This window comes from Hyperolius riggenbachi, chromosome 5 (assembly GCF_040937935.1).
Source record: "Hyperolius riggenbachi isolate aHypRig1 chromosome 5, aHypRig1.pri, whole genome shotgun sequence".
Lineage (NCBI taxonomy): Eukaryota > Metazoa > Chordata > Amphibia > Anura > Hyperoliidae > Hyperolius > Hyperolius riggenbachi.
The window spans coordinates 251,411,483-251,474,575 of NC_090650.1; the positions used below are offsets into that span (position 1 = coordinate 251,411,483).

Below are 63,093 nucleotides of genomic sequence, written 5' to 3' on the forward strand. Positions count from 1 at the left end.
ACTATCCTGGCACTTTGTGCAGGAGTCTTTAGGGATCTTAAAGATTCAATCCGCGTAATGGTCGTAAATTCTGCACTTCACAAAACATAATTTGTGTAATCGCGCACGTACCCACGTTGCAAAACCACAGCAACAATCACTCATTATGCAAAAAAACCTGCAGGTCGAAGCAGAAATCGTGCGAAATGTCGCATTCTGGATATGTGTCTTTAGCACATATCTATGGTGGTATGAGGTTGATTCATTTATTCCCCATCCACATCTTATATTCATACAAAAGGCACCAAAACTAAGACATCCTCAGTTATCCCCACGAGGAGAAAAAACAAAAACAAAAAACCTTAATACAAGACAGAAAAGGTTGCTAATGCATGAATAACTACAGGTTTGGGGTTTTACTTTCTACTAATAAATACACTGCTTTGTAGTAGAAGGAATGCTCACAGTAGTCACTATACCAGCAGCAGAAACTCCTGTAATACCATCTTGCATAGGTGCATTGTGCTGTGGACAGAACTACTAACTGCACACAACTTCATCCAAAACGCGTCATTCCCACATGTTGTTGAAAGCACCTGTGTAGAAATCTACTTGGACAGACTTTGTTTTGTTATCTTTACTGCAAATATCTCTGTAGCGCATGATAAAAAAAAAAATGCAATAGCAAGTGCCCGTAGTCAAATATCACAAGCTGGCAGGCCAACTGTACCCTGACAGGAGGTTGCTTTTCAACTTATTTGTGAGAACGCAGAACTCTTTGCTTTAAACAGGCATTGGTTACAAATATTACTCACTGTAAAGTTGCAATATGCTGATGGAACATTACATAAACCAGATGACAGCAGATAGCCGTAAGGAAAAGGACACAGCAAGGGAAAAAATAAATTCAATCAATTATAACATAGATATGAGGCTTACAAAAAAATAATACATGAAGAAGCACACAAGAAAACGTCTTTAGGCAACACTGCACCTTTTCTTTAAAGAACTTCTAATATGAACCACTCAATACAGTTTGCATAGTGCCATGCTGGTGCCTGGCTTACTGAACAAAACCTTCCCTCATCTCTGCAGACATGTTGAACACAGTATAAACTAGTCAGGTGGTGGGATTATCTTCAGGTCATGTGCTTTCTAGCAGGAAGCATTTGAATTAAGTTTTTGGCAGTCCATGGTTCAGTCTGTTTTATTGGCTTGTTCACAGTTCTGCTTCTGTATCATGCAGCGACGTACGATGCTGTCAAAACTACCAAGGTAGAATAATGCAATTATACGAAACAGTCCCATTGTGACAACCTAGAACAGAAAACAGACTAATTAAATCAGTTCTCAAAATCAGAACATTTTATGAATCTTTTTTTCATCCTCTTAATACATATGGTCAGATAGCTAGCAAGCTTGACAGAACAAAGTCAATCTACTCTTGTATATTCTAGGCCAGTTAAACCAAAGAGAATGTACTTTTAAATATTTTTACCTAAAAGTACAAAAATAGAGGTGAGTAAATGTATAAAAGTCATGTTAAGAGGCTGTGGTGACATCTAAACATTTTTATCAGTAATCTTTAGGTCCTTTAAATATTATCATTTATATTAGTGCAGACATCTTCCGCAGCGCTGCACCGAGTATATTGTCTTGTCACTTGACTGTCCATCAGAGTGGCTCACAATCTAATCCCTATCAGAGTGGCTCACAATCTAATCATCAATCTAATGTTTATGTATCTATCGTGTAGTGCATATATCGTAGTTTAGGGCCAAACTATAGGCTACTTTTCCACCAAGACGTTGCGTTTTAGGGGACGTTATGGTCGCATAACGTGCCCCTAACGCAACGCATGGTGGTGTTGAAGTTGATCAGATTGAGCTGCGTTATGCAGCTCTCAAACCAGCCGCTCCAGGATAGTGATGGGAAGTCCGGATCTTTGTAAGGATTCAGATCATTTGAATCGGATCATTGAAAAGATCCGGATCTTTGAACCAAATCATTTGAATCATTTTACTAGGTAAGCAGACTGGGTGAAATGACTAGGACAGGACTTTCCCTGCACTCTACATTCTGTATGTTCCTGTTTCTTCCAGACACACATCCACTGTGAACCGAATCTTTCATTGTGATGACCTGGATGATTCGACTCACAAAAAAGATCCGGATCAAATGAACGATTCGTTCATGATCCGGACAACACTACAGTCCCACCATGAGTCACCACAGTGCAGTGAATATTAATTAGCCATGTGGCTGGCCGGAGGAGGGAAGACCTCCTCCTCCAACATTACTGAGCATGTGCAAACAGTCTAACGTGGCTTAGACCAGTATAACGTACAGCATGCAGCACTTTGTTTAAAGGTGCTGCGTTACTATGTAACGCAATGTGTGCACTGTGAACAGCACATTGATTTTACAGTGCTGTGAGTTAGGCTGCGTTACTGGCTGCATGCTGCACTTTAATGTCCCACTGTAAAACCAGCCTTAGAGGCAAGCCAATGAACTTATCTGTATGTTTTTGGAATGAGAGAGGAAACAGGAGTGCCTGGAGGAAACCAACGCAGACACAGGAAGAACATACAAGCTCCTTGCAGATAGTGCACTGGCAGGGATTTGAACCAGGGACCCAGTACTCCAAGACAAGAGTGAGTGCTAACTACTACGCCACTGTGCTGCCTTAAATCATTTCAGATGAACTTCTGGATAGTTCACTGTTATAATGGACATTGGACAACTATCTACAATGTCCTGCTGTAGAGGACCTAAATGAGTAACAAAAGTGGGGACAAGGCCTGAAAACCATTATTTAAACAGTAGATACTTTATCAAGTTTGCTACAATAAAGAAACAGCAGCATTTCTTTGTCTACAGACAGCTGCAGCACCTGCAGTGTCTTGTCTGCATCACCAGCCCCCCAGACCAACACTAATGTTACACAACCACAACAGGAGTTTGATATCCAATTATAACTAACAGAGACTTCCTGATAAAGTTAGTTTCCTAGTGTTTAGGTAAGATTAGGATGATCTGTGGCCAGAAAGCACAAAGTGCTCTTAGGCCTGGTGCACACCAGAGGAGTTTTTCTGAGCGTTTTGAGTTTTTAAATCTGCTGCTAATGTTATCCTATGTGTCTATGCACACTGGAGCAATGAGGTTTTGTAAAAAACCCCATAGCATTACATTGGGAAGAGCTTTTAGAGGTTTCAAAAGCTCTTCCCAATGTAATGCTATGGGGTTTTTTACAAAACCTCATTGCTCCAGTGTGCACAGACACATAGGTTAACATTAGCAGCAGATTTAAAAACTCAAAACGCTCAGAAAAACTCCTCTGGTGTGCACCAGGCCTTACTTAGTTCAAGGCTGTCTAGAGAAACAGCCTGCCTCTGGTGCAAACAAAAATATCTAGTCAAGGTAGCCATTTGCCAATGGAGTGCGGTGTATTTTCCCATATGATTGATTACAGACAGACTCCCAGCAATCCAGATTTCCGTGTAAAGGACTGATCATTTCCAAGAGTGGAAGTGGATGAAAATGCATTTGAGCACTGTGCAAAATGGTCAGTTAGATTGAGCATACAAAAAAAATGTATTCAGTATTTCATGTTGCTGTACAAAACCATGCGACTGTTTCAGTAGTGTTTGATAGATTTTGACTGAAATCTAAACAAAACTGGTCTGACTTTATAGCTTTTTGTTTCTTTAAAACAAAACTGGGTAGTGTAGTGCATAGAGTAATGCAATATTTCCAGATCAGCATTTCAGTTTGCTAGGATTTATAGTTCATGCCAGAGTTTTATTGGTGTATGCATGTATGCACTGCCAGCACTTCGCTTTCTATGTAGGAAGACTTACTAGGATTCCCTTTTAACAGTAAAATAAGCAGGACCATGACAACATTTGAAGCAGCTGTTTTAACCGGTTTAATATTTCTTCCTTAAGTGGATACCTATGAACATCTTTGACTAACCAGAAGTTAAAACATTCGAGATGGTCAGTCAAATGGTAATAATTCCATACAATTTTAATGCAAACTCTATGCAATTTTGAATTGTGCCATTCAAATGTATGTCCTATTGATTTTGATTTGCTGTTTTCCAAGCTGCATACATTTAACATTAAATTGCACATGGAATGATTAGCTTCTTGTTGACCATGTCTAGCCTCAATGTCTGGCTGCATCAGGCAATGATGAACTCACACCTGTTCAACACCTTAGTATAGCACACTAGTACATGCGACAAAATTTAAATTCACTAATTCAGAACCCACCTGCTGAAGCCCCTCTGTGATGGATGTGACGGGAGACATTCCACATGTTAAAGAAGACAGCATATAGCCATCAGACCCAACAGAACTGTTGAAATTCCCTTGCTACAAGAAATGAAAGGATTTATTATGTTACATAAACAAATTAAAATACAGTGCTTGACTTGTGATAGTATTGAAAATGTAAATTTAAACCAAAAAGACCAAAACAAATAAACGCATGTAAGAATAATACACAAACATTTACACACTCAGTAATGCAAGACTATTGTGGCGTTGAGTAAGCAAGATTATGAAGATACCAGCAGGATGAATAACAACATTTTAGAAAAACTTCTATTAATCTCCTAGCAACCAATTCCCTAAACAGTGTACCGCCTCCACATGTTCTAAACTTTTTTTTTTTTTTAATTAGAAACAGGAAAAGAAAAACAAGTTGGACTTCTCAATGTCTTTTCCGAGGGAGGCTCTCTTCTAGAACACCTGGACAGAAAGTGAAGAATACAATCTCCAGTATAAACCAATGGCGTTGCCTTTACTGAGTGGCGTAACTAAGGAGCGTAGGGCACCAGTGAAAGTTTTACATGTGTCCATTACCAGCATATCACCAATGAAAAGCTAATAAGATGGATGAAGGAGATCCCCTAGTGGGCCACTCTGGTCCAGGGGCCCCAGTGTGGTCGCAACCTTTGCATCCCTTATTGCTACTCCACTGCCTTCACTCACCAGCTGATAGAAAAATAACACCAAATAACATTTAGTAGTTCATTAAAAATGTATTTTTATAAATGAGCAGAAAGTGGTGTTAAAAGGGGAAGCAGTAAAAAAAGGGCGCATATGGCTAATGGACAAAAAGGGCGCCGCCATAGACTGCAATGCAAAATATCGGCTATTGGGCGCCCGACAGGAAATTTGGGCGCCCAAGAAATAGCGGTTGCAGGGATAGTGTTAACAAAAGTTTTTGTTTACAGAATAAGGTTTATTACAAATATCTTTACTAATTGGTTTTGACTTTGTGCTTTATTTTATAGTTTTTTAATTTTGCTTATAGGAGGTTTTATTTTTTTGGTTTTTAAATTTCGCTTTCAGGATTGTAACAAGTAAATTTTCGTTTACACTTATTTTATCATTTTAAAATTCGTTTCCATACGTATAATGCTTAAATATCGTTTTTAACCTTATTCTATTAGAAATACATTGCTTTCTGTATTAACTTTGTTTTTTAGACTTATAATGCGTCGATTACACTTTTCAGACTAATTAACTAATACATCGCTTTTAATATTACTGTTACTTCAAGAATTTTAATGTGTACGTGAATGTAAGGCTATTAATTCTAGATTTTATATTAGATATAGAGAGAGATAGAATATATATATATATATATATATATATATATATATATATATATACACATATATATACACACATATATATATACACATATATATATATATATATATATATATATATATATATATATATATATATATATATATATATATATATACATATATATATATATATATATATATATATATATACATACATACATATACACACATACATATACATACATATACACATATATATATATATATATACATATATACATATACATATACATACATATACATATACATATACATATATTATATACACACACATATATACATATATATATATATATATATATATATATATATATACACATACATATATATATATATACATACATACATATAAAAACTTTTATCAACCCTTGTCTCAGGATCGCTTTGAACCTTGCACCCCTGTGACTGTTTTTGCTAGAAGCCACTGCTTTTCGTTTTTGTTTTCTCATTGTACACTATTGATGATTATAAGACCTTATTTGCAAAAATAATAGTAATATACCCTCATGGCATACATATTTAAAAAGCCAAGTTTCTAAGGTAAAAATATATGATGTTTCTTTAATATTCTGTCACTTTGTTTTCATTTTACAAGTCTTTTATTTTGGTACAGCATATGCAAAAATTGAATTGCCTTTGATTCAGTTTGCATACAGAATACACCAAGACATGGGCCTCAACCCTAAAACTTTCTAAACTCTATTCTACTACTTATCACAGGTAAAATGTTACTACATAGGTCTCTTGTAATTTTGCTAAAACTTTCCCAAATTTGATCATAATTTAGAAAATGACTTTTTTATGTTGGATTGAGATTGTCCGTACCTATTTTTTAGGTAATGTATGTCCGAGCTTTAAGACACACCAAAATGTATTCTACAACTCGTCTCGGTTAAAAATGATACCATATGTGCCTCATTTAGTAACAGACTGATGGTGCACTCTCCACAAATACACTGGACATTTATAAACGTCCAGTTGTCATTACGTGGTTAATGTAACTAAATTTTACATATTTCTCACATGAATTCTCACATTAATTCAGATCATGAAGGGTGAAGGATTGAATGGTTTCATACACACACGATTTATATACTTACTACAGCGTCTTTAACAATCAATCTGGCAACTTGGTCAGGTTGGCAAAGGCTTGAGGACTCTGAAATTAACTTCGTTTCCAGTGGCTTGGGGAAGAAAAATGGGGGTGGGGTGGAACCCACATGGGAGAAACCATTATTTCCAAAATATCACTAAGTAAAAACAACAATTGAGTAAATAACCTTTAATAAAAAGTTACCCACTACATAGAATTCTAATCTTAACTCCTTCCTACGGCCCTTTTGTGAGGGCAGTAGGCTTTTTTTATATTGCAAATGCAATCCTAATAAAAAAACACACTGATTCCACAATGATTTTTTGGCAATTGAGGTTAGCGATATATTTTCCGGGCTGCTAGGAACAGAAGAAGAACTGCAGAAAAAATGCAGCATGCAGGATGTATACAATTGGGAAAAATCAGATCACAGTAGTTTAAAAGTTCCTGTGATTTACATTATTTTGAAGAGGTTGTTGCATTTTGCATGTGTGGGACTTGTATAAAAACTTAAAAACATTTTTTTGTCTAGTTGTATCGAGCTTCTTGATAAAGCCCTAAGGCTAGGTCCACTCTATATACAACCACAGACCATCTTATACGATGGACAAATGGACATGTCAACGGTTCCTATGTTAAGCTATGAGACTGTCCACGTTTCTTCCAGCAAGGAGTGTGCTGGCCATGTCTCAATTGGGATTGTTCAATGGTATAGCCTATCCAATACAATGATTGTATTCTTCTAAAATAAAACTGATAAGTTTATAACAATATAGAACTTGTGGCAGTTTTCAATTAAATGTAAATTTCATCAAAGCCGGAATATTTAAATTACATTGAATTTTAATGCATTCATTCAAAAGAAACATTTTACATTATTTTGTGATTGTTTGCAAGTTAACACCACTGTGTTAAGAATGTAACTGTATAGCCTGTAATAGATACATCTGCTACTACATTATGCTAATAACACCCTGCAGTGTGCATTACCTCCTAAAGGGTGCTTAGTGGTGGATATAGATGTCAAAAGTTAATCAAGGTAGCCCCAGATATGCTCGATTGGGTTAAGGTCTGAGGAATTCGAAGGCTAGGTAAGTGGCTGGATGTCCTAGACCAGCTCTGAAGGACTCCCCAACAATTGTGGATGTATAACACATCATACTGTTCTGTTAGCAGGTCCCATCAGCCATAAGGAAGACAGTCAACATATTTGTGGTGGAATATTATCACGTGATGGTGCAGCTGAACAGCCCTTATTAATATGCCAGCATAACCTAGGATTGCACTTTATAACAATCAGTAGCAGATCTCTATATTTCCTTCTTATAGAACATTTAGCTGAACCTGTGACTGAACGGTCTATGAGTAAAACACAATTGGGTGTTCAGATTGACGAGGAGGAATGAGAGTATGGTTTACTCGCTACTAAGCAGGTTTCCCTTTATGTCAAAAACCGCCTAACACAATTATACATTTTGCATCACAGTTACTTGACACCCAGTAGCATTTCTAAGTATAACCCTACTGCTTCTAATCTCTGTCCCTAATGCTCAGCACCCAACCCAACCTTTTTCCATTTGTTATGGCAATGCCCCCCTATAGCAGACTTCTGGAAACAAACAGTTACATTTCTCCATGATACTATGCAGTCACCAGCTTCTTTAGACATCAAAACTTGTGTTCTGAATTTTTTTGATGAAGATACCTCTAAATTTGATAAAGCTTTCTGATTGAAACCACTTTTGCGGCCAAACAATGTATTACACTTTAATGGTTTTCCCTGATCCACCCTACATAATTGGGCTGGAAAACTACGTAATTGGGCTGGAAAACTAGGATAAAGAACTTACTCCCCCTTAAAAATATTGGCCTACCAACATAGGGGTTGCCCCCTTAAATTTCATAAAGTTTGGGATCGGTGGCTTAATCATGCTAATTTGTAACAGTTGCAGGTCTTCTGTACCTTATATCCTTCGGTTATCTATAGAATATGATCTCTTTTGTTCTTCCGACCCTCTACTTTGTTCCATTATTTCACTCTCAAATGACATATTCTCCATTATTGTATCATACTTCATGTGCTATTATATATTCCTGTATATGTTTTGCATAATGTTACTTCTGTACGTGTTACTGCCTATGTCTGATTCACAATTTTTTAATTGTACTTTTATCTTTATATTGAATAAAGAACCTTTTGGTCTATGAAAACTCTTGTTAGAACTTACTGGTATTTCTACGAATCCTCCAGGACGGATGGATAACATGAGTGATAGCTAGCTCCTCCCCCAAAGGAAACAAATCCGATAACATTTTTTGCATAAATCCACCATGTCCACACCACCCATCAGTATTTGCAGAGAAAATAGGAACATGAACAGTAATGTATCACATAGATCTCTCCCTTACATGATGAAAATGATCCACCAATAATAGGTCGGGAACTAAAGGTAGTCGTCCTGGAGGATTCGTAGAAATACTGCTACCGGCATGTTCTAACGGGAGTTCTCTCCTCATCCTCCAGGATAGCTGGATAACATGAGAGACCAATAAGAAATCACATTTCCTTAGGGAGGGAAGATATTCTGAAGTACCTGCCTGCCAAAGGACATATCCATCTGCAGATCAGACAATCATCTGCAGATCTGAAGATCTATCCTGGTGGATCTGATCTGCAGATGAATGTCTGTTAAACAAGGTGTGTATGAGGATCTGCAGATCTCATAGACTATGAATGCATTTTGCAGGAACGGATCTTTTGCAGGAACAGATCTTTTGCAGATACTGATCTTTTGAATGTGTACAGCATCTGTGTGCAGCATCTCACAAAGATTTCTATCTGATGGAGAGTTCAGCGCAATAGAGTAGATTGTGTAGGTATGGCTCTCATACTACATGGAAGGGGATAAAATTGATCTGTGATCTTTCATTTTCCAAAGACTATGGTCTGATGTTTGTATGCACCCTGAGACACCTTGCAATGGAGTCTTTGGATACTTTTAACCCCTTCTTTCACACAGGTGATAGAAAGCCTGTATCGGATGTTCACCAGGTGGGAAACACAGCAAAACTCATGGGTGGTGTGGACAGGGTGGATTTATGCAAAACTGTATCGGGTTTCCTTTGAGGGAGGAGCTAGCCATCTCTCATGTTATCCAGCCATCCTGGAGGATGAGGAGAGAAAAAAAAAAGTCAACATGTTTGGATGTACTTAAATGACAAAGATGAAGAGATACCGGTTGAGAGTAGGTTTCCTGCCAAGCTGCTCCTGTAGAGGCCAAGCAAATGCAGTGTGGTGGAATAATCAGCCACCTGCATCCCCTCCACTGGTGCAATAGATTAAAGTGAACCTCCAGACTAAAAATCTACTCAGCAGCACTGAAAAGGCTTAGTGTTTCTTTAACAGTTTCACAGCATCAGAACTTTGTTTTTCTTACATAAGCCTTATTTTTAGCTTTACAAAAGCTAAGCTCCACCCCATCAAAAAAAAACTGCACGGGCTTTTTTCCCCTGATGCTGTGCAAAGCATGATGGGATTTCCTATGTTGTTATTCACATTGCCTAGCAACTGGGAGGGGTGATCAGGACACAGGACAGTTGGAACTGTGTCTCATGCTCCCTGTCAACTCCTTTCAACCAAAAAGATGGCTGCCCTCATGAAATCAAACATTTGCCTGTTCTTTTAAAACTGGGTGGGTAAGAGATTATATTACCTATCTATTTTAAATTACCATAACTAATGTAACTTAATGACAGTATGTTTGTTTAGGCTGAAGTTCCACTTTAACTATTCATGGCCAGCACAGCAATGTCATAAAAGTCGCATGTATAAAGCTGCATTTGAAAGATATCCTTTTGGATCTCCTACTCTCCTCCCCAATAACTACATTACCAAAAACCCTATGAAAATATATCAATGATTAGGTGTTATAATTTGAAAAAAAAGAACTTAAGGAAGTACTGATAACAATTCTAAGGTAAGAATTGTGAAAAGTAAAGAAGATGGTGAATTCCACATCCTATTCGGAAAAGCTTATTAAGCCACTGCACAATATATGAATTACACTTCAGCTAAGGTATTTCCATTCTCCAGCAGAAGACTGACAGTTCTGAAAGTGTAGCATTGTTTAGATTACATTTAAAAGAAAATCTACTAGTTAAAAGCCTTAAAGTGAACCCGAGCTGAGAGGTATATGGAGGCTGCCAAATTTATTTTCTTTTAGGGCTCTTTCACACTAGCAGCTGTTCCGTCCGTTTTTAGCAGGGTAACATGAAGGTCTATTGACTTCCATGTTACCTTTCACATTAGACAAAGTGTTCCAGAACGTTATGTTGTAACACTTCTGGAAGCTTTTAATTGTACGATGCAGGCGGTTTCCTGTTGGATAAATTAGAACTAGCGTCGCTAATAGGCATCAAACCGTAACTTCGTCATGCCATTCGACATAACACGTGCATGAGATCGGGTTCATGCACGTGTTAACTAATGTGAAATAGCCTTTAAGCAATACCAGTTGCCTCACTGTCCTGCTGATCCTCTGTCTCTAATACTTTTAGCCATAGACCCTGAACAAGCATATGCAGATCAGATGTTTCTGACAATACTGTCAGAACTGATAAGATTAGCTGCATGCTTGCTTCTGGTCTAATTCAGACACTACTGCAGCCAAATACATCAGCAGGGCTGCCAGGCAACTGGTATTGTTTAATAAGAATAAATATGGCAGCTCCATATCACTCTCACCTCGGGTTCACTTTAACCTGTCAATGTATATTAAAAGAAGCACAATGGTCATAAAGGCCTCTAAAAATTAAAGACCCTCAATAGATGTATATAAACCTTACCTTTGATTTATTTTCTTCAGCAAACCCAGGGGTGTCCGTATCAGGAGGGTAGGCAATAGTAACATAGACGTTATATGGCTTTACCTGGCAAAACAAAGACTTCTATTACAAACCATATTCACTTTTAAATGTTTGGGACTCTTTAAATAATTTATCAGAATATAGCTGGCATAAAAGTTATGCTGTGTCCAAAAAGGTTATACAATTTTAATACGTGACAATCTAATCTTTAGAGATTGGCCTCAATTCACTAAACTTATCTCCTGTCTTTAAAGAGTAACTGTTATCCCCAAAAATGAAATTTAAATCTCTATAGTAATGTTTTATTTACTATTTAAGTGAGCCAAAAAGGCAATGCAGAAGTTAAAAATCAATCTAATTTTTTTACTACGTAGCCTTTTCCCCAAGCTCCGGACGCAAAGCCGCATATCAGATACTGCTTAGCATGCAGAGCATGCCTATGTCTGCCTGACCCCCCTCTCCCCCCCAGGACCAGGTGCCGATATATTCTCACCACCAAACAGCTGACCGCTCTGACACGGAGAGAGAGCGGGAGCACTTCCAGCGCCACCACCGCAGAGCAGCCGCCGCCGTGCATCTCTCTCTCACATCTCACATGTGACTCGGCGGCGGCGGGGTCGGGCAGACATAGGCATGCTCTGCATGCTGATATGCGGCTTTGTGTCCGGAGCTTGGGGAAAAGGCTACATAGTAAAAAAATTAGATTGATTTTTAACTTCTGCATTGCCTTTTTGGCTCACTTAAATAGTAAATAAAACATTACTATAGAGATTTAAATTTCATTTTTGGGGCTAACAGTTACTCTTTAATAACTCTTCTAGAGTTGTTACCATGGTGATAAGGCATGTAGTATTCAGGAAACATTTTACCTCAGGCAAGCCTAAAGTTAACTGTTCTGTCTTTAAATTAACTCTCCAATCCTTAAAATAACTCCAGAGTTAAAGACAGGCTGTTAATTAACTGCATGTGAAAATAACTACAGAGGAGGTAAATTAACTACAGAGGTGGTAAATTAACTACAGGAGTGGTAACTTAAGGAATGAAGAGGTAAGATAACTCTCTCACGTGTGGAGGTAAGTTTTCTCTTGCCTTATTATCTCTAGCATGATCTTAGTGAATTGAGGCCATTGTCAATTAGATGCAAATAATCCCTACTTGATGCAGAACTGTGCAAATTATGTATGCAAGTTTCTGTAGCTTGAAAATGGACCAACTGAATCCCTCCTTGGCTTCCTTTGACTGGTCCATTTTAAGATGCATAAATATCAATTCACAATCCTGCATCAACTAGGGATTAGTGGCAATGGTCATGTTCTCTTTTAATACAATGGCTATGTATAAAACTCTATGTACTTTTACTGGGGTGTGCAGTAATAAACTTACTAGTTACCAATTAAGGAATAGCCAGTCAGCTCATGATGACCTAGAGCCATTTAAAAAGGTATAAAAGGCTTAAAGAGACCAAAAAGTCCTCTACTAATAAGCAAATCTAAATGTAATGTTACATTGAAAGACAGGGCCAGGAGCCAATGAAATCGGCTCCTGACCTGTTCACAGAGCTCTGCCGTCATACAGACAGGTAGAGCCAGTGAGCTGCGGCGAGAGACGGTGGGGATTAAGCAGCAAGATCGGCGGGAGCGACAGAAACAGCGGATGCGCGCAGCGGTGGCTAATTGAAATCTACGCCCTGCCAGCCAGGTAATCACCATAATGGCGTAGATTTCAATTAGCTTGGTCCTAAAATAGTTAAAACAGAAGGTATTTACGATAATTCAGCTGTAAACTGTGGTTGTGTATCACTCCCAAATATGCAAATCATCTCTTTATGCCCCTGGAAGCCAATGCACACATCCAGAACTGCTGCTGTATATAATAAGCATGTACCGAATACATTTTACAGAGCTACACCAACAACATACATAAAACCCGTTTTGGACTTAGGCTGCATTTCCACTTGTGCGTTGCGAATCGCCGCGGTAAAAATTTGCATGCGGATGCGAATTTCGCATGCGGGTCTATGCGAATTTTCATGCGAATCCGCATGAAAATTCGCATACCCAAACCTCATGCGAATTTCCTATTAAATACATTGTATGCGATTCGCATAGCGGTATGCGATATGCGAATTCTGATGGCTCTGCCATGCAAATTTTTTCTGCACAGAAAGCTATGCGAATTTGCATGCGAAAAACTCATGCAAATTCGCGATAGTGGAAATGGGCCCTTGTTGGTCCTCATTGGATCAGAATACATCTTTATATGTATCAGGTTATGAACTTCAGCAGCAGGTGATCCCCATTTTTTTGCATTGCACCTCATTGATCAGTACAAAGTTTGCAGTGGTGGTATTTTGATTGATCTTTGTGGGTTGATACCTTATGGATGCAAGCAATTTTCACATTTCAGTGTTGCTCTCATTTATTCGACAATAACTTTTTCACCACGTTTCACATTTAAAGAGAAACCATCACCAAGAATTGAACTTCACCCCAATCAGTAGCTGATACCCCCTTTCCCATGAGAAATCTATTCCTCTTCTCATACGGATCATCAGGGGGCTCTGTATGGATGATTTTGTGGTGAAACCCCTGCCACAGTGTGATGTCAGCGCCTCACAGCTCTGAGGTCCTGGCACACTGTGGGAGCCTTGATGCATTGTGGGAAATAACAGCTGTTTTCAACTGCCAAAAAGGCAAGCAGCATCTCTTTCCAGTGAGATCACCTGCCAGCAGTAAAAATGTCACCATGTGATAAATGTCTGAATGTAAATCAGGGAGAGGTAGGATTTTACAATGAGCAAACACTGACTAAATCACTTATACATAATTTTTGTAAAAATTAAGCACTTTATTACATTATTTTCATTGGAGTTCCTCTTTACCTGATCTAGAGCTTATTTTTTTTTTCAGGACAAAATAGGCTTTTTGTTGGTGATATTTTCTTTTAGAAATTACTTTATTATTTCCTATGCATTTTAAAAGGAATGAAAATAAGAAAAAAAAATACAAAATTTCTCCAGTCCATTACAAATTGTATCCATTACATTTTAAAATAAATAGCGCTATGGTAGTTAAAACCCACACATTTTGTCTATTTGTCCCGGTTATTACAACATTTAAATCATGTTCCTAGTACAATGTATAGTAGCAATTTTGTATGCTTTTTTGTTTTCTTGTTGTACCCCATCAATAATTACAAGCCTCTATTTTCAAAACTAACAGTAATATACCCTCATGTCATACATATTTAAAAAAAAACTGAGTCCCTAAGGCAGCCTTTCTCAACCTTTTTACCTTGGAGTAACCCTGTAAATAACTTTTGGATCTCAAGGAACTCCTGCAAACAATTTTTTGGTCTCGAGGAACCCCTACATTTATTTTTCAGGAGGCATGGTCTTTAAATAGGTTGGGCTGCCAATTTCACTATCTCCTATTTCACTGCCACTCATTATACTGTCTCCTGAGCCCCCAATTTCATGCTTCTTGTTACAGTACCACCTATTATAGTGTGCTCTGTTATTCTTCCCCCACGATGGGGTAAAATGCCAAGGAACCCCTGCAGAGTCCTCAAGGAACCCTGGGGTTCCAGGGAACCCTGGTTGAGAAAGCCTGCCCTAAGATAAAATGGTATGTATTCTTTTAAATTCCGTCACTTTTCGGTTCTCTCTTTTACAAGTGCTTTATTTTGGTACAGAATATATTAAAATTACAATGTTATTACTTTTAATTCAGCTTGTCACAAAAAAGAATGTCACATGACATAGGGCTCAACTCTAAAGCTACATACACACATGCAACAACGATCGTTCGTTGTCAACGATGAACGATCTTTTAATTGAGGAAAGAACGATCTAAGTAAAGTTAGCTTTTAAAAGTGTGTAACGATCTGATTGTTCGAACGAACGTTACATCAAGTAAAGCAACTATTGCGCTTGCGCATAAAAATGAAAAGTTCCATGGAGAAATAGCGAAATGCACACGTCAAGCCTAGTACAAACGGCCGTTTACAACGATTAACTACTTTTGCAAACGATCGTTGTTGGAAAAAATCCGCCAAGCTAGATCGTTCGTTTTTAACGATCTAGCTCGTCAGTCGTTAGACTTAATGGTCGTTGGCTGCTTTTTTTTTTTAAACGACTATAGTCGCATGTGTGTACGCACCTTAAAACACTAACATCTATTCTTTAAGTTACCATGGTTGAAATGCTACCACATATGTCTCATTAGATAGCTAGCTTAGCATTTAGCAGGACTTTAACCAGTGCATGTGGCTTTCTATAGTGCATGTGGCTTTCTATAGGCTTTTTTTTTTTTTTTCTCCCCACAAAGTATTTTAGAGCCATACTTTTTTTTTTGAAGAGCCCCAGAAGAATTTGGACATCAGATAAAGGCAACAAATGTAAACATTAAGGATAAACTGAAGTGAAAATAAAAATAAAACAAGATACTCAACTAAGCAGAGGGAAGGCTCTCTGTCCTATAGAGCCTTCCCAGTCTCCTCACGGTGCCCGCATTTCCTCGTTAGTCTACGACCCATGAGTCCATTATTCTTTCAAGATACACCTATGGCTTTTTTTGCAGATAGTTTTTATCACTAATTGTTATAGATCCATCCTTCATTTGCATAGCTTCAGAACAGCCGAGACAAAAAAAAAAAAAGGGCCACAACTGTCACCATTTAAAAAAAGTACATCCAGGGCTATTGGAATATAAGCAGTTTGTAAGGTTCTATCTCTTGTAGTTTTTCTGAAATTTTCCCAAGTTTGATCATAATTTTTAAAATTACTTTTACTTTTTTTTTTTTTTTAACGATTTATATTTTTTATGTGATGGGGTCCAAGCTGGAAGAAACATCACAATTTATTCAACAACTAATTTTTATTAAAATTAGGTCACATATACCTCATTTGATAAACTGGATGCACAGAAATCCATTATTCTCAAAGTGCACCTATGGCTTTTTTGCAGTCCATTTTTTGCAATAACAGTTACCATTCTTTGTTTGCATAGCTGTACCAGCACTTGGTCGAATACGTTCTAGTGGTTGAACTCCCATCCATGTATGCACACAGCTGTACTGCTAAAGCACAAGTATGGCCTGTCCCAGCGTAGTAGCACAAAGCTGTGCGAGCTTTGTGTGGGCCCATGCATGTGCAATACAACCGCCCTCATACATGGATGGTAGCACAGCTGCTAAGGAGAGGGTCCCAGCAAGCAGTGGTGGGGTGGAGGAGGATCAGAGAAGCCTCTGGATCATCCACAGACTTGCCTCTACTGAGGTAAGTAACTTTTATCCCCACCCCCAGGTTTGCTCTGAGGGCTATTTCACACTGGCTGATTTTTCAGCACTTTGCTGATCGCCAGTGATCAGCAAAGTGCTGCTACTAATGTATCCCTATGGATAAATTCACACAGCACCGTTTGCGATTTCGATCAATCTCAAACACGCTGCATGCAGCATTTTGGGGGCAATTGCACTGTGATTCTCATTCTATTGAACTGGAAACCACACATGCAAATCGCGCTGAATCACTAAATTTTGCCCGCAAATCGCAATTGAAGCCGAATGCGATTGAGGCAAGCAGCACTCCAAGTGCCGAGTGTGAACCGGCCCTAAGGCTGGGAACACGCATAATTTTATTAAACATTGCAAACTTTCTACTGTCACGCCCGTGTGATTACTACAGACTGCCAGAACTATGGTGATTGAAGCGTGCGTTAAAACATGCACAAAATCGCCTGCGATAATCCGTGGCCATTTTCCGTGATGCAAGAGCAGTCTTAGCCTAAGGATGATAACTGTTACAGGCTGTAACCGCAATCATTCACAAAAAGAAAGGCATAGATTTGGCTCAGGGAACACAGTCCCATGCGTCAATCAATGCTGCCTTGGGAATCATTAGGAGCATACGTATATGCACGTGCATGCATGAGAGCACCTACATACACCAGAGCTTGTACACATGCACAAGAGCATGTGCAAATGCCACTGGAGTTCATGCTTGCATGCGATTGCACGTGCAAGCATGCAATCGCATCTGGAAATGTACAAGGACGTAATACTTACTGTACATCTGTGCTGCTGTACTGACAGCTACACGGGGCATGCCTGCATTTTTACAGGGGAGGAGCCGAGGAACACAACATTTAGATTTTTAAATTTACAAAAAAAAAAAAAAAAAAAAAAAGTCACCGACTGACTCAGGGAACACATGTTCCCTTTCATCAATCATGGTGAAGATATCAAAATCTCTCTGTTTAGGCTTCTTGCACACCAAGACGTTGCATTAGGTGCCACGTTAAGGTCGCATAACGTGCACCTAACACAATGTATGGTGCTGCAAGAGCCGACGGTAGAGTGAGCCGTGTTAGGCGGCTCGATTCCTATGTCTCCCAGAGTGGCGCCGATTGGCCAGCGGGACCACGTGATGCAGAGCGAGACACTCCGCATCACGTGGTCCCGCCGGCCAATCAGCGCCCGCCAGTGCAGTGAATATTAAGTAGCCATGTGCGCGGCTACTGTAGCTGGCTCTCCCCGCCTCCTCTCCGCCCCCCACTGCGCATGTGCAAACAGTCTAACGCGGCTATAGCCGCTCCAACGCCGTAGCATGCTGCACTTTGCGCAGAACGTGCAGCGTTACATGTAACGCAACGTGGGCTGTGTGAACAGCCCACTTGTGTTACATTGCTGTGCGTTGGGGGAGCGTTACAGGCGCACTAACGTGCGCCTGTAACGTCTTGGTGTGTAAGCAGCCTTAGGGGATATTCCTGTTAAATTTTAAACAAATTAAATGGGATACAAGAGCTACCTACCCAAAACGTATAAGCCATTATATAACTATTATCTGGTAATGAAAAGCATCCAGGTTTTGTAAGGCAGGTAAAAAAAAACCAAAACAAAAAAAAAAAACGGGGATTCCCTATAACTGGAATTTTTCAAAAGGGATGTAGATCTTGTTGCTTACATTTTTGAAGCCACTGGTGTAAGATGGAGATAACCACTTTGATTATATTGCAAATTATAGCAGTTGAGGTGTTTTTAGTAAAAAGTAATACCCTCGGATAATAGGGTGAAATTGGGCGCAGAGTGGTAACTCCTCAGTTGTAAAGTGATATGGAGGCTGCCATATTTATTTTCTTCTAAAGGACCACTCCAGACAAAAAGTAAGCAGTTAAAATCTGACAGGACAGGTTTTGGACTAGCCCATCTCCTCATGGGGGATTCTCAGGGTTTTCTTTGTTTTCAGTAGCATTTCCTAAACAGCAGTTTAACTGCCAAAGCAGTAAGATACCAGCCAGACTCCCTATTCATTTGAAAACTATTTTGGGAGTTAAACTTAGCAACTGCCGTACAAGAAATGCTATTAAAATCAAAGGAAACCCTGTGAATCCCCCATGATGAGAAGGAAATAGTCCAAAACCTGTCGGTTCTGCCAGATTTAAACTGCTTTCTTATTTTCCCTGGATTGCTCCTTTAAAGAGAACCCAGAGGCATGTCCTGTGCAGAATGACATGCCTTTGGGTCTTGATATTGCCGCCTCTAGTCTCCCCCGGGGTCTTCTGTACCCCCTGTAAAAAGCACCCAGCTAGCGACAGTCTCCTTGTCGCTAGCAGTCTATTTACCTTCTGTATGTCAGTCAATGCATGCTCCCCGCTTCTGTCCCCACCGCTGCCCGCCTCCTGTGAGCTTACTCCAATCGGAAGCTAAGCCGCGACCCAGGAAGTACCTCCGAGGCCGCAGCTTAGCTTCCGATTAAAGGAAGCTCACAGGAGGCGGGCAGCAGTGGGGACAGAGGCAGGGAGCATGCATTGAATGACATACAGAAAGTAAATAGAATGCTAGCGACAAGGAGACTGTCGCTAGTCGGGTGCTTTTTACAGGGGGGCACAGAAGACCCCGGGGGGAACTAGAGGAGGCAATAGCAAGACCCAGAGGCATGTCATTATGCACAGGACAAACCTCTGTGGTCTCTTAAGATTTAAAATACCCGCCTCGGGTTCTCTTTAAGCAATACCAGTTGCCTGGCTGTCCTGCTGATCTTCTGCCTTTAAGATTTTTAGCCACAGACCCTGAACAAGCATATGCTGATCAGGTGTTTCTGACAATATTGTCTCATCTGACAAGATTGGCTGCATGCTTGTTTCTGGTGAAAAGACAGACACTACTGCAGTCAAATAGATCTGCAGGGCTGCCAGGCAACTGGCATTGTTTAAAAGGAAATAAATATGGCAGCCTTCATGTACTGCTCACTTCAGGTTCCTTTTAAAATCAGTTAAATGAGCAAATTGAGCCCAAAGAGAATGCCATAAATTTGGAAGGCTCAAACCTCTATGTATAGCCCTACATAAAAGCAAGTTTGGCAAGGGCTGTTTAATGAAATGGCTGAGCTAGAAGATAATCATAAGGGGAGCTAGACAAGAAACTGAGCCGTTTCTGCAAAAATGTATCAGGTGTGGATGAAAATGACAGCTAGTGAGGGCTGCGGGATCTAGGGAAGAGAACAAAAAATAAATAAATAAATACTTACCCAAGAAGAGGTAAGCCTCTGGATTATCCAGGGGCTTCCAACTAACAAGATAAGCACCAACCTTTTTTTCAGGCTGCCTTGGGTTGATTTTAACCACTTTACCCCCGCCCGTACGAATTTCTCCGTCCCTTTTTCCATCCTTTAACCCCCAGGGACGGAGAAATCCGTACTTTCCGCGTTCCCAATGCTGTCCGCGCTCCCGCTCGTAAACACGCCGCCCGCCGCTAGTAAACACGCCGCCGCCCGCTCGGAGATCAATGAACGGGAAAATCCATTCCCGTTCGTTGATCTAAGCCCCACAATGATCCGCTGCTCTCCTATGGGCAGCGCGATCATTGTGAGAAAAAACTCACGTGTCCAGCCTCCTTATACTTCCTCCAAGCTTCCGGAAGGAAGCTTGGAGGTCGCATTAAAACAAAAAGTTACTGTGGCCATCTTGTGGCCAAATAGTAAACTACACCCTACACATTTTTCACATACAAATAAATGATTTTTACACAAAAAATTAACTCATTACCTCCCACACTCCCCATTTTATTTTTTTTTTTGTAATTAAAAAAAAATTCAAAAATTTACAATTAAAAAAAATACATAGTTACCTTAGGGACTGAACTTTTTAAATATTTATGTCAAGAGGGTATAACACTGTTACTTTATAAACTATGGGCTTGTAATTAGGGATGGACGCAAAACTAAAAAAAATGCACCTTTATTTCCAAATAAAATATTGGCGCCAAACATTGTGATAGGGACATAATTTAAATGGTTTTATAACCGGGACAAAAGGGCAAATACATTTCATGGGTTTTAATTACAGTAGCATGCATTATTTAAAAACTATAATGGCCGAAAACTGAAAATTATTTTTTTCCCCACATTTTTCCTATTTTCCCATTAAAACACATTTAGAAAAAAATAATTCTTGGCATAATGTCCCACCTAAAGAAAGCCTAATTGGTGGCGGAAAAAACAAGATATAGTTCATTTCATTGCGATAAGTAATGATAAAGTTATAGACGAATGAATGGAAGGAGCGCTGAAAGGTGAAAATTGCTCTGGTGCTCAGGGGGTAAAACCCCTCAGTGGTGAAGTGGTTAAAGTACTGTTGCTATTACTGCCAGGATGACTGATAAAAGCTGTGGAACATAGGGCACATGACAAATTCAAAATAAACAAAAAGGGAATGTATAAAGAACAGATTGTAACTCCAAATAAAAGCAATGAAAAATAAAAAATGCCCCAGACTTGACTTGCAAATACTACAAGATCTGCTCAAATAATGTTGTCATCCACCTTAAATCTACTCTTGAATGTCATGAAAGGCCAGGAATAAGCTGAATTTGTATATTTCACAAGGTCTACAAATTTAAAAGCAACTTTAGACCAGTTTTGGTTTTAGATATAGATTGTACAATCTCTGCTCATATACCAGCAACAAAATGAATCCCCTTTACATACCTCACTGAAAACCTGATCAGTCTGGGTTTATAAACTGGTGAGGGGTTAAAAACCATATGGAATGAAAATTCCCTTCCAAATACAATGCACATTAAATTAAAAAAACTTTGCATCCATCAAAATATAAGACTTGTAAGTGTAGAAAGTAGATAGTCTGTGCAAAATGGCGTAATGAACAATTGTATAATAGGAGGATAGTTAAATGCAACCTTAACATCTGATTGTAAACATAGCAGAAACAGAGGATCCCCATGCATAATGCCTTATCTTATTGAAACCCTGCAAGCACGTGTAGGATGAAGTAATTTAATTAGTGATATACAGGTCCTTCTCAAAAAATTAGCATATTGTGATAAAGTTCATTATTTTCTGTAATGTACTGATAAACAGACTTTCATATATTTTAGATTCATTACACACAACTGAAGTAGTTCAAGCCTTTTATTGTTTTAAATATTGATGATTTTGGCATACAGCTCATGAAAACCCCAAATTCCTATCTCAAAAAATTAGCATATCTTGAAAAGGTTCTCTAAACGAGCTATTAACCTAATCATCTGAATCAACTAATTAACTCTAAACACCTGCAAAAGATTCCTGAGGCTTTTAAAAACTCCCAGCCTGGTTCATTACTCAAAACCGCAATCATGGGTAAGACTGCCGACCTGACTGCTGTCCAGAAGACCACCATAGACACCCTCAAGCAAGAGGGTAAGACACAGAAAGAAATTTCTGAATGAATAGGCTGTTCCCAGAGTGCTGTATCAAGGCACCTCAGTTGGAAGTCTTTATAATTTGCCATTTATTGAAATAACACTAATATTCTTGCCTGCAAAATGATTGCATCTCCTCGACCGATTTGTACCAACGTTGCGAGATTACGGAAACTGTCACTTGTCACTCAAAAAAATTGATGGTCATCTGAGAAATTGATGGAAAAACCGTGAGGTGGTTACGGCTTTTATATATGGCTGCATACAAGACCTCTTGGCTCAATTACAGGCACAGACTAAGTTTATGCCCTCCCCAGCAAACATACACAGGATCTGAAAACTGCATGCAAAAGAGACATCATTTCCACATATTGCAATACATGTTAGTAGGGACAGATGGATGAGGCACGTACTGTATTTTGGATTGTAGACTGCAAAATATCAGCGGCAGTTCCAGATAATCTGTACACTGTACCTGAGTTTACAGATTCTTGGACCGGTCACAGATGCTTCTATAAGATCTTTGCAGACCGCTAAAGGTGCCTTCTGTCACATCAATAATGAATAATGTTATGCTGTTATTTTTGATATATTTCTTTGCCAAACTGGGACTTGTATGATGTTAGAGACTTTCGTAAGCCGGTCAATTATTGTCCAAACTGCAGTAATGCACATCAGCAAAATAACATTTATGAAGGTTAGTTGTAAAAAGGAGTTTGTTGTGGGCACTGAGGTGTGTTGCACAGCTTGCCTTGTATTTTGCCATATGAAATAAGCAAATTGCAGAGTCGATGCAGAGTCTTGTTTTTCCGGCAGTACAATGAGCCACAGCTGGTATCGGCTGACAGGGCCGAGAACCATCGAAGTTTAGTTAATAAGTTCAGCCTGTGTTAAGAACATCGGCATCTCACTTTCTAGGATCAGCTGTCTGGAAAATGTCCACACCAGGAAGGTTACAATAGTCACAGTTTTTTTAGTGCCATGTAACCAGGAATAAGTGATGGCTTTTGCTGGTAGAGTACTGGTATAACTTACTAACTAGCAGTTTTTATTTTAGTTCGCAAGGAATTCACAATTCAATGCACAACATCACCTGCAAAGTGAAAAAGTAAAATAGATTGTCTAGACTCACCTCAAGTTACCATTCAATCTGGGACCTCAAAGCTCAAAAGCACACCACCACCCTGGTACTATGCCTGACATAACGTAACACACAGCCCACCAAACAGGCCAAATTCACAGTAGCTGCAACATGATGTTCTGATGCTCTAAAGATAACATCATCTCAACCTCTACACCACAAACGAACCGGAAGATTTTACCTTGGGCCCTACATATTAAATCTGCTGACTGCCTTTGCAGAGGTCAAGCGCCGACTGGGAAAAGAACCTATGCAAGTTCTAGCTTTCCGCTCCTTCAGGGGCAAAAAAAAAAAAAAAAAAAAAAAAAAAAAAAAATATTAAAAAGTGGCCCACTTAGGATATGACAACCTTCCTGGAATAAATGTAAAACAATACCATAATAACAGCAGAGCACCAAAAATACAAATCAAGGTTAAACACTGCTAGCAAAATTGGAACTAGGTGTTGAGGTTGCTTTGCATAAGCTTTTTTCTAATATATCATGTAAACTGAAGCCAAACAGTTGTGAACGTCTAAAGGTAAGGCAGGAATGCATTCCAAAAATTACATTTCATGGCTTCAGTTTATGGCCTACTGATCTTTCCAGTGCCATGCACAAAGCTTGAGGTGAATAAGCATCTTCAGTAACTAATTAAGCACACATACTTGACCACTACAATGACCCTTATTGCGAATAACCAATGATCCTTAAAAGCTATTCCAGTAAGTACACAGTCTAATGCACATATTATATAAAATATGGCATTACAGGAGTAGTATAAGAGAGGCAAGTGGTATGAGAGTTAAATAAGGAGAGAAAGATGAGAAGGAAAAGACTGAATGTATCCAATTATTTGACACCCTCTTCCTCTAGCACCGGTGATACTAGATTAATATGGAAGCGATAAGAACAGATACTGAACCTCAGTCCTTGATGGTCACAGTCATGCCAGTGTTTAGGAAAGCCTGAGAAATGGAGAAATGTATTCTACTTAATAAACCACAAGTTTCTTATTCTTTCCCATCAATTAATTTGAGCTGTGCCAAAAAAGTGAGTACCTCAGCCCTTAAAGACTGGAGTTCGACATACCTGAGCTACGGGATTTGTCCAGTGGGTCACAAGGATTATACAGCAAGGCAAAGGTTATACAAAGGAGGCAAAAGTGAAAAATAAATAAAAATCCCTCATTAGTACCATTGATCTTGGACCATGCATAACTGGTATATCATTTTGGCTCAGCCTGCAGTAATGTCTTCAGATCTTCAACAACTTCCCTAGGATTATACGTGAACTATGAACACAATTGCATGTTCAAAGGGTGGCAGGGTGTGGGAGAATGTCTTTAGCCACATGACCCAAAAAAAAATCTTTAGTAGACTGGAGTAAATTAGGATGGATTGTTCTTCACTGGGTATTTTACATAAATAATATAATAAGCTCCACACTTTGGTGCAGCATTTTTATTTACGGTAAATTTTTTTAAATCTTGCCTTTTTCCAGTTTAGCCACAGTTTCTAGTAAAATCGTATTGCTGGAGTATGTTCAGGTAAATGGGAGTTAATTATTCACTATTAGGAAGGTCTTAGAACTGAACTCGAATTTAAGTAAATAATGATGGTGGGGTGTCCAGGACTGCAGCAGTCCTCCACTAGAACGGGAAATTTAACACAAATTTAGATTCTGTGCCAGAAAGGGGTAGATGACCCCTATATTATGTGCCTTTTTCATCTCCAATTTGGCTAAATTCCACCACTAATTCCATTATAAATCAAGGAGGTTGACAGACAATTTCACCAAATATGACCAAAGGATTCACAGAAGCTAACAATTAGGCAGGGAACAGACTTGTCTGTCAGTTTTCTGTGGGTGGTTTTTTTGCATGCATTTCAGCACGCCAGGGGCCATATGCAATTAACTTTTCTACTAGGAGATAATTTTTCATCTTCTATTTTGAATAACTTTTCAGGACTTTTCAATGGAAAAAGTACCAAACAGATGAAAAAAGTACTGTCAAAATTATTTGGAGTATTTTTGAGTATTTTTTTTTTTTGCTCGCTGGAATTTTAAATATATCACCTATGAGAAAACTCAGGACAAAATGTGTGTTTGTATGTGGGTAAACATGCATGTTTGTTTTCAGCAACTAATGTAGTAGGGATGTCTAAAATGCACAGAGTCAAATAGAGCTGCATTGTGGTCATTTTTTTTTTTCTGCACACGAATAATTTATACACGTGACCTAGCCCTATGTTTATATGGGTTCTTAGTTTAGCCAATTTCGGATGGCAGTAGTTGAAACCTACACCCAGTTTGTGCCTGCCTAAGCCTGCCAGGTCGTAGTTTTCAACTTCTGCACGCTGCATGGACCTGCATCAGCGAGTCTTTACAAAGACACCAGTTGTACTACAAAAACATTTGACACTGACTGAGACAACGGACATAACGTTTTGCAACATGCTGTTTTTTTATTTATTTTTTTGTTATTTTAACCCTTTGTGGGAATGGATAAGGGCTACTTGGGTGGACATATGCATTTGGTGGCTTCCTGATTATTAAGGATGCTTTCAAATTTCACGACAAGTCCCAACATTTTACTATTACACTCTTTTTTGTGTAAAAGGGAGGTAGAGAACAGGCCCCTTGACCTGCAGCACTGATTACTTTACAAGGTGAAGGGGTATGGAATGACTTGTGCTACCTTCCCATGCAAGATTTCAGCCCGTCAATGTTTTATTGTTGCAAATTATCAGAAGGGCAGGCAATAAATACCGGTATTTATTAAACTGATTAAATAATTACTGTGTAGGTAATATCAAGCTTTTACAGCAGAACATTCAACAACATTACTAAATCCCTGTACACACAACAGTTTTCTCTGCCGAATGCAGGTCAAGGGCATTGTTCATTGTTCTCCTACACACCCTTCTCCCTTTGTTTAGTGCTGCACCGTTGCTCTCCTCTGCATACCAACAGATGAAGTCGCTAGACTGGGGGCTAGCAACCTGCTTCCACAGCCTCTTCCCTTAAACTGTTGCCCAAGGGTCCATGTCCCAAATCCTGCCTGTCAACAGCCCTTTTATGTGCATATGAGGCTTAAAAAAAAAATTCATCTGATTTCAAAGACAGGAGTTATAAAAGGGGGAAAAAAATAAATAAATAAATAAATCTTGCTGCCGGTAGTAAACATCTAAAATCCACAGTACTCTACATGTTTCATTGGTATAGAGAGGACCCCGGGCCGGTGGCAGAGAGCGGAGCGGGACATGTCGGCTCAAAGGGGCTGGAGGAAACCCCAGGTAAGTAGATCATGGGGAAGCATTATTTGGCTGACATTTCCTACAAGGCTACGTTGTTGTCATTATTTGGCTGACATTTTGGAGCTGCATTTTAAAGTCTTATAATGCAGCTTACCGCACTGCAATGATAAGTCTATGTGACGTTCACAGTGCGACGTTAGCGTTGCATTGTAATGTGTAACGTTATGGTAATGCACTGCTGCAGTGCGTTACCTATAAAAACGCACATGTTTCCAGGTACAGGGAAGCATACTTTTCATTGCGTTTACTTTATCTACTGTATGCAACGGTAACGCAGCATTAATACCTTTTTTGGGGTGTTGCATTGTAATGCTGCATTTTGACTTTAATGTTGCATCATAATGCAACGTCCCACTGTGAACCTAGCCTAATACTCCTAAGTGCAATAACAAGCATTTAAAAATAAAGTTTGGGCCACTTGATACTTCGGGAACCGTCCTCCCTATAATCACACAAGTATTCAGGATTGTAAAATACAAATCTGTGGTGCAGTCTGAGATAATCCCAAATGCAAAGAACCAGTGTATCACAATCTTACCTGGGGCATCTTCTGTGCAACAGTGCTAAATTCTCTGCACTTGTGCTGCTGCTAAGTGTTGCATGCATTTTCAATGAGTGTTTTATCCATCTGCAATCAGCCTGCAGTCTTCAAATAGAGTAGCACAGGATTGCTTACTTACCATTCAGCTGTGTTGGATGGTGTATGTCCACATAAAAGCCTCTTCCTGCTTAATCACTTTGCATGACATAGTGATCAGTTAACGTCATAGCTGCATTGCTCAGTGTTATTACTGTTTGTTACCTTACATAGTTCACATGTAAACGTGTGCTATTCCTGCAGAAGCGAACAGCAGCATCCTCTTCAGCCTTGTTGTGTAGACGTACCATAGCTGCGGTAGCGATTGGTGACGCTCCTTACTGTTTTGACATCGCTATCATTCCAGTTGTGATTGGCAGATGCTCCTTCCAGTCCTGCTGTGTGGACGTACCATAGCTGTGGTTGCTACTGATAACACTCCTTCCTGTAGTATTTTTATTTCTTTGTGGACATTTACCATTGCTACAGTAACAACTGAATTGGTAAATGCTCCGTCCTGTCTGCCAGAAGCTCAGAGAAACCGCCTCCATTTCTTACCTGCTGTGTTCCGAGTTGGCTCCTCTTGATTTTCCCACTACTTCCTGATATTGTGCAGCTTTGCCTAGTGGGTTCTGGTGGTACTCCTGTCTTCTCAGCCTCTATACATTGCACACCAAGTCCTGGAGGTAGCTGTAGTCGGGTAGGTGCACCTAGTCTCCTTTTCACGCAGGGCTTGGCTTTAGGTGAAGAGCGTGGTGTCAGGTTGGGGTATAGAGGCTGAAACAAGGCAAGACATTTGCCAGGCCTTACAGGGACTCTGCACATTGTACACTGAGGAATCGCTGTCCCATAAAGCACAAGGAAGCTCTCAACAGCTTCCAGACTTCCTTTTCCATAATTCCTTGGTGCCGGTCATGCACAACATGAAAAAAAAAAATGCACCCTTTTGGCCGTTGTATAGTTTCTTCCAATTCAAATGTTTATTTGGAGCCAAAATGCACCATGTAGCAGCCTCGTGTGTGAATTAGCATTCTAAAGTATAGTTTTATATGTTTTACTGATGCACATACTGTGTATGGATTGGATTACCTCTGCCTCGGACACAGTAGACCAGGGTTTGAATCTCTTGCTCTTCCTTTTGAGTAAGCCAGCACCTATTCAGTAAGAGACCTTGTGCGAGACTCACTAACACTGCTACTGCCTACTGAGTGTGCCCTAGTGCAGTGGCTGAGTCTGTCAGGAGAAAAGCGTGCTAAAAAAAAAAAAATGTTATTTGTCTGGTCTTGTCTTAACAGTACAGCTAAAATTAATAAGGCAATAGATTGAATTATTGATCCTAGCCTTATTTGAAAACATCTTAAGCACACTTAAGTGTAAGTACACTAACACTAAATGGATAAAACATAACAATAGTTTTAGCAGCCCCACCAGCAGCTACCTACTTCATGCACACTACAGGTGTGCATTAACAGAAAGAAATAATAAATACGGTAAGCATATGTAGAAATAGGATGCGAGAAAGATCAGTTATTTTAAGAATGCTCAGTGCAAGGAGTGAGAATGCCTGTTTAAATGACCTCTTTCACGAAAATCTGAAAATGTAAAATACATGTAAACATACACAAATAAAAAGTGCGTTTCTTCCAAAGTAAAATGACTTTCTCCTATGTTGCCGTCACTTACAGTAAGTAGTAGAAATCTGACATTACCAACAGATTTTGGGCTAGCCCATCTTCTCATGGGGGGGGGGGGGTCTCAGGGTTTTCTTTATTTTTAAAAGTATTTTGTGAATGGTAGTTGCTCCGTCCAACTCCCAAAAATGCGTCCAGTGAGCAGGGAGGCTGGCCTGCATCTTTGTATAAATCTTTTTCAGGGAATGTCTTTATAAAGAATAAAAGGACATGCTTAGAATCCCCCATGAAGAGATGGACTAACCGAAAACCTGTGAGTAATGTCAGATTTCTACTACCTACTGTAAATGACAGCAACATAGGAGAAAAGTAATTTATGGCTCATTTTACTATGGAAGAAATGTACTTCTTATTTGTATGGTTTTTAAATTTTAAGATTTCCGCGACAGTTCCTCTTTAGTTTGATGATCTTACCTCCATTTGTAATGCTTCTGCAAGACCTCGGAGAGCAAATTTTGTAGGAGAATATGCTGTGTAACCAAACAATCCCAACTGTCCAGCCTGGGAAGATACAAACACAATTCTTCCCATCCTCCTTTCCTTCATGGTAGAAATGACGGCGCGGCTGGCATATACGCTACCAAGATAATTCACTTCCATTAGTCTCTATACAAACAAATCATAAACAAAAGACATAAATCAAAAGGCATTTGCAAAGCACAAATCGCTACATTCTGACCTGCTGTGTCAACTGTCCGGGACCTTGGGACACTTCACGACACCAGACATACTTGTAAACGGACTGTCGCAGTATCATTGCTATGTTGCCCTCTAGTGACGCCACTAGACAGTGTCATAGCAATGATACTGCGACAGACCGTTTACAAGGATTCCTGGTGACGTGCAGTGTGCCAAGGTCCCGGACAGCTGACAGAGCTGGGGAGAATGGCATGAGGGGGCAGAGGAGGAAGGGAGATGCCAGATACAGAAGGTCCAGGCAGCAGCAGTCAACAGGGGAAAGCAATGTGGCTAGGCCTCACTTCAGTATGCCATCCGTCTATCAGGGTGCGCTCTGGCAAGTCAGCGATACGTGCCACTGCTCTGCTCAGGGGTGGGAGCGCAGGGGTTGGATGCCGCTCCACAGCCTGCTCCTCTACTTCCACAATGTTAACCACAGCAGTCACTGCTGAGTAGTGACTTGCATATAGGCTGAGAACCCCACCTTTTGGGCCTCATTTTTGATATGATACACACAAAAATAAATACAGATGACAAAATGTACAAAACAAAAACAAACAAAAAAGCTGTGCATTGATAAGAAGGTAAATTTAAAGTCATGTGCATTGAGTTTGCGGGTATGGGTCCACCATAATTATGAACAGTATACAGTATATGCATTGTTTTGCGGAAGTATTTGGCCCCCTTGAAGTTTTCCACATTTTGTCATATTACTGCCACAAACATGAATCAATTTTATTGGAATTCCACGTGAAAGACCAATACAAAGTGGTGTACACATGAGAAGTGGAACGAAAATCATACATGATTCCAAACATTTTTTACAAAACAATAACTGCAAAGTGGGGTGTGCGTATTTATTCAGCCCCCTTTAGTCTGAGTGCAGTCAGTTGCCCATAGACATTGTCTGAATGACTAAATAGAGTGCACCTGTGTGTAATGTAATGTCAGTACAAATACAGCTGCTCTGTGACGGCCTCAGAGGTTGTCTAAGAGAATATTGGGAGCAACAACACTATGAAGTCAAAAGAACACATCAGACAGGTCAGGGATCAAGTTATTGAGAAATGTAAAGCAGGCTTAGGCTACAAAAAGATTTCCAAAGCCTTGAACATCCCATGGAGCACTGTTCAAACGATCATTCAGAAATGGAAGGAGCATGGCACAACTGTAAACCTACCAAGACAAGGCCATCCACCTAAACTCACAGGCCGAACAAGGAGAGCGCTGATCAGAAATGCAGTCAAGAGGCCCATGGTGACTCTGGACGAGCTGCAGAGATCTACAGCTCAGGTGGGGGAAATCTGTCCATAGGATAACTATTAGTTGTGCACTGCACAAAGTTGGCCTTTATGGAAGAGTGACAAGAAGAAAGCCATTAAAAGAAAAGCATAAGACGTCCCATTTGCAGTTTGCCACAAGCCATGTGGGGGACACAGCAAACATGTGGAAGAAGGTGTTCTGGTCAGATGAGACCAAAATGGAACGTTTTGGCCAAATGGCAAAACACTGCACATCACTCTGAACAAACCATCCCGCATCATGCTCTGGAGGTGCTTCTTTTCAGCAGGGATAGGGAAGCTTGTCAGAGTTGATTGGTGTGTGTAATTATTCAGCCCCCTGAGGGAATACTTTGTAGAACCACCCTTTTGCTGCAATTACAGCTGCCAGTCTTTTAGGGTATGTCTCTACCAGCTTTGCACATCTAGAGACTGAAATCCTTGCCCATTCTTCTTTGCAAAACAACTCCAGCTCAGTCAGATTAGATGGACAGCGTTTGTGAACAGCAGTTTTCAGATCTTGCCACAGATTCTCGATTGGATTTAGATCTGGACTTTGACTGGGCCATTCTAATACATGGATAGGTTTTTGTTTTAAACCATTCCATTGTTGCCCTGGCTTTATGTTTAGGGTCATTGTCCTGCTGGAAGGTGAACCTCCGCCCCAGTTTCAAGTCTTTTGCAGTCTCCAAGAGGTTTTCTTCCAAGTTTACCCTGTATTTGGCTCCATCCATCTTCCCATCAACTCTGACCAGCTTCCCTGTCCCTGCTGAAGAGAGTCACCCCCCGAGCATGATGCTGCCACCACCATATTTGACAATGGGGATGGTGTGTTCAGAGTGATGTGCAGTGTTAGCTTTCCGCCACATAGCGTTTTGCATTTTGGCCAAAAAGTTCCATTTTGGTCTCATCTGACCAGAGCACCTTCTTCCACATCAGAATCACAATCGCTTTTATTTCGCCAAGCACGACTGGGTCGTACCCGGAATTGGGCTTGGCACAACGGATACAGGGCGTATACATAGAAAAGTAAGAGACATCAGGACAGAGAACATAGTAGACATGATTTCATCGCATAAACATAACCATAAGCCAAAAACATAACCATAAGCCATAAACATAACCATAGACCACAATTCCATCACTTCATCACATAAACATAACCATAGACCACCGTTTTCCATAACCAGGTGGGTTACATTCCTAAAGTCAGCATGGGGGAGCAGGGGCAGCCTAAGGGGGGGGAGGGCATGAGCAGAGTTTATCGCGTTCAGCAAATTTACCGCTGAGGGGAAGAAACTGTTTTTGTGTCTTGTGGTCTTTGTCGCGATGGACCGATACCTCCGCCCCACGGGGAGCTGACTGAAAAACTGGTGGCCAGGGTGGGAGAGATCGTTTGCAATCTTCAGTGCTCTGGAACGTAGTCTGGTCTTATAGAGGGAGTCCAGGGCAGGAAGTTGGTTCCCGATGATCCTTTACGCTGACCTGATGATCCTCTGTAGTTTGCGTCTGTCACCATTGGTGGAGCCAGCATACCAGACAAGGATAGAGGAGCAGAGGACAGATTCAATGGTTGCGGTGTAGAAGCTCCTCAGGAGTTTTTGGGACATGCCGAACTTCCTCAGTTGGCGGAGGAAGTAGAGCCTCTGCTGGACTTTCCTCTGGATGGAGACAGTGTTTGTCTTCCACTTCAGGGTGTTGGAGATGGTGGTGCCTAGGAGGCGTACACAGGGCACTCTTTCCACCACCATCTCACCAGTGTGCAGTGGAGGGGTCCTTCATAAAGTCAATGACAATCTCGACGGTTTTTGCATTGTTGAGGACCAGCTTGTTCTCCCTGCACCAGTGGCAAATCCTGTCAACTTGCCGGCGGTATTCCTGCTCGTCATTGTTGAAGATCAGGCCGACTATGGTGGTGTCATCTGCAAATTTTATTACCTTGACAGAATTTTCCGAGGATCTGCAATTGTTCGTGTACAGGGAGAACAGGTATGGTGACAGGACGCAGCCTTGTGGTGCCCCTGTGTTGGTGATCTTTGGTTGCGAGGAGGTGGAGCCCATTTTGACAACCTAAGATCTATTTGTAAGGAAGTCTTTGATCCACAGTTGAAGAGTGGAGTGGACCCCGAGCTCAGCCAGGTTCTTCTGTAGTATCTGGGGGCTAATGGTGTTAAACGCCGAGCTGAAGTCGAGGAGGACCCTGGCATATGAATTTGGTCTGTCAAGGTGGTTGTTGACAAGTTCCAGACAGATGTTAATGGCATCGTCGGTTGACCTATTTGCCCTGTAAGCAAATGGATACGGGTCTAGCTGGGCTTCAGTTTGCCACAAGCCATGTCCCCCACATGGCTTGTGGCAAACTGCAAATGGGACTTCTTATGCTTTCTGTTAACAATGCCTTTCTTCTTGCCACTCTTCCATAAAGGCCAACTTTGTACAGTGCATGACTAATAGTTGTCCTATGGACAGAGTCTCCCACCTGAGCTGTAGATCTCTGCAGCTCATCCAGAGTCACCATGGGCCTCTTGACTGCATTTCTGATCAGCGCTCTCCTTGCTCGGCCTGTGAGTTTAGGTGGATGGCCTTGTCTTGGTACGTTTACAGTTGTGCCATACTCCTTCCATTTCTGAATGATCGCTTGAACAGTGTTCCGTGGGATGCTCAAGGCTTTGGAAACCTTTTTGTAGCCTAAGCCTGCTTTAAATTTCTCAGTAACTTGATCCCTGACCTGTCTTGTGTGTTCTTTGGACTTAACGGTGTTGTTGCTCCCAATATTCTCTTAGACAACCTCTGAGGCCTTTACAGAGCAGCTGTATTTGTACTGACATTAGATTACACACAGGTGCACTCTATTTAGTCATTAGTACTCATCAGGCAATGTCTATAGGCAACTGACTGCACTCAGATCAAAGAGGGCCGAATAATTATGCACACCCCACTTTGCAGTTATTCATTTGTAAAAAAAATGTTTGGAATCATGTACGATTTTCGTTCCACTTCTCACATGTACAAAAAAAAAAAAAAAAAAAAAAAAGTTTAATATACCATATAGGAGAGACACACTGTGATATTTCAGAAGTGAAATGAAGTTGATTGGATTTACAGAAAGTGCGCAATAGTTGTTTAACTGCATAACGACCGCGGCAGCAGCCCCAGGACCGCCTAACGCTGATTGGCGTCAAGTCCTGGAGCTGCAGTGCCCCATGGAACGGCTGCGAGCATGCGCAATCGTTCCCTGCCATCACGTTAAGTGGGTAAACAAAATTAGGCAGATGAATAAATTTGGCCACGGTTTTCATTTTATTGATTCCAAAACCTTTAGAACTAATTATTGGAACTCAAATTGGCTTGGTAAGCTCAGTGACCCCTGACCTACATATATAGGTGATCCAATTATGAGAGAGTATTTAAGGGGGTCAATTGTAAGTTTCCCTCTTTTAATTTTCTCTGAAGAATAGCTACATGGGGGTCTAAAACATCTCTCAAATGACCTGAAGACAAACATTGTTCACCATCATGGTTTAGGGGAAGGATCCAGAAAGCGGTCTCAGATTTCAGCTGTGTGTTTCCACAGTTAGGAACATATTGAGGTAATGGAAGACCACAGGCTCAGTTCAAGTTAAGGCTCGAAGTAGGGTTGCCGCGATTTACCGGTATTACGGTATATCACGGTTTTACAATGCACGGTAATCACGGTAAGCACTTTTAGGAAATACCGGTTTTTGCTGTATTTCCGCATCCCCCGCCACCGCTCCGGCATTGTCCTGCTCTCCGTCTTCCTCCGTTACGAAGGCAAGCTCCCAAAGCTAGTTCCTGATTGCGGGAGGCTTGCGGCATGAGTGCAGAAGCTGGGTGGTGATACGAGTCCTGTGATGACGCCAGCACGACTGGAGCACACACAGAGATCTATTTCCCGGCAATGTATCTGCTTGTAGTTTTTTATTGTGGATTGTACTACAAAGGCAGAGGGGGAGTCACCAGGTAATTCCTGCCAAAATAAATACGGCAAATGAGAAAAGGCTACAGCCCGTTCTCCCTTCTGCTAGATGCACGCAGCCCCATGCCTCCCCCGACTGCAGAGCTGACATAAACACTGATACAGATCAGTGTTCAAAGGAATGGCCAGCGCTCCTCCCCCCCCCCATGAAAATGATGAGTATGCCGCCCGCCCGGGAGAAGGAGCGAGAAACACACTGCACATGGAGGAGCTGAAGCTTATGACACCAGATAAGCAGTGTTGCTGTGGGAGAGGTGCTGTATTTGAATGCAGCCAGTGTGTATATGTATGACATGTGTGTGATGTGTCTGCCTGATGTATGTGTGTGATGTGTGAGTAATGTCTGCCTGATGTATGAGTGTGGTATGTCTGCCTGATGGATGGATGTCTGCCTGATGGATGGATGTCTGCCTGATGGATGGATGTCTGCCTGATGGATGGATGTCTGCCTGATGGATGGATGTCTGCCTGATGGATGGATGTCTGCCTGATGGATGGATGTCTGCCTGATGGATGGATGTCTGCCTGATGGATGGATGTCTGCCTGATGGATGGATGTCTGCCTGATGGATGGATGTCTGCCTGATGGATGGATGTCTGCCTGATGTATATGTTTGTGATGTCTGAGTGATGTGTAGTGTAGTGTGTGTATGTGTGTGGGTGTGTAAGTGATGTCTGTCTGATGCATGTCTCTGTGTGATGTGTTTGTCTGCCTGATGTACGTGTGTCTGTGTGATGTCATGTGTCCTCATGCCCACTGCCCCCCCCCCCCCCCCCGTTCTACTCTGTCCCCCTACTTTTTAAAGAAATCATCCGCAGTGGCTTAGCTCAGGACTTCACCTAACTCATGTCCGCTCCACCCATTTGCATTTCATTTTTCAGCTCTGGTATCCTCTAAAGGAAACCAGAGACGCAGCATAGTGAAAGTTTTATACAGAACTGCAGCTTCCTCCAGCCCCATCATGCGCACAGATCCCTCCCCGCCGCCATCCTCAGCCTTTTCTATCGCTGTTACTGAGTCCCGTAACTTTGGCCAGTCGCAGCCAGTTTTACGCATGCGCAGTGCGCTCCCTCCGTCTCTGGCAGAAAATAGTACTACGCCTGCATAGTATTATTCTCCGCTGTAGAGAACGCACTGCGCATGCTCAGACTGGCCGCGACTGGCTCAAGTTACGGGACTCAATACCAGCGATAGAAAAGGCTGAGGATGGCAGCGTGGGAGGGATCCGTAAGCATGATGGGGCTGGAGGAAGCCGCAGGTATATATATAAAACTTTCGCTATGCTTCATCTCTGGTACACTAAGGTGTATGGTAAAGTGTACCACCAGCATTTTTAAAGTGGACCTGAACTCAAAACATCGTCCTCCTCTCTGCTCAAAAAGATATGCAACAGCAATTTCTTTCTTTGTTACAGCTTATACAAATCCTAAAATAAACCTGTACAGTTTCTACTTCCTGATTCATGGAAGCAGACATAATAACCTACTGTGCTTTCAAATGGCCTTATCTGCCCTCTCTGCCATAGGCAGTCATGTGACACGGGGAAAATTAGATTTACTTTTGGTATTGTTGTTTTTTTGACATTTAGAAGAGTAAATATTTCAAGTATGACAGGAGGACCCTAACCATTAAGGGTCTAATAAAGAAGAGTTTGTTCAACTTTGAACTTTTCTTATTTTTATAAGGGTAATTGTAATGAGAATAATTGTGTAATACCGTATACCGTCATACCGTGGTTTTTTTTTTGACGGTTATCATACCGTGAATTTTCATACCGTTGCAACCCTAGCTCGAAGTGGCACACCAAGAAAAATCTCGGAAAAACAGATTTGACGAATGGTGAGAACAGTCAGAGTCAATACACAGACCAGCACCAAAGACCTACAACATCATCTTGCTGCAGATGGAGTCACTGTGCATCGTACAACCATTTGGCGCATTTTTACACAAGGAGATGCTGTATGCGAGAGTGATGCAGAGGAAGCCCTTTCTCCGCCCACAGCACAAACAGAGCCAGTTGAGGTATGCTAAAGCACATTTGGAAAAGCCAGGTTCATTTTGCAATAAGGTGTTGTGCACTGATGAAACTAAAATTGAGTTATTTGGGCATAACTAGGGGTGTTGTGTATGGAGGAAAAACAACACAGCATTCCAAGAAAAACACCTGCTACCTACAGTAAAATATGTTGGTGGTTCCATCATGCTGTGGGGCTGTGTGGCCAGTGCAGGGACTGGGAATCTTGTCAAAGTTGAGGGACAAGTAGATTCCGCTCAGTATCAGCAGAATATGGAGACCAATGTCCAGGAATCAGTGACAAAGATGAAGCTGTGCCGAGGCTGGATTTTTCAACAAGACAACAACCCTAAACACTGCTCGAAATCCACTAAGGCATTCATGCAGAGGAACAAGTACAACATTCTGGAATAGCCATCTCAGTCCCCAGACCTGAATATAATGGAAAATCTGTGGTGTGAGCTAAAGAGAGCTGTCCATGCTCGGAAACCATCAAACCTGAATGAACTAGAGATGTTTTGTAAAGAGGAATGGTGCAAAATACCTTCAACCAGAATCCAGACTCTCATTGGAACCTACAGGAAGCGTTTAGAGGCTGTAATTTCTGCAAAAGGAGGAGCTACTAAATATTGATTTCATTTATTTTTTGTGGTGCCCAAATTTAAGCACCTGCCTAATTTTGTTTAAACAATTATTGCACACTTTCTGTAAATTCAATAAACCTCATTTCACTTCCGAAATATCACTGTGTGTGTCTCCTATATGATATATTTAACTGACATTTTTTATCGTAACAAACAACGATTTATACAGGAAAATCATGAAAATTAACAAGGTTGCCCAAACTTTCGCATCCCACTGTGTATGGGTGTGTGTATATTATTAGACTATTTGTTAAATGGCTATTTATGCATTCTGTTAATTAACAAAAACAAAACAAACCACCACTTTATATGGGTACTTACTGCAAACCGATCAATTTCTATCTCTTCAAAACCTCCAGCAATTGCCATTCCAGCACAATTCACCAACATGTCAACCGGGCCAAGTTTTTCCTGAGCCTTTAATAAAAATAAGATTTTGTCAAGAATTTCAGAAGTATACACTTTAGCCTGAACTTGAACATCAAACAAACAATGTTTACACCATTCATCCTGCCATATGGACTTCCCTTTCAAATGAAAATTTTTTTTTTATACAGAACTGTAAAGTTAAAAAATTAAAGCAATTCTGTGAGACAGCTGAACTTCTCTCATTCAAGCCCCATTCTAATGCTACGTACACACATGCGACAACGATCGTTCGTTGAGAACGACGAACGAACTTTTAATTGATGAAAGAACGACCTAAGTAAAGTTAGTTTTAAAAGGTGTGTAACGATCTGATCGTTAGAACGAACGTTACATCAAAAAAAGCAAATATTGCGCCTGCGCATAAAAATGAGAAGTTTCACGAAGAAATAGTGAAATGCGCATGTCAAGCCTAGTACGAACGATCGTTTCCAACGATGTACTACTTTTGTAAACGATCGTCGTTGGTTAAAATCCGCCGAGACAGAACTTTCTTTTGTAGCGATTTGGCTCGTTCGTCGTTTGCCTTAATAGTCGGTGGTTCGTTTTTTGTAACGATCGTCGTTGGTAAAGATCGGGGAACGATCGTTACAAACGACTATAGTCGCATGTGTGTACGCACCTTAACTCTGAGACAGAAGCACATGTGACATAGCATAAATTCCCCCCAGAAACACTGCTTGCATTCATCTCTGCATTTCTTGTTTACATTAGGATTGTCCTAAAACCTTCAAGCAGTAAAAAGGGGGTACATTGTAAGTAGTATAAAAGTTGTTTTAACTTTTTAAAATTATATTCTGCCAAGATATCTAAAGATCTCTGGTGCCAATATCTGCTTCTGGGCCTCTTACCCTGTGTGATCTGTACAAAAGCAACGTCCGAAAGAAAGAAAAAAAAAAAAAAAAAAAGGTACCAAGAGACTGAAGATTGCGTGGGAAATAAAGCACATGAGGAGGATGGGTGAGGAAAAATATGACCCCATCAGTTATGATAGCATTTAATAGGCACAGTCAGGTGTTTACAGAACAGTTGTGATACTGTTAGCATGGCATACTTTAAAGGGAACCCAAGACGAGAATCATTTCAGATTCCATACTTGAATGGAGGCATGCAGGCATGTAGGCATGAGCTGTAAGCAGTCCTGATGCCCACTGCTCCGCCCGCCCCCCCCCCCCCCCACACACACACCTTATCTCATAAAGGCTGCCCAAAGCTACTTCTGGGTCAACCAGGGTCGTGAGCAGTGCGCTTAATTACTCAAGTTTAAGTCTAACCAGCAAAGTTAACGGCTGCACTCAGGAACCAGGAGCAGTTAACGGCTGTATTGCATAGCATATTGCGGGCAATAACCCCTCCTGGCCCCCAAGTGCAGCCAATAACTCCTCCTGGCCTCCACACATGCAGCTATTAACCCTCCAATCTGTCCCCCTCCCCAGGTAAACAGTGAGGCCAGTGTCTGTGTCCCCCTCCCCTAGGAAATCAGTGTGAGTATTATTATTATTTATTGTATTTATAAAGCGCCAACATATTACGCAGCGCTGCACAATAGATAAATGGGTTAACATACAGGTAGAACATATGGAAACTCACAACAAAACAAGATCATGCAAATTATTTGATAACAATACAGTGTCATAGGTCAAAATAGAGACTGTTCGAGTCTACAAGAGGGGTGGTTGTGAGTAAGATTGCATAATCAAGCTGAGTACATTAGGGAGGAGGGCCCTGCCAGAGGCTTACAATCTAAAGGGTGGGGTGGAGACAATAGGTGCATCTTTTGAGAGGGTGTCTAACAGACATATTACGGTGCTGGTGTAGGGGGGTATGCGAGCGAAGAGGCGAGTCTTGAGAGCTTGTTTGAAGGTATTAAAGGTGGGGGCGAGTCTGACGGCTGGTGGGAGTTCCAGAGCATAGGGGCAGCCCTGGTGAAGTCCTGCAATCGTGCATGTGACTGAGTTATGCGTGGTGCGACTAGGCGCAGGTCATTGGAGGATCGGAGGGGGCTGGCTGGTATGTGCCTGTGGACCAGATCAGAGATGTAGGTCGGGCAGGTCTTGTGCACTGATTTGTAGGCCAAGTAGTATCTGTCCCACGGCTTCCCCCCCTTCCCCCCGTGTCCCTCCACACTGGGGCCAGCGCGGGCGTGTCTCCTCACTGTAGCCTGTGTGCATGTCCCTTCCGCATTGTGGCCAGCATATTTGTGTGTCGGTAGTTATCCTTTAAGAGGATCTGCAAAGTCAAATGAAGCATTGATATATGGAGCTCTGTATCTCACCTGCTTGATGACATTTTCTACTTGTCTATACTCTTTGGATACATCAACAGAGATACAGAGTACCACCTAGGAGGAAAAGGCAACAATACAAATAATAAGCTGCGTATCCTGACAACTGGTTGTACGTAATACTTTGAGCCCAACTTATTGCTCACATTATGAAGAAATGCTTCTTCAGGATCAGATAGAACATTATACTGAAACGAATAAGATTAGCCACATTAAAACTCAAACATACACAGGTTACACAATTCCACCAGTAATAAATATGGAATGGAATTTCATTAGGCAGATAGGTAAATTATGCACAGAGGGGTTGGAGTAAAAGTTACCCTAACAAAGTCCACTTGTTTTCAAGCTGTAAAGTGTTACTTTTAGCAATACTGTAGTTCTACTTTAATTAGCAAACAAGTCCAGGTTCAGGCAATTTTCCACAAGAATTTCATAGAACATTGTGTTATATGAACTGTGTGTAATACAAGGGTTGTAAAAAGGTTTTAAAAATTGCAGTTTTTGCAAAACCTGAAAATTTCTGCGTTATGTATTTCACGTTCCCCTATTCTCCTCAGTACTCTCCTCCAGCCTGCTCACTCATCTTCCCCCATCCAGCTAGAATGAAGACATGATAGGCCGTCAGTCAGCACCATGGTATAGCTTCAGCCATCATTCTACCCCTTCATGTCCATGTGACTAGGGGAAGGGCCTTTCACGCTGGCTGGTTGTGAGCAGCTGTAAGTCCATGGGAATCTCTGCCCTGGTGTAGCACATAGCTTTTTCTGGAAAGCTGCATCATCATAAAAAATAAAGTTATATTAAAACACATATATAAAAAGCGGTGGCTGAACTGGAGCTGTAAAACAAGCTAGGAGCAATGACAGTTCAGTTGGAAAGGACTATTTATTTTAGAAAGTGGCAATAAAGCATTTTTATGCAACCCTGAAGGTCAGTAACATAACTTACCTTATGTCAGAAAAAGGTTCAGAATGGAGCTAGAGACAATACTGTGTACACACACCAAACTTCCATATGGTTAAAGCACTGTGATGGCATGATGTCCAAGTTTTATTCATTGCTGGGACTGGTTTTGAAACTACAAGGCTTTAGCTTACAGTGTTGGCTGCGCATTTACTGAATGTTCTAAATACATATCCAGTCTAACTCTAATATTGTTAAAGGATCATTATAGCGGAAAAAAACTAGTTAAAGGACAACTGAAGCGAGCGGGATATTGAGGCTGCCATATTGATTTCCTTTTAAAAGGAAACCAGAGATGGGAAAATGAAAAAGATTTTATACATACCTGGGGCTTCCTCCAGCCCCATCCGCCTGGATCGCTCCCACGCCCCCATCCTTTGCTGGCCACAGCTACGAGATCCGGGTCCGGTCACTGACGTCATCGGAGCCAGCCTACACAGGAGAAGTGCGCCCTCTACAGCCGCTGGAATGATACGAAACCAGCGCACTTCTCTTACGTCACACTGGCCCCGACTGACGGAAGTGCGGGGACCCTGTTCTCGTAGCTGCGGCCAGCGGCATGGGAGCGATCCAGGCGGATGGGGCTGGAGGAAGCCCCAGGTATGTATAAAATCTTTTACATTTTCACCTCAGGTTCACTTTAACCCATACCAGTTGCCTGGCTATCCTGCTGATCTTCTGCTTCTAATATACTTTCAGCCACAGACCCTGAACAAGCATGCAGCAGATCAGGTGTTTCTGACATTGTCAGATCTGATAATATTAGCTACATGCTTGTTTCTAATGCTATTCAAACACTACTGCATCCAAATAGACCAGCAGGGCTGCCAGGCAACTAGTATTGTTTAAAATTAAATAAATATTGGAGCCTCCATATTCTCCTCACTACAGTTGTCCATTAACCACTTAAGGACCGCCCCCAGCCGATGGGCGGCGGCAAAGTCCGGGCCCAAACGACCGCAATACGCCCATCGGCGGGGGCGGCTGCGGGCGTTGCTATGCGGCGATCGCGTCATTCGTGGCGCGATCAGCCGCCGGGGACTGGCTCCGCCCCCCGTTCGCTGTAACCCGCCGGCCGTTCGGAAGCGCCGGCGGGTTACTAGCACCCGGATCGCCGCATGTACTTTGTATAATAGGCTTTGTAATGTATACAAAGCCTATTATACTGGCTGCCTCCTGCCCTGGTGGTCCCAGTGTCCGAGGGACCACCAGGGCAGGCTGCAGCCACCCTAGTCTGCACCCAAGCACACTGATTCCCCCCCCCTGCCCCCTGATCGCCCACAGCACCCCTCAGACCCCCCCCTGCCCACCCCCCAGACCACTGTTTGCACCCAGTCACCCCCCTAATCACCCATCAATCACTCCCTGTCACTATCTGTCAACGCTATTTTTTTTTTTAGTCCCTAATCTGCCCCCTACTCCCTCCTGATCACCCCCCCCCCCCCGCAGATTCTCCCCAGACCCCCCCCCCCCCCCGTGTACTGTATGCATCTATCCCCCCCTGATCACCTGTCAATCACCCCCTGTCACTGCCACCCATCAATCTGCCCCTAACCTGCCCCTTGCGGGCAATCTGATCACCCACCCACACCAATAGATCGCCCGCAGATCCGACATCAGATCACCTCCCAAGTGCAGTGTTTACATCTCTTCTCTCCTCTAAACACCCACTAATTACCCATCAATCACCCCCTATCACCACCTGTCACTGTTACCCATCAGATTAGACCCTAATCTGCCCCTTGTGGGCACCCAATCACCCGCCCACACCTCAGAACGCCCTCAGACCCCAGCCCTGTTCACCTCGCTAGTGCATTGCTTGCATCTATTTCCCCCCTCTAATCACACCTTGAGACACCCATCAATCACCTCCTGTCACCCCCTAGCACACCTACCCATCAGATCAGGCCCTAATTTGCCCCGTGTGGGCTCCTGATCACTCAGCCAAACCCTCAGATCCCCCTCAGACCCCCTTCCGATCACCTCCCCAGTGCATTGATAGAATCCATTTTCCCCTCTAACCGCCCCCTGAGACACCCATCAATCACCTCCTGTCACCCCCCTAGCACTCCTATCCATCAGATCAGGCCCAATACATCCTGTCATCTAAGAGGCCACCCTGCTTATGACCGGTTCCACAAAATTTGCCCCCTCAGACCACCTGTCATAAAAATTTGCAGATGCTTATACCCCTGAACAGTCATTTTGAGAAATTTGGTTTCCAGACTACTCACAGTTTTGGGCCCGTAAAATGCCAGGGCAGTATAGGAACCCCACAAGTGACCCCATTTTAGAAAGAAGACACCCCAAGGTATTCTGTTAGGTGTATGATGAGTTCATAGAAGATTTTATTTTTTGTCAAAAGTTAGCGGAAATTGGATTTTTATTGTTTTTTTCACAAAGTGTCATTTTTCACTAACTTGTGACAAAAAATACAATCTTCTATGAACTCACCATACTCCTAACAGAATACCTTGGGGTGTCTTTCTAAAATGGGGTCACTTGTGGGGTTCCTATACTGCCCTGGCATTTTAGGGGCCCTAAACCGTGAGGAGTAGTCTAGAAAACAAATGCCTCAAAATGACCTGTGAATAGGACGTTGGGCCCCTTAGCGCACCTAGGCTGCAAAAAAGTGTCACACATGTGGTATCGCCATACTCAGGAGAAGTAGTATAATGTGTTTTGTGGTGTATTTTTACACATACCCATGCTGGGTGGGAGAAATCTCTCTGTAAATGGACAATTGTGTGTAAAAAAAAAAAAAAAAAAAAAAAAAATCAAATAATTGTCATTTACAGAGATATTTCTCCCACCCAGTATCTGTATGTGTAAAAATACACCCCAAAACACATTATACTACTTCTCCTGAGTACGGCGGTACCACGTGTGTGGCACTTTTTTGCACCCTAAGTGCGCTAAGGGGCCCAAAGTCCAATGAGTACCTTTAGGATTTCACAGGTCATTTTGCGACACTTGGTTTCAAGACTACTCCTCACGGTTTAGGGCCCCTAAAATGCCAGGGCAGTATAGAAACCCCACAAATGACCCCATTTTAGAAAGAAGACACCCCAAGGTATTCCGTTAGGAGTATGGTGAGTTCATAGAAGATTTTATTTTTTGTCACAAGTTAGCAGAAAATGACACTTTGTGAAACAAAACAATTAAAATCAATTTCCGCTAACTTGTGACAAAAAAAAAAAAAAAAAAAACAATCTTCTATGAACTCACCATACTCCTAACGGAATACCTTGGGGTGTCTTCTTTCTAAAATGGGGTAATTTGTGGGGTTCCTATACTGTCCTGGCATTTTAGGGGCCCTAAACCGTGAGGAGTAGTCTTAAAACGAAATTTCTCAAAAATGACCTGTGAAATCCTAAAGGTACTCATTGGACTTTGGGCCCCTTAGCGCAGTTAGGGTGCAAAAAAGTGCCACACATGTGGTATCGCCGTACTCAGGAGAAGTAGTATAATGTGTTTTGGGGCTGTATTTTTCCACATACCCATGCTGAGTGGGAGAAATAGCTCTATAAATAGACAATTGTGTGTAAAAAAAAATAAAAAAAAATTGTCATTTACGGAGATTTTTTACACATACCCATGCTGGGTGGGAGAAATATCTCCGTAAATGACAATTTTTTTTTTATTTTTTTTTACACACAATTGTCTATTTATAGAGCTATTTCTCCCACTCAGCATGGGTATGTGTAAAAATACACCCCAAAACACATTATACTACTTCTCCTGAGTACGGCAATACCACATGTGTGGCACTTTTTTGCAGCCTAACTGCGCTAAGGGGCCCAAAGTCCAATGAGCATCTTTAGGCTTTACAGGGGTGCTTACAATTAGGCAACCCCCAAAATGCCTGGACAGTGAACACACCCCACAAATGACCCCATTTTGGAAAGTAGACACTTCAAGGTATTCAGAGAGGAGCGTAGTGAGTCCGTGGCAGATTTCATTTTTTTTTGTCGCAAGTTAGAAGAAATGGAAACTTTTTTTTTTTGTCACAAAGTGTCATTTTCCGCTAACTTGTGACAAAAAATAAAATCTTCTATGAACTCACCATGCCTCTCACTGAATACTTTGGGATGTCTTCTTTCCAAAATGGGGTCATTTGGGGGGTATTTGTACTATCCTGGAATTTTAGCCCCTCATGAAACCTGACAGGTGCGCAGAAAAGTCAGAGATGCTTGAAAATGGGAAAATTCACTTTTGGCACCATAGTTTGTAAACGCTATAACTTTTACCCAATCCAATAAATATACACTGAATGTTTTTTTTTTTTTATCAAAGACATGTAGCAGAATAACTTTTGCGCTCAAATGAATAGGAAATTTTACTTTATTTGAAAAATGTCAGCACAGAAAGTTAAAAAAGTCATTTTTTTGACAAAATTCATGTCTTTTTTGATGAATATAATAAAAAGTAAAACTCGCAGCAGCAATCAAATAGCACCAAAAGAAAGCTGTATTAGTGACAAGAAAAGGAGGTAAAGTTCCTTTAGGTAGTAGGTTGTATGACCGAGCAATAAACCGTGAAAGCTGCAGTGGTCTGAATGGAGAAAAAGGCTCTGGTCCTTAAGGGGCGAAAAGACTGTGGTCCTCAAGTGGTTAAAATCTGACAAAAAACAACAAGGTTTGGATTTCCTGAAAGGCAATTGCTTAGTCCACCCGCCGAAATAGCAAGATGCTCTACTCACTTGTACACTATTTTTGGCAGTTCGATTTGGCAACTGTTGTTCAGAGAATGCTTTTGAAAGCAAAGAAAACCCTGAAAACCCTGAGAAACCCCCATGAGGAGATGGGATGGTCCCAAACCCGTTAATTCTGTCAGATTTTAAACTTATTTTTTTATCACTGTAGTAGTCCTTTAAACCAGTGTTCTCCAACCCTGTCCTCAAGGCCCACCAACAGTGCATGTTTTGTGGAAATCCACAGAAGTAGTTAATCAGCTCTGCTGAGACTCTAATTAACTCACCTGTGCATGTTTGTGGTTGCCTGCAAAACATGTACTGTGGTGGGCCTTGAGGACAGGGTTGGGGAACTCTGCTTTAACCACTACTGCCACCCAGACTTGAGCCTCACATCCACGGCAGGTGCTGCCACAGCAGCAGGGACGCGAGGCTCACATCTGTGAAGTCTGTGGGGCTGTATGTGCGATCGTGCGGGCAGAAGCCCACAATTGTGATGGTCCCGGCATCAGGGTGTGATTGGTGGCAGGGCACAGAAGTCCCCTGAGCCAATCAGTGCATGTCCGCCGAGATTAATAACTGTTTTTGTTCAAAAACAGTGATCATTCTCAATTGATGCCGCCGCGTCACCTCCCGCTCGCTCGTTTCCGCCACCGATCGTTAGATTAGAACTTTGTTCCCATTCATCTCCCCTTTAGGCCACCGTGATCGCAGGCAACAATGATGCCTGCGTCACATCCAAGTAACACAGCTTCACATTACTTACTATTAAGTGTACTTCTTGTATGCGTATAGGAAACAATGCGCGAGGACATCTTGTGGCCAAATAGTAAAATTACATCTAGATACATTAGGGAATTTTTTTTTAACATGTATGTCAAGGGGGTATATTATTATTAAAAATGATGGGCATGTGATTAGTGATGGATGTAAAACAAAAAAAAATGCACCTTTATTTTCAAAATAAAATATGGTCACCAAACTTTGTACTAGGGAAATAATTTAAATGTTGCAATAACCGGGACAAATGGGCAAATAAAAGGTTTGGCTTTTATCGACAGTAGAATGTTTTATTTTAAAACTATAATGGCCAAAAACTGAGAAATAATTACTTTTCTAAATTTTTTTCTTATTAATCCCATTAAAAATGCAATGAGAATAAAAAAAAAAAAAATTCTTAGCATAATGTACCACCCAAAGAAAGCCTAATTGGTGGCAGAAAAAAGGTTTAGATCATTTTGTAAGTAGTGATAAAGTTATTGGGGAATGACTGGGAGGAACGCTGTCCATAAGGTGAAAACAACCTGCGGGCTGAAATGGATAAACGATCAGGGCTTTAAAAGTTAAATACAATGGGTTGATGCACGAAGCAGGGGTAAGATTGATGTGTGCAGACATTGCACAATAAAATGACCATTACTACCACCAGCAGTGTACCGTGAGTTACAAAATTAGCTCGACCCCCAATACTAGAGTAATGTGAACATTGCTACAGTAACCTGCATTACCATAGCATCACTTGCAGTATTCCAGTACTTCGGGTTGTACTAATAGCATAACACATAGTAACAGTAATATTGCTGTCTGCACACTGCAATATTACCGCTACTTCTGCATCAACCCCAAAGAAACTTGTGATTACAAAGACAATCTTAGCTTTGAAATTAAAGAGAAGTATTTTGGCAGTGTGGTAATATTAAGACATAAAATAGTGACAATTTTTTAACAGTCTCACCTGCTTGTCATTTACTGAATACTTTTCGATTTCCTTTTTGGCTTGAACGAGTTTGCTCTGCAATGAGAAAAAAAAAAACTATCCAGTCAACATAAAGAGCAGGAGGGTCACCTAGACATGGCTATATGTTTCAGATGGTATAACTGTTTAGCAGGGAAGAGGTCAGTATAGTTCAATGAAGTTATTTGTTCTAGCAGGCTGAAGTCCACCATGGTGCACACAGCTTAGTAATGAGAAAGCAGATGCAACAATTAAATGTTTTCTGCTTAGAGGTTATTATGCTGTTGTGCATCTTTTAGAGCAGAGAGGACATTCTGAGTTCAGGTCCGCTTTAAGGGCCAAGGGCCAAGGTTTTTAAGTAAAGCCTCTTCTAAAGGTTAATGCGGAAAGCAAGTCAAAGTTTCCGTAATTAACCACTTAAGCACCACAAGCTTAAACCCCCTTAAAGACCAGGCCATTTTTGACAAAATAGGACACTGCAGCTTTAAGGCTCCACTGCAGGGCCGTACAACTCAGCACACAAGTGATTTCCCCCTCCCTTTTCTGCCCACCAACACAGCTCACTGTTGGTGGGCTATGATCCCTGCCAGTATGCTTTTTTTTTTTTTCAAATATTTATTCCTTTATTTTTTGAATAAATGTTGTTTGTTTTTTAACTGGCTGACAGCTCCTCTTTAAGACAGAGAGCGTCTGGCACAGTTACCTAGAACAAAAGCTACTATAGGTTTTAGATGATTGCAACTCAGTTGAAACCCCTACTTGTGTTTCCAGCCACTGATTTGCATGTACAGTAGAATCCCTTTAAAGTAGGCTCCAAGGGACCAGGAAAAGTAGTTTTCTATATCAGAAGTTAAAGCGGAACTGAAGATAATTTTAAAACCCTTTCACTTACCTGGGGCTGCCCCCAGCAGCCGTCCTGTCCCACGCTGGTTCTCCACGATCCTCTGTTCCCTGCCGCCGCTCCGTTTCTCGACTTGTAAGTCGAGGGGCCACTGCACCTGCACAGCCCTGCCAAGCATATCCTTTATATGCGTTCCTGTCTACAATAGCACCATTTCGGACTGGAACGCGAAGAAGGATACGCATGGCCAAGGCCGCCCAAGCGCAGTGGCCCGGCGGGAAACCGAAAGTAGCTGGCGGCAGGAGAACGGAGGCTTGTGGAAGACCGGTGTGGGACAGGAAGGCTGCTGGGGGTTTACTATCTTCACTTCCGCTTTAAACTACATAAGAATTGGTCTTACAGTGCATATTTATAGATACGCATTTGCAGGGACCGGAGGACTTCGTTTACTATATCCAGAGCAGTGTTCTCCCCAGAATTTTTTTTTCCAGCCGGGTGGCATGAAATATTAGCTGGGTGGGGCAAGATGAGAGAATGCAGGACTGGTGCTTCTGTGCGCAACTCTGTTTACAGCATAGCAGGAGGTGAGCCAATGACAGCCGGGTGCTCACCAAAACTAGCCGGGTGGAGCACCCGGCTAAAAGAGCCTGGGGAGAACACTGCAGAGATTTACTATAACAGAGTTTACTATAACGAGATTCTACTGTATTTAAAGTTAATAAGGAGGAAGTACATTTGCCATATTGTTTTAGCCTGCCTTTAACCCTAGTACAAAGCAATTTACATAATGGTTACATGCTATGAAAACCTCCAGAAATATAGGTACATGTTCATTTGCTGGAACAGTACTGCGGAGAGGATTAAAAAACCCACATTTTTACTTGTGTTGTATATCAATATCATAAGACACCCCGCACAAAAAAAGAAATAAATAAAATAAAACATTGTTTTGAGTGAAAAATCCTCTTACCTCATCACGTGCTACCAAAGTGATAAAAGCACCTTGTTTAAAGCATTCAATGGCTATACATTTTCCGATACCACTGGAGCCACCAGTCACCTGACATACAAGAAATAAAAGCAGAGTTAAACATATTTAACCCATTCGCGTTCCGTCGTTTTCACTTGAGAAATGTTTACCTCCCATTCATTAGCCTATAACTTTATCACTACTTATCACAATGAACTGATCTATATCTTATTTTTTCCGCCACCAATTAGGCTTTCTTTGGGGGGTACATTTTGCTAAGAGCCACTTTACTGTAAATGCATTTTAACAGGAAGAATAAGAAAAATAATAATATATGCCTCCATAATTAAAACTCACGTATTGTATTTGCCCATATGTCCCGATTATTACACCTTTAAAATGATGTCCCTAATACAATGTATGGCGACAATATTTTATTTGGAAATAAAGGTGCATTTTTTCCGTTTTGCATCTATCACTATTTACAAGTTTAAGATAAAAAAATATAGAAATATTTCATCTTTACATTGATATTTAATAAGTTTAGACCCTTATGTAAATATTTACAGGTTTTTTTTTTTATTGTAATGTTTTTTTTTTTTTTTTTTTTTTTTTTATATTAAACATTTTATTTGGGTAGTTTTGGGAGGATGGGAGGTAAACAATAGGTTTATAATGTAAATGTGTGTTGATTTTAATTTTTTTTACTTTTAGTTGTAGTATTACTTTTTGGCCACAAGATGGCGGCCATGAGTTTGTTTACATGACGTCACTCTAAGCGTAACACACGCTTAGAGCGACGCATGGGGGAGGTAACAGCCAGAAAAGGCGCAGCTTCCGAGAGAAGCTGTCGCTTTTTCAGCGGGGGAGAGGAATCAGTGATCGGGCACCATAGCCCGATTCACTGATTGCCTGGCTAACGAACCGCGGGCCGGGAGCACGCGATCGGCCGTGGGAGTGCGCGGTAGCGCGCATGGTTCCTGGACGTAGTTTCTACGTCCAGGAACCAAAATAGGTTAACTTTCATTGATTGGTTTTCATATCATGTGTGACGGTCATCACAATAGGAATGACCAAATTAATGTTTATTATGGCTTTACTTTTCCAACCCATTTTCTTTAATTTTCTGGTCTTATCCAGATCAGATAAGCAATCAGCTGGTTTCATTTTTTTTCATTTTCTCTACAGTAGGATGTCTCCTCTCTCCCTTCTTTCCATAATACTGAACATGCCTCTCAACTGAGTATGCACTTCATAAAGATACCAAGGTACACTACACTAACTTACACAGCAAGTGTAACTACCACCCTACCCTGCCCTTCAGCACCTGGGGACCAATCTTCATAGTTTCCATTTACCAGCACATTAAAGCACACCGGAGGTAAGAGGAATATGGAGGCTGACATATGCATTTCCTTTTAAACAGTGCATATTGCCTGACTGTCCTGCTGATCTAAAACGTTAAGCCATAGAACAGAGCAAGTGTGCAGATCAGGTTCTCTGACATTGATTAGATGCATGCTTGTTTCAAGTGTGTGATTTAGACAGTACTGCAGAAATTAGTAGGACTACCAAGCAACAGGTATTGTTTAAAAAGAAATTAACATGGCAGCCACCATATCCTCATTTCATGTTCTCTTAAAGGCCCAGTTTAAAGTGAATGCATGGTGCCAGGTCATCCATTTCCAGGTAGATTATGTGCCTTTCTCAATGTAATGGCAATGGATTTGCTGTGTGCTGAAATTGCATGCTACAGTGCATTGTGCCCTTCAACTGATGCGTTGTGATTACATTGTACTGCCACCACATCTTTCCCCTGTCGAATTTGTCTGCTGTATCTGGAAGGCTGCCAACTCTTCAGTAAAGGTAGCCATACACTGGTCGATTTGCCATCAGATTCGACCAACAGATAGATCCCTCTCTGATCGAATCTGATCAGAGAGGGATCGTATGGCTACCTTTACTGCAAACAGATTGTGAACCGATTTCAGCCTGAAACCGTTCACAATCTGTTATGGTGGTGGTGATGCCGCCACTCCCCCCGCCCGCATACATTACCTGCTCCGCCGGCGCGACTCCAGTCCCCAGGTCTCCGCTGTCTTCTCCGCTCTCTGGTCTCCAGGTCCGGCATGCTTTACTTCTTCCTGCCCGGCAGGAAGTTTAAACAGTAGAGCGCCCTCTACTGTTTAAACTTCCTGCCGGGCAGGAGGAACTGAAGCATGCCGGAGACCAGAGCGGAGAGGAAGCAGCGGTGACAGCGGGGGCAGTCGCGCCGGCGGAGCAGGTAATGTATTGCCTCTCTATTGCGTCGGTCGGACACTCGAACGCCGCTAGCGACGCACTCCCTACCCGCGGGCGATCGACGGTAATTTTCCGCACGGAGCGATCGGACGAAATGGATCGAAATTCGGCGTGTAGCGCGAACGATTGGCAGCAGATTCGAATCCAGTGATCGAATCTGCTGTCGAAACGGCGGCAAATCGGACCAGTGTATGGCCAGCTTAATGTGAACAAGTTAACTCCTTCCAAGCCACTCCAGTGCTCCTGTGATGAATATTTCTCACAGACAATGTCCCTGCTCTCACTGTCAGCTTGTCTGCTATCTGTGAGGCTGATAAACACAGACTAATAAACTGAACAAAGAATAGCTGGCTGAGGAGGAAGCTGCCTGTCAGGCTGACACCAGTGCAGAGCCAAGACACAGCTTGTCATGCTTCATTGACACAGAGCTCTTTCAAAAGTTGCACATAACCTCTGGAGACTGAATTCAATGTGTAACTCACTGAATTCTCTGTGTACTCACTGTGTATTAACTGAGTTCACTGCTCTGCTGATGTACTTCCTGTTTTGGTGGCCATCTTTTCTGTTCACAAAACAGTTTATAAAACAGTTTTTTTACCCTCTTTATTGCAGCGGAGAGCAGCAAAAATATTACAGAGGGGGCTAGGAGATGACCCCAAACAGGCAGGGATGTTTGTTTATACTTCATTTGAATACAGATTCTCTTTAAATTGGGTTTGCACCAAACTGATAAAAAGAACCTGTAGGGACATTCGTTTAGAGCCCCTTTGAAAAAAAGCTAGAAATATATGTTGTTCAGTGACCTCTGCAAAGTGCTGTGGAAAAATTAAAGGGAAAATGAAGTAAGAGGTATACGGAGGCTGCCATATTTATTTCCTTTTAATCAATACCAGTTGCCTGGCAGCCCTGCTGCTCCTCTGCCTCTAATACTATTAGCCATAGCCCCTGAACAAGCATGCAGCAGATCAGGTATTTCAGACTTTAAAGTCAGATCTGACAAAACTAGCTGCATGCTTGTTTCTGGTGTCATTTAGATACTACTGCAGAGAAATAGACCAGCAGGGCTGCCAGGCAACTGGTATTGATTAAAAGGAAATAAATATGGCAGCCTCCGTATACCTCTTACTTCAGTTCCCCTTTAAGACTCTGGGATATATTTTTATTTTCTACTTCTGTTGTACTACCACTTTTAACGGGAAACTGAAGTAAGAGGTATACGGAGGCTGCCATATTTATTTCCTTTTAAACAATACCAGTTGCCTGGCAGCCCTGCTGGTCTATTTCTCTGCAGTAGTATCTAAATGACACCAGAAACAAGCATGCAGCTAGTCTTGTCAGATCTGACTTTAAAGTCTGAAATACCTGATCTGCTGCATGCTTGTTCAGGGGCTATGGCTAATAGTATTAGAGGCAGAGGAGCAGCAGGGCTGCCAGACAACTGGTATTGATTAAAAGGAAATAAATATGGCAGCCTCCGTATACCTCTTATTTCAGTTCCCCTTTAAGATTAAGGCCCCATTCCCAGAGTTAAAAAAAAAAAAAGGTTCCCTTTGCACATCCAAAGGGAACGAAATGGATCCAATGTTAACCTATGGATCCATTCACATCCGTCCATTCAATCCAGGGCTGTGAAGTAAGAGTTGGAGTCAAAGCATTTTGGGTACCCGGAGTCGGTGGTTTCATAAATTGAGGAGTCGGATGATTTTTCTACCAAATCCACAGCCCTGGTAAGTATTAGACTAAGGAGGCGGAGCCATTTTGGGTACCTGGAGTTGGAGTCAGTAGTTTCATAAACTGAGGAGTTGGAGTCGGATGATTTTTGTACCGACTCCACAGCCCTGGTTCAAACTGAGCCGTTCCATGCAATCCATTGAATGGAATGCAAGTTTCCTGCTGCAGCTATTTTTCCAGACCGCTGAGCCCAGTAGAACGGAAATGAAAGCTGAAGTGCTGCATTGGGGCAATGGGAAAATGGAACAATTCTTCACACTAGTGAAAAGAAAACAGACCGCTCTAAATAGAAAAATACACTTTGGGGGTGGGGGGGGGTTGTGGGGTCACGGAACAGAACCGGAGTGAAAACAGATCCGATCAACCTGTGATCAGATCCATTTTCATGGATCCGTTTGACAATTTAACTCAAGTATGAACCGGGCCTAAGATTATACGCTGGCAGCCAGTGGTCCTGATGTCATGTCATGTGACTCCCTGTTGCCATGGAGACGTGACATGGGACATCAGTGAGCAGGGTAAGTTTCAAATCCCCCGGTGCCCACTAGCAACTTCGCAGGGAGGGGGAAGGAGGAGAGTCCGGCCTCCTGTCGGCAGGCTGTAGAAGCAGCGCACATGGACCAAACGCAGCCCACGGGCCGTAGTTTGCCCAGCACTGGATTAACATAACTAAAATGCAAGAGCAAGGGAATATATTTACATAGATAAGCGAGAACATGACACATTGGACTGCACAGTGGGATAGTACTTATACTATGTAATATCTACTAGCATAATATAAAGGAGGAGTCTAAGAATAAAATATGACAGAGCACGCTAGTAAAATGTTTCTGGTTGCTGAAATATGGGTTAATTTTCCCCAAAATCAATACATTTGAATACATTGCACAGCAGGAATTATAGACACACATACAAACACACAAAGTAACAACTAAAACTCAAGACAAACTCACCACAACATGTGCACCTGCCAATTTCAGGGGTTTGGGACTGATGAGCGGAGACACCATATACAGTAGTAGTACAAATGCCACTATGAAGGCAGCAGCCAGTAGGAACATGATCGACTGTGTGATGGAGTCCAGCCTGAAGAGGGGGAGATGTACAGACAAGCAGAGAATAGGGACTCAGGCAACCTATAAAAAAGGAGCAACCAAGGGAAAGTGAAGGTAAGCATGTGCAGTAGTTTACCTTATGGGTGACTAAAATAAGACTGGAAGAAAGGGGTATTAGATTTAGACATGGGGATCAGTAGGAAGCACAGAAACCACCATAAACATATAAGTAGACAAATAACAACCTGGAAGCAGCGCACAGGAATCAAAAGAATGGCTGAACCACCGTTAACACATACAGAGAATGACAGGAAAGAAGTCTATGGAGGCAGGAAAACAGCGAGAGAGCAGACTGCTGGGGAACAGCACTGTATTCATTCAGCTGCCCGCTTATGTATAGATTACAAAAGATTGAGGGACAGCTCGGCTTCAGCGCCTGACTAGCCTATATGACAGAATGCACCTCTTTCAAAACAGTACCCCATGCACTGCGCAGCCTCCTCCCTCAGCTCCGCTCTTCCTGTTTATATTTCACTTTCTCCAACGTCACGCGGGTTCCGTACAACACAAGCTCATGTGTGGTATTTGGTTGATAATATGCTGCCACCTAGCGCCAGCACTCCAGAATGCGATCTTATCTTAATGTACTTTCAGCTGTGGAAAAGCTGGATTTTTTCTTTAAGGGAAGGTTCAGGGACATGTTTAAAAAAATAAAAATACTAATCAACTTACCTGGGGCTTCCTCCAGCCCGTGGCAGGCAGGACGTGCCCTCGACGCAGCTCCGGAGGCTCCCGGTCTTCTCCGGTGGCTCACCTGGCCAGGCCGGCTTCCTGGTCGGGCTTCTCCTTGCGCTCCAACGTGCATCTCACGCGGTCGCGCTGACGTCATCGGACGTCCTAAGGACTTTACTGCGCAGGAGCAGAACTGCTGCGCCTGCGCAGTACAGCCTGGAGGACGTCCGAAGACGTCAGCGCGACCGCGTGAGACGCACAAGAGCAAGACCTGGAAGCCGGCCTGGCCAGGTCAGGTGAGCCAACGGAGAAGACCGGGAGCCTCCGGAGCGGCGTCAATGGCACGTCCTGCCCTCCTGTCACGCATAGGGCCAAACCGTCCCGATCTCGTCGGGACTGTCACGATTTTGGGGGGCTCTCCCGCTGTCACGGTATGAGCCCCCCAAGTCCCGGGCAGCAGTGGGTAGTGAGGGTGGAAAAAAAATGATCGAGGCGCCAGCCGCGGGTAAATGGGATGCGGGACGCGTGTATCCCATTACTACCTCCCTCCCTCCCTTGGAATCTGGCCCCCCCCTGTGTCTCCCCCCTGTTTGCAGAGTGCGCAGCTAAGCGGAGCGGGCTGTCAGCTTACCGGTATCCATGGACGCATACCGATGTCCAGCTTCAATCTGCTTCCTGTGACGTCACAGGAAGCCAGATGGTGGTACGCGTCCATGGATACCGGTAAGCTGACAGCCCGCTCCGCTTAGCTGCGCACTCTGCAAACAGGGGGGAGACACAGGGGGGGCCAGATTCCAAGGGAGGGAGGGAGGTAGTAATGGGATACACGCGTCCCGCATCCCATTTACCCGCGGCTGGCGCCTCGATCATTTTTTTCTTGCATTGGCACCCTCCTCCTCACCCACCCATCCACGGACACCCTCACCCACCCACCCACGGACACCCTCCTCCTCATCATCATCATATATGGGGGAGACATATGTAAAAATTATTAGGGGATTAGGGGTGTGGCCTTAGTGTCCCGATTCTTAGATTTAAAATGTTGGGAGGTATGGGGCTGGAAGAAGCCCCAGGTAAGTGGATTAGTATTCTTATTTTTTTAAACATGTCCCTGAACCTTCCCTTTAAAAGACAAGAACCTGTAATCAGGGCCGCCTTTAGAAATTTCTGGGCCCCATACTGGGTAAACAAACTGCCCCCCCCCCCCCAGATGACACAATTGTGCCGTCATGTGCAGAGAACTTCTGGCTGCCTGCGCGCTACTGCCCGACTCTGGCGACCCGGATTGAGCTGCAGTGGAGGATTCACTGTATATAGGAGGAGAATGGGGGAAGCAGTAGGCATGAGGTCTGCACCTAACAGATGCCTGCTTCCCCGTTTTTAATATATCGTTCGTCTCTGGTATCCTTTAAAAGATATACGAGATGAAATTAAAAAAAGCTTTCCTTACATGGGGCTTCTTCTAGGCCCTAGAAGTCTATCAATTCCAGCACTGCAGTTTGGCCACCCTCCATGGTGTCGATGTCTGTAACATCGCTGACCCAAGCGGGGTTGCTGGTATCTGCACCTCTTGATTTTACACTCCTGTGGCTGGGAGCATTCTGCGCTTGGGTCAGCGATATTAATAAATTCGGAATAAATTACTCACACGCATTATGCAAACGGCCTAACTTACCTGGAGCTTCTTGCAGCCCGCTGCAGTCATTCTGTGCTCACACCATCCTTTCGGGGGGAGCCCCATCAAAGCTGGCCGGCCACGCACCTCATCGCGGCCCCATACACAGCAGCATTCTGCACATGCACAGTACAGAAAAATCATTTCTGCCCATGTGCAGAATGCTCCTGTGATAACCAGCCAGCTTTGAGGGGGTTACCACTGCTGACTGGAGAGTTCTGAAGTGACGAGGTGGGCACAGGATGACTGCAGGTGGCTGTAAGAATCCCCAGGTAAATTAAACTGCATTTTTTTTCATTTAAAGAGGAACTTCAGCCTAAACAAACATCCTCCATTGAGTTACATTAGTTATGTTAATTAAAATAGGTAATATAATCTCTTACCCACCCTGTTTCAAAAGAACAGGCAAATGTTTGTGATTTCATGGTGGCAGTCATCTTTTTGGTTGAAAGGAGGTGACAGGGAGCATGAGGCACAGTTCCAACTGTCCTGTGTCCTGATCACCCCTCCCAGCTGCGCTCGATAGGCAACTAGAACAACATCAGAAATCCCATCATGCTTTGCACAGCATCAGGTGAAAAATGCCCAGGTATATTTATTTGATGGGCGGACCCTGCATGGCACATGTGCTGAATCTAGCCATTCAAAGATTTGTGTCAAAGTACCCAGGCTTAGAGGACGTCCTGAAGCAGGCCAGGAAGTTGTGTGGGCATTTCCGATATTCAGCGGAGAAACAAGTTGCCGGTGAGACGCCTGATTTGCATTAGCCCGACTCGCTGGAATTCCACCCTCCTTATGTTCTGTCGCCTGCTAAAACAGGAGAAAGCCATCACCCAGTACCTCTACAACTACAATAGAAGGACACAGTCTGGGGAGATGGGGATGTTCTGGCCCAACAACTGGACACTCATGCGAAATGCATGCAGGCTCATGCGGTCATTTGAGGAGGTGACCAACCTGGTGAATCGCAGTGAAGGCACCATCAGCGACTTGATCTCGTACGCTTACTTCCTGGAGCGTGCCGTGCATAGAGTGGTGGATCAAGCTGTGGAGGAGTGTGAACAGGAACAGTTACGGGAGGAAGCATATGGGATCAATTCTCATCAGAACCAGATGTTTCCTCAACACCTGCGGCAGCACAGAGGGGGGAGGAGGAAGAGGAGGAAGAGTCGTGTGGGGAAGGAGTCAGACTCGGATGATGAGGAAGGTGTTTCTTTGGAGAAGGAGGCGGCGGCGGCGGCAGAAGAACAACTGCAGCAGGCGTCACAGGGGGCGTGGCTGCTCAACGTTCCCGTGGTATTGTTTGTGGCTGGGGGAAGGAGGAGGACTTACCTGACGTCACTGAGGAAGAGCAAGAGGAGATGGATAGTACGTCTGGATCCAACTTTGTGCAGATGGCATCTTTCATGCTGTCCAGCCTGTTGAGGGACCCCCGTATAAAAGAAAACTCAAGGGGAATGAGCTGTACTGGGTGGCCACGCTACTAGACCCTCGGAATAGGCACAAAGTAGCGGACATGTTACCAACTCACCTGAAGGCAGAAAGGATACAGCACTTGCAGAACAAGCTGGCAACTATGCTTTACAATGCGTTTAAGGGTGATGTCACAGCACAAAGCTATAAAGGTACCACTGCCAGTAATTCTTCTCCCATGTCCACGCAGGCAAGGACAGGACGCTCCAGCGATCTCATGGTGATGGCAGACATGCGGACATTCTTTAGTCAAACGCCTCGCCTTAGCCCTTCCGGATCCACCCTCCACCAACGCCTGGACCGGCAGGTAGCCGACTACCTGGCCTTAAGTGTGGATGTAGACACTGTGAGCATTGATGAACCCTTGGACTACTGGGTGCGCAGGCTTGACCTGTGGCCAGAGCTGTCCCAATTTGCCATCCAACTTCTGTCTTGTCCTCCCTCAAGCGTCCTGTCAGAAAGGACCTTCAGCGCAGCTGGAGGCATTGTCACTGAGAAGAGAAGTCGCCTAAGTCACAAAAGTGTTCAGTATCTCACCTTTATCAAAACGAATGAGGCATGGATCCCGGAGTCCCCACACACAGCATCTCTGCCTGCACGCCGTGTGACTGCCTGCCCCAAGACTAAGTCGCTCCCCACACAGCACCTCTGCCCGCAGGCCGCTTGACTGCCTTCTCCGCCACCACCAACAGGGTCCAGGACTCCAGGTGGATTCCTGAATTTTTAAGGCTGCTGTACTACTTTTTCTGGTGCGTGTATATGCCTGCCTAATTTCTGTGGCTGCACTGCAGCTGCAACAACAAAACAAAGGCATGTACATGTGCCAATTTCCCCTTGTGATCATTACCTTGCCACGGTGAAGGGGCTTGCGTATCGCAATGAAGCAATGACCGTCGGCTATATGAGTGTCTAAGGTGGTGGTGGTGGGGGGGGGGGGGGTTGAGGCACATCCAAAATAATAAGTTTGTTGCTTCATTATGGACAGACCAAATTTTATCAGCTGGACAGTCACTGTTGTTCTGTCATCGAACTACTTCAGCCTGGCGACCATGTGGGCTTGAAAACCGCTATCGCTTGCACTCTCGCCATGGTGCGCGTCAGTCCAGCACGGCCATCACAACACAAACAGTGTTTGCGGTGTGTTACAGTGAGTTTGGTGTGTCAGTGTGAAGAAGTACACTAATTACACTCCCTGATTGATGTATACACAATGCAAGATATTCTAAAGCACTTTAGGCCTGCAATTTAGCATTCAATGTGATTTCTGCCCTTAAAACGCTGCTTTGCGTCAAATCCAGATTTTTCCCTGGGACTTTTGGCGTCTATCCCACTCCTCCATGCAAAAACTCAGATGTTAGACCCCTTGAAACATCTTTTCCATCACTTTCCTGGCCAGAATTAATGTTTCTAGTTTTCAAAGTTTGCCTCCCCATTTTAGTCTATTGCGGTTTCCGAAAGTTCGTGCGAACCGAACTTTTGCGGAAGTTCATGAACCGAAAATCGGAGGTTCGAGCCATCTCTAATTTAGGTGACAAAGGAGGGAGACATTTATGGCTCTGGTATCCTCTAAAGTGTACCTGAGATAGTACACTAGGCCTTATTTATACTTACCTGGGGTTTCCTCTAGCTCCATGAGGAATGTGGCCATCCTTGCCGTCCTCTTCGGCCCCTCCATTCTGCCGCTATGACTCCTGGTAATCCGATCAGTCGTCACCAGTCATAGGCTTCTGTGCATGCACGTGGCACTACTGCATTGGCACAGAATGCTCCCATCTGTGGGAGCACAACAAGGGGTGCGCGCGGCCAACTCGCATATGCACAAAGGAGTGTGGCTGGACGTATTACTGGGAGGCATAGCGCAAGAAAGAGGACGAGGAGGGAGATCATGGTGCTCGTGAGACCCCAGGTAACTATAAATACACAGAATTTCAACATCTGAGATTCACTTTAAGAATAAGCCTCATCAAGATTTGTCTTAAAAAAATAATAAACCTTTAAAAAAAATCCCACCCACCCATCCGTACATACTTTTTTCCCTAAGAGCCTGGCTGTGCAGTGCTGTCTGGGTTCTGTCCGTGTTGTGACACCACTCAGTGAGTCACACACGATTCTTCTGGCTGTTCGCTGCTCTCCATCTCTCTTACTTCAATCAGCCCAAGCGCAGTGTGATGAAGTGAGGAGGAGACATGGGGGCAGAGCTGAGCTGGTGGTGGACAGCAAGGAAACAGGAACTAGAAACCAACAGCTCAGAGACGTGGAACAAGGAGGAGCAAGCCTGGAGAGAGCAGTGTGATGTGACTAGCCCAGCCCAGAGTAATATAACATACACCAAACAACACAAGTGCACACACAGCAGCACCATGAAAAAAGAAATGCAGCAGGGATGGATGAGGGAAGCTTACAGTACTGCAGCAGCTGAAGCCCAGTTTGTGTGACTCTGTGTTCACTGGGCCCTCTGTGTTCAACTGGCCCCTCCCTCCTGTCAAGTCTCCGATGGGCTGTAGGCAACCCTGGGGACAAGCTGTTAAAAGAAACTACTGAAATCTGAAGAGAGTAAAGGGTCATGGGGGAAGACAACAGGATGGGATGGGAGCTGGGAAAAAAAATAACATTACCTGCAATCAAGCTAATCTAAACTGCTTAGAGCTTACGTCTTTGCTCACTACAGAAGTCGGCTGTCAGCACCTGTATTACTGCCTTCTGCAACAGCAGACTGCCCTGCAATTTTGATTACTCTGATCAGGGTAAATAATCAATAGTCCAGGGCACTCTAGTATTACAGCAGCCAGTGCACATGGCTACTAATGACAGGCAACTTCTGAAGCACTAAATACATCCTACCACCTATCCTTGCTAATGTCCCAGCTGCAGAACAGCAATCATTCTCTCTACTCACCCTGCTGCTCTGCATATTCACTCACTGCAGGCTGTGTGTAGAGAGTGAAGAAACACATTGCCCCCGGAGTACATTTGAAATCGGTGCCGGTAGACTTGGGCGCAGGATTCAGCCAGTATATGGCTGATCCTGCTTCTGCACAAGTCCGGGCCGATTTAATTACTATTCCCCCTCCAGGCCGCCATGGATAGTGGGGGAATGAAATAATTCGGCTTCCAGCGATTGCTGGAAGCCGAATTATTGTGTTTTAAGCAACTTCGGCCCCGTCTTCTGACGGAGCCGACGTTACTCACTGAGCGCCGCTATAGACTGATTCTCATTACAGTCTATGGCGGCACTGGCTGCGCCCAAATCTAGCAGCGCTGAAAAGCACTGCTCCGTGCCCCCAGAACAGGAAGCGGGAGGGGTGCTACATCTAATGCAGGAAGTATTACAGTCCCCTGCACTGCCTGCTGCTATTTTCCTAAATGTTGCCCAAACTATGAAAAAAAGGTCCCCGGTGGAAGAACACAGTGGCTGAGCACCACAGCAGCACCCCTAGCCATGACTACACCCGGTGCTGTGAGCACCTGCAGCTTTGTGGTAGGTACATCACTGGTCTCATCCGTCCATTGTTCCAGAACTGTGAAGGCTTTTTTAGATGTTGTTTGAGAAACTAATCTGGCCTTCCTGTTTTTGAGGCTCACCAATGGTTTACATCATGTGGTGAACCCTCTGTATTCACTCTGGTGAAGTCTTCTCTTAATTGTTGACTTTGACACACATACACCTACCTCCTGGAGTATTCTTGATCTGGCAAACTGTTGTAAAGGGCGTTTTCTTTACCAGGTAAATAATTCTTCGGTCATCCACCACAGTTGTTTTCCGTGGCCTTCTGGGTCTTTTGGTGTTGCTGAGCTCACAGATGGGTTCCTTTTTTTTAAAGAATGTTTCAAATAGTTGTTTTGGCCACACCTTATGTTTCTGCTATCTCTCTGATGGGTTTGTTTTGTGTTTTCAGCCTAATGATGGCTTGCTTCACTAATAGCGACAGCTTTTTGGATCTCATTTTGAAAGTTGACAGCAACAGATTCCAAATGCAAATAGCACACTTGAAATGAACTCTGGACCTTTTTATCTGCTCATGTAATTGTGATAATGGGGGAATTAACAAACCCCTGGCCATGGAACAGCTGAGAAACCAATTTTCCTATTACTTTTGCTATCTTAACAAGTGGGAGGCACATATGCAAACTGTTGCAATTCCTACACTGTTCACCTGATTTGGATGTAAATACCCTCAAATTAGCCTAGTTAGTCTGCAGTTAAAGCACATGGTGTCCGTTTCATTTCAAATCCATTGTGGTTGTGTATAGTCAAAAATGTTAAAATTGTGTCACTGTCTCAATATTTATGGACCTGACTGTACTTCCTGTGAGTAGATTTTTCACCTTACTGGTGAGAACCTCCATCCCTCGGACTTGGGCTTTTCTCTGCACAGAATTATTATCAATTTATAAAGTGCACCAATATATTTACAATTACTTTCCTGTATGTGTTGCCCAGAACTGTATTCTATATTTCTGGGTGTAACGATTGGCCATGCAGATCGTGGTCGTGACTGGAACCAGACTGGCAGATCCACGATCTCTGCATGGCAATCGTTTTGGTTAAAACAAAACTGGAAGATCACAATTGAAATACTGACGTC

General features: G+C 42.6%; 1 protein-coding gene across 4 annotated transcripts; it reads right to left on the reverse strand.

Moving 5' to 3' along the window:
• Positions 1–601: 601 nt before the first annotated feature.
• Positions 602–60,675, reverse strand: KDSR (3-ketodihydrosphingosine reductase). 4 transcript variants are annotated; one of them, XM_068236781.1, is made up of 11 exons: positions 60,536–60,675; positions 54,526–54,708; positions 49,541–49,630; positions 47,730–47,786; positions 40,327–40,392; positions 37,947–38,042; positions 29,426–29,617; positions 11,586–11,669; positions 6,748–6,831; positions 4,257–4,358; positions 602–1,296 (listed from the first exon to the last, which is right to left on the reverse strand). In XM_068236781.1, the coding sequence occupies exons 2-11, from the start codon at positions 54,631–54,633 to the stop codon at positions 1,177–1,179; spliced, it is 999 nt and encodes a 332-aa protein (XP_068092882.1). In that variant the 5' UTR covers positions 54,634–54,708; positions 60,536–60,675; the 3' UTR covers positions 602–1,176. The 4 variants fall into 4 exon arrangements, with proteins under 4 accessions (XP_068092882.1, XP_068092880.1, XP_068092879.1 ...); XM_068236779.1 differs by lacking the exon at positions 60,536–60,675 and adding an exon at positions 55,108–55,185; XM_068236778.1 differs by lacking the exon at positions 60,536–60,675 and adding an exon at positions 55,091–55,169.
• Between the last annotated feature and the right edge of the window lie 2,418 nt (positions 60,676–63,093).

Bases quoted from the DNA above. Each gene is read 5' to 3' on its own strand.
- KDSR (XM_068236781.1), bottom strand. From the start codon at position 54,633: ATGTTCCTACTGGCTGCTGCCTTCATAGTGGCATTTGTACTACTACTG. The intron at 40,393-47,729 runs GTGAGACTGTTA...TTTTCCTCCTAG, and splicing joins ATTCAGTAAATGACAAGCAG to GTGGTACTCTGTATCTCTGT. The intron at 29,618-37,946 runs GTAAGTACCCAT...TTGTTTGTATAG, and splicing joins TAGAAATTGATCGGTTTGCA to AGACTAATGGAAGTGAATTA.